The following is a 71,753-nucleotide window of genomic DNA, read 5'->3' on the forward strand; positions in this document are numbered from 1 at the left end:
TGAATAAACCCCTTTTGTAATTGAGGCCAAACTTTATGAATTTCAATCATGTTTGAAAATCTTTGGTGTTGGACCGGACGGAAAAGGAAAGAGGGGAAGAAGAGAGAGGGATGTGGGGGGGGGATAAGACCATGAAGCAGCATAGAGCAGACAGGTTTACTGGTTGTTTATCATTACGGTACGGTTCAAATGTAGTACAAAAAGGGCGGGGCCCGTCCACACACACACTCAAATGTTATCAACACACCTGCTAGCTGCAAAAATGTCCACATGTCAACATGTACACAAAACAGTGTTCACACACGCATACTTATGCCTTTAAACCAACTAGTGTGAAATCTTTCATTCATTCAATCATGCAAACTATTAGTGCAAAGGTGAGCTAACACCTCTGCTCAAGTGAGTGTTTATGTTCTTCTAAAATGGATGGTGGAATGTGAAAAGGAGGAGGAGCGCCCAGCCACCCCCACACCAAGACCCCTGCCGCAGCAGCAAAAACGTGCTTTTTCTTTTTAAACATTCTTATAATTTTCAATCTTCATGACTGAGCCGGATTGAACCATCTGGCGGGCCGGATACGTATGTTTGACACTCCTGAATTAGATGTTAAAAAGCTCTATTTCTAAATGAAGAGAACCTGCATTAAGTCTTTTTCAATTTATCATGAAAATGTAGTAAAAAAAAAGATTTTGTAATAATCATTTATCCAAGATAATATAACTCAAACATAATTTTCCTGTTTCATTTCAAGCACAAATATTTGGAATAAATCTAGTTTAATGTCACGAAACACTTTTAATAATCATTTGACCACGTATGTCATGATTAACCACAAAAAACTAAATGCTCAATAGGTGAAACATGAATTTATTTGGCACAGTCTATACTACATATTTGCCAGGAAGCTCCTCTATCTATGAAATCCAAGCTGGAAGGGAAATCTTTGGTTGAGCTTCCCCAGGCACAGACGGACGTCCGTTTGAGTCCTAAACACTGAAAATAGTCCCACCTTCTTTACAGACGACAGCCGCTAGCTGGATAAAAATGGTGCCCAGCACATTTCAGAGACCCGTGTTGGCATTTCATTAGCGTGTCATACAAATATACATTTTGTCCAATTTGTCTCACAGAAGAGCTGGAAATTAAAAATGTTCCTCTTGCTTGTGGGTTTTTGTTGGGAGGAACATCATGGAGACACTAAACGCATCCTCTACATCCTTTGCCGTCATGACCATGCACAGACAGGGACACTGCAGACGTTACAGTAATGCCAGCTGAGGAGCAGCTACAAAGCAGACGATGGCGTCGCGGTGATTTTTGATGAAGCTTCAGGTGCATCAGGTACATATAGTTTTACAAACAACATCTCATCAATCGTCACATGAAAGAAGGCAACACATCCTGAAGAGCTCCCATGTCTGGCTCTATGCACAGGAAGAACATGGCTTTTGTCGACTTTGACATCACGTGTAAAATGATTATCCAACACAAACGTGACGACACACGGGGTCAATCCTTTCACATTCTAAGGAAACGACTGTTCTTCAGCTCAGAGAGAGCAGATCAGTCCGAGGAACCAGTCTGACGTCGCATCGAGCCGTCTGGCCTGTGAGGATGGGACACGTGTGTCCAACGTAAACATTTATAAGAAACCTTTAAAGTCACTATATACACACACACACACACACACTAATATTCACGATGTCAGTGACACCCCTCCTCTGTCTTCCACAAATGCACAGCATCAACTCCAGCTCAATCTAGATCTACAAATTCACATTCGGTACTGGCTATTTCTGGATGACGGCCGCTTTAATGCCCAGGTATCGCGTGGATATTCTTGTTGGAAACAGAACCTGTAGGGATTGGCGGTCTGCCACACGTGTGAGTCGGCACAATCGGGTTAAATGTCTGCTTTTACACAACTGCACAGCAACAACAGCTTCCTCATGGGAACAGAATACATTCATCTCATTAGTCTATGATCACTTAGATGCTCTACTTTCAATGATCTGAACATCCTGGACTTTGTCACCATCAATAACAGTCACACTGTGGGTTGCTGGGGGGGGTTATGGGACGATCCGCCTCTTTATTTGGCACATGTTCTGTTAACAGCACACCTATGTAAACAGGTTTCATTGCCACATACGGCCGTCCTTCAGCTGCAATGCAGACACACGAACGCCGTCCGTCGGGGTCACTTGTCCAGATGAAGTGCGGCGTTGCTCAGCCCTCAGGTTGGTGCTACTGTTGCTGAGAGCTCCAGCTTCTCTGAGGTCCTCAGAGTTTTAGCAGAGGTCGTCTTCATCTGTGTCACTGAGCAACTCACTGCCGTCAGCCGGGTTGGCCTGAGCCAAGGGCTTACGGAAATGCCCGTTCGGAACCTGCCATGAGTGTCTGAGCTGAGGGGCGGAGCTTATGGCGTGTGTCCGACCCAGGGTGGTGGCGATGGCGGTCTCAAAGGTGAGGGTCTCCTGTCTTTCAGCTGGGCTGGACTCCTTGTGAAACGGGAGGTGGGGCTCTGAGGTGTAGCGGTGTGGAGAGGAGTGGCTGGGTGCTGAGCCGCCGCCTTCAGGGGAGCTCTGACCCGCCGACAGGGGTCTGCTGTCCTTGTCAGTCCTCCAGGGGGTCTCTGTGGAGTCGCTGGGCCCATCGGGAGGGGGGCTTTGTTCCTCTGTGGGGGCTGGAGCTGTGGGGGAGGTGGAGGCTCGGCAGACAAGAGGGGAGTAGGAGATGTGAGGCCGCGGGCGGGAAGGTGTCTGAGGAAGCTGGCGGCGGTTACGTGGAGTACCAGTTTCTGAGGCCGAGTTGACAGGACTGACCGACGCGATCACCTGTCAGCACGTCAAACACAGAGCAAGAGTTCAGGCAGAGAACTGCTGGTCTGTGAAAAATGTCATCTGCTTTACTGCCAAAGAGTTTTAACACCTTTGAGGGTGACCACACTAAGTATTTGAAAAGTGTCATTCCTGATAATGAAACTGCTTAGAAATGGCATCAGAACCTCTTTTTTAAAGACCCCCTCCAATGAAAACTGTATTTTTTGTGTTTTTAACATGTTCTTGTGGCATTTTGATTCTGATGATGGAGGACATTTATAAAGAAAATTAAGCTCCAAATTGATTTCTGAGCATTTCTTTTTTCAAGTCGCTGTGAATCAGGAGACGCAGGCAAAACAACTAATAATGCTATTAAATGTCTCACTAGAACCCCAAACAATAATAATACTTCTTAATTTGTTAACAAAGGTTGTTAATAAATCTTATTAAGCTTATTAACACTGACACATTTGTCAGGAACCTATAATATCAATAAATGCATCATTAGCATCTTAAAAACATTGTAATAATAATGCTTCTAAATGTGTTAACTAAGTGATTTAATAAACCTTATTAGACTTATTGTAATAATAAATGTCTTACTAACACCCTATAAATTCATTTATAATGCTTGTTAATGTGTTAACAAAGCTTGTTAAGGAATCTTAATATAAAGTGTTACCGTGCCTTTTAAGAAGGTAGTAAAGAACAATTTAAGTCTACGACATTTACCATTTAAATCTTAATTTAAAGACTAAGACAAGAGTTTAAACTGTTGTTGTTGCTGAGATTGTGGAAAATAACAAGCTTTTATGCAAAACAACCACAAGAAACAATCCATGGCTTTGGTGTGCCGGTTCCAAGTCCAGACAAATGCAGAGTGTTGCACCAGGAAGGCCAGCCAACGGAAACCAAAATCAGAATACGTGAATTGAGAACATGGATGATGGACTGTGGTGGTCGTCAAAGGGAGCAGACAAAAGGCAAAGAAGCAAAAACAGCTTATAAGAAAAAAGTAATGGTAGGAAATGACATTCATTTTAGTAGTTTGGAGGATGTTCTTTGATTTATGCTTGGCTACAGACATTAAATAGGAGCAGTTTAGAGGTAAAGATGATCACATGTAAACGTGCAATGTCACCAGTAAACCTGACTTAGTACACATTTCTTAAATGTGTGGCTAAGATCAGCTGTGGATCATCTGTTTGTCAAAGATGAATGAAAATGTTTTAAAAACAGTTTTGCTTTGGGGTAATGATTAAATCGCTCGAGCAATAAGACAGTTCTACATGTGCAAACTTTCTAGGATTCAAAAATAAACACCATTTATCAAACATTGACACAATCACATGAGACGTGAATTATTAAATAAAGTAAAACAGGTTTTTATGAATGGAAAACGAGAGGAAAAACAAAGAAGCAGAAACCATAAATGTAAGGTTGAGCCTTTTTCTTTATGATGTGATTTTATGAGTATGAAAGAGTTGTAGTTAAGCAGCTTTACTGCCACCTACAGGACAACAGCCACTTTGAAGACTTTCAGTCGGGTTTAGACCCTACCACAGTACGGAAACTGCACTAGTTGAGTCTCTAATGACTTGTTATTGGCCTCAGAAAAGGGACTACTTTCTATTCTGGTCCTGTTAGATCTCAGTGCAGCCTTTGACACTATCGACCACAGTATTTTACTCCATAGATTAGAGCAGGACATAGGGATCAGAGGATCTGCTCTCCAGTGGTTTAAATCCTATCTGTCTGATAGGTATCAGTTCGTTAATGTAAATGGCCATTCCTCTCAGTGCACTCGATTCAACTATGGAGTCCCACAGGGCTCAGTCTTGGGACCGATCCTGTTTACGCTTTATATGCTACCCCTAGGAAACATAATCAGGAAACACAGCATTAAATTTCATTGTTATGCCGACGATACGCAGTTGTATTTATCCATGAAGCCTGACCAGAATGACCATATAGAGAAACTGAATGCCTGCATCAGTGACATCAAGACCTGGATGACAATCAATGACCTCCTCTTGAACCCAGAAAAAACTGAGGTCATTATACTTGGTCCTAAAAACCTCAGAGATGCTCTGTCTGCTCAGATAGTCTCCCTGGATGGTGTAAGTATAGCCCCCAATTCCACAGTTAGAAACCTTGGGGTTTTATTTGACCAGGATTTATCATTTAAGGCTCACATATCTCAGGCGTGTAGAACTGCCTTTTTTCACCTGCGGAATATTGCTAAGATCAGAAATTTTTTTTTTTTTTTTTTTTTTAACTTGTCCTGTCCAACAGCTAGGCAGACAGATGAGAGCTGAGGGCGTCTTGGGTTGGACATATTTTACTTTAACAAGAGGGGTTATTAATCTTCAGACAAACCAAAGGTATGTCTGAATAAACCCCTTTTGTAATTGAGGCCAAACTTTATTAATTTCAAACATGTCTGAAAATCTTTGGTGTTGGACCGGACGGAAAAGGAAAGAGGGGAAGAAGAGAGAGGGACGTTAGAGAGAGGGGGGGTAGGGGGTGATAATAGGAGGGGAAGGGGGATAAGACCATGAAGCAGCATAAAGCAACAAGTTTACTGGTTGTTAATCATTATGGTAAGGTTGTACACAAAACAGATAGTGTTCACACGCATACTTATGCCTTAAAACCAACTAGTGTGAAATATTTCAGTCATTCAGTCTGTTGAGCTAACACCTGTGCTCAGGTGAGTGTTTATGTTCTTCTAAAATGGATGGTGGAACGTGAAAAGAAGGAGGGAGAGTGCCCAGCCATCCCCACCCCAAGACCCCCACCGCACCAGCAGCGGCAGCCGGAATCCCCCCAACGCCACACGGGAACTGGCAGGGAACAACCGCCGCCCGGGCGACCAAGCCCGCCACCCAGGCCAGGGCCAGCAGGGCCGCCGCAAGGCCCCCAGAGCCAGAGAGCAGGGAGGCACGGAGGGAAAGAGGGCGCCGCCCCAGCCCAACCAGGAGAGCAGCCCCCCCGCCGCACCGGGAGAACCCAACGCAGGGCCCCACCGGAGAAGGACGCCCACAGCCCCAGACGAGCACCCCACCACCACCCAGGAGTTCCGGGCATCCCCCCGCCCCAACCCCAGGTACGAGCCAGGACCCCCCAAGGGAGACCCACTCCGCACTCCAGGCAGCCATCCGCCCGGCCCACGGTTGGTCCAGGGAGGAGCGAGGCAGGGGCCCGCCGCCCCCGCCCAGAAGGGGGGAACACCGGGGAAAAAAGAGGGCCCACAAGGGGTGTTGTAAATATGGCCCGACCAGGCTCGGCCACAGTTGAAAATTTGGCGGGGCCCAGCACTCAGGAGCAAGGACCAGAACCCACCCCCCAGGGACACGAACACCCCCGGCTCAGATGTAATGTGAACCCCCCCCACCGCGCGGAGAGAGCAACGCCGGGCCCAGGAAGCCGGCACCCCGGGGACACAGCCGCCGTTGCAAAGGGGCCCGTACCCCCCACCAGGGAAAAGGCAGGGGACAGATGGTCCTAGGTCCCACCTTCCTTGCAAAATGTGTGTGCGTGTATGTGTGTTTGAGAGAGTGTGTGTGTGCATGTGTGTGTGTGTTTATGTTGGGATGTATATATTGAGGGGGGAGGGGTGTGTGTACTAAGGGGGGTGCGGTTAAAATTGGCGGGTAGGGCACTAAGGGGACGTCTCCTGATTACTCACAGTGACGTCCCCTCACCCTCCCTACCAAGGGGCCCTAAATGTCTAAGGTGCGGTAAAAATTGGCGGGTAGGGTGCTAGGAGGACATCCGCTGCTTGCTGGCAGTGATGTCCAAGCACACCCCCTACCAAGGGCCCTACATGTCTAAGGTGCAAATAAAACCGAAAGAGGGGGGGCCCACTCCATACGGCAACCACAGGAGGGGGGTCAGGAGAGGGTAGATCAGAAATCTACTTTCTAAGAGTGATGCTGAAAAACTCATCCATGCATTTGTTACGTCGAGGCTGGATTACTGTAACTCCTTGTTAGCAGCGTGTCCTAAGAGTTCCTTAAGAAGTGTCCAGCTTGTTCAGAACGCAGCAGCTAGATTGTTAGCTGGAACCAGCAGAAGAGATCACATCACTCCTGTGTTAGTTTCGCTCCATTGGCTCCCAGTTGATTCCAGAATCAAGTTCAAGATCCTCCTGTTAACCTATAAGGCCTTACATGGAATGGCCCCGTCCTATATTAAGGACCTCATAGTCCCTTACCAACCAATCAGAACACTTCACTCACTAAATGCAGGACTGCTTGTGGTTCCTAGAATTAGTAAAAGTACAGTTGGAGGTAGAGCGTTTAGTCACCAAGCCCCTGTCTTATGGAATAAACTCCCAGCTCATGGAAGAGAGGCCGACTCAGTTTCTACATTCAAAGTTAGACTGAAAACATTCCTATTTGGACAGGCTTATTGTCAGACTAGTTAGTATTCAGAGATTATTTAACTTAATGTTAATTTGTTTAAATTAAACTTAATAATAACTATTTCTTTTAAAAGGCTGCTAGAAGTTGAAGCTGGGGTAACTATGGTGCACTGGGGTTCTGTCCTCTTTTCTTTTCTACTTCTACCCTTCCTCTCCTGTATTTTTGATCATCATTTAACATTTAGCTCTCCATGCTTCTGTTTGGTACAGTGATTCATGTATTGTCCCTCTTTTCCTCTCCCCTCCTGCGGAGTGGGAGTGCTTCCAGACTCCAGTTGGTTCATCCATGCTCCAGTTCCTGACCGTTTACCTCGCCGTTGCTCCTGCTCCTACACCTGGCTGTGGATCCTGCCTCTGGCTCATCTCTGGCTCGTCTCTGCTCTGTACCTGACTGAGTACCTCGCCTTTGCTCCTGCTCCTACACCTGGCTGTGGATCCTGCCTCTGGCTCGTCTCTGCTCTGTACCTGACCGAGTACCTCGTCTCTGCTCCTGCTCCTACACCTGGCTGTGGTTCCTGTCTCCGGCTCGACTCGCGCCTTTGACTGTCCCCACAACCACGGCTGGATGAAGCTCGTCTGCTGGACTTTATATATGTAGTTGTAGATTTAGATAAGTTAATTCTTCTCTAAGAGTTCTGGTAAATCGCCTGTCCGTCCTGGGGGAGGATCCCTCCTTCATGTGGGCACCCCTGAGGTTTCTTCGTTTTTTCCAGAATCCATTTTTTTTGGGAGTTTTTCCTTACCGCGAAGGGGGGTCTAAGGGCAGGGATGCCAGTATAGCTTAGTCAGTTTGTTAGTTCATTTTAGTATTTTTCTATTGAACTCTTTGTATTCGTGATCCTTTTGATTTCATGTTTTACTTCGAAGCCCATCGAGACGACTGTTGTTGTGATTTTGGGCTATACAAATAAAACTGAATTGAATTGAATTAAGTGCAGAGCATGTCCCTAAAAGATAACGTCACTCGAGCTGTTGTAGAGTTTCCATGTCAGCCTAAAACTGATGATTCTGACTAAAGCTGAGTTTTTACTGTAACCATCAAACCTCCGTCTGCAGAAGTATCTAACCATTATGATGGTCAAGTGGTTAACGGGTCAGAAAAAGAGGGAACTGACCTCTAAAGCTCCTCTGCCGGGGTCTGTAGGCGGCGTCTGGACTTATTCTTTCCAGAGAGTGCTGCTCCTGCCAGAGGCCGTTCACACACTGGTCTCCGATGGTGGAGAAGGAACGTTTCATGGACTTGGTGTCTGCTGACAATCCGGGCTTCATGCATAAGAAACAGACAGAAATATTGGTCACATTCCCTTCACTGCTGCCGTTTGATCCAATCATTTAGTTCCATTGCTGCCGGCAGGAACTATCAGGGCGATAGACGAACCTGGAGAAGATGAGAACTTCTGAATTTCTCCTTTTCATAGTGTTACTCGCTGCATAAAAGAAATTATGAAGGTGATCATTCTGAATTACCTGCGGGTCAATAGCCAGTCTCGGCATGGAAGATGCTCTAACTGATGCAGTGCGCTGAGGTGATTTACTGAGTGTCTGCTGCATCAGTTGGTTGTACTGCACTACCTCTGGCACCTGCACAGGTGGAGGCTGCATTTAGGATCAAAATGGAGTGATGCGGACAAAAAGCAGCGAGGGATTCACCAGCGTGTGCAAATGTTGATGGTAGTGAAGACGGTGGCGGTAGGGGTGGTAGGGGGAACGGTAGTCCGCATCCTCTTCTTCCTCCTTCTCCTGCCGGGAGCAGGGCAACTGCTGCACAAACATTTCCTGGGGGGAAACTGGGCTGAGCGCCACAAACCCTCCTCTGGTGCTGTGGGCACAAAACAAGAACAGGGTGGGACATCTTGCAGCAGAAAAAACCAAACACCAGAGGTGAAAACAGCAGTTAGGAGAAAAAAAGGTGAGAATTTACAGAGCAGATCCAGCGCTGTGCCCGAGGAACGACAGAGACTTCACATTGCATAGGATTTCTTGAGGAAGAGAAGATGCATCCATTCGCTGGAACATGGGAGCGTGTTTCTATGAGAGGAAAAAGAGAAATCCATCCTAGTTTTGTTTGTTTTGACTCAACATATCATGAAGGCAGAAAGTTTCTTAGTTGCTGCTTGATCAAACCCTTAGACGCAATTCAAAACAAAAAAAACCTTTATTGACTCACAGATATTTGCAGGCGTTCACTCTTTGCCAGACATACTGTTGAGAAGAACTATAAAAGCTGCAGAACTTGCTCCGTTTTTCATGTCTTTGACAAACCTAAAGCTGACTCGTGTAGCTCAGAGCTGACAGGTCAATAGGATGGATGGACGACAATGCCATTGTCAAGCAAAATTGGGACGGTCAGCACTCTTAAAAAGGTAAAAGATAATTAGGAAAAGGTCTGGTTTGTGTTTTTGTGCAGGACGTGAACATCAGTCCAATCCAGACCCACAAATCTCACCAGTTGATTTAAAAACTAACAGTCGGCTCAAACCCATGTCTTTGTAGATAGAAATTGCAGTTTTGCTTCGTGGCTCTATTTGCCTTTAACCTCTGCAGACCTGACATTTTGGCTTATATTCTCATAGCAGTTAATTCTATGTAACTGGGCCCCACATGGGCGGAAGGTTAGCTCAAATATTAGCTTGAGTCCTAAGAGGTTAAGCCATTTCTTCTTTTTAGGGCCGGGGTCTGCGACTTTCAAAGGACCAATCGGACCAGTTTCTTACACGAGTGAGAGCTGCAGATTCCCACTTCACCTTTATTTATACTTTTGTGGCCCTTAAGGTATTCATCCACAAATTGTAGCTGTTTTACTAGATTGTAAACTAGCTAGTTTACAATCATTGAATTGTTGTATTTTTTCTTTTACGTTTCACATCAGCAAATACAAGCTCCTTTCAAAATAAAATACACTTCGTGTTGATTCAGATCCTCCTGCTGCCGCAGATTTACTTGGATTATTAATACAAGTAGGTCAATTGTAGCACTTAGAGCACCTTTGGTGCTACCAGCAAATACAAACATTGGTGTAGAATCACATAAAAATGTCTTTGCAATTATACACTTTAAGAACTTTGAACAGACACTGTTCTGCAGCAGAGGATCAGAAAATGTGCTTTGAGCGTATTCTAATAATGAAACACTTTGACTGTAGGTGCCATGAATTAAGTTAGGTCTTTATTATGGGGATTGAATATTTTTTTTGTTTGGATTATAGTATTATTGGCGGTAATCACCTGGTGGCAACATCAAGTAGATTTAACTCACCTTTTTGTGTGTTTTTTCTTGATTCTTTGCTTTTTTCTATCATGTTATAATAAGTGGATTTAATTACCCCTTTCACTATTAAAAGTTCAAAATACGAACTTCATTGTGCTTCATGATTTGTTTGAGAGTTTCATTCAACAATCAGACCCAGCGTCAGCCTCTCAGCGACTCTTTGTTTTATGAAAAGATTCCGTTTAAGAAGCCTTCTGGGCTTCTCATTATTATTCATTATTTATTATTATCCTATGGATTACCATAGAATGGAATGTTTTTTCAAAAGCCCTTTTTGTAAAAGCTTTACTGGTTTTCTCATTTGATTTTTGTCATGTCTTGCTGCAACTTTGGGTAAAGCTGTTCTAAATTAAATTATATAATAGATTTTTTCTGTTATCCAGAAAACCTGAGCGTTAATCTGGTGTTTCCTCCTTGTCCGTCATGACTGAGTTGTCATGGACTTCTAGATAAGTCTGTTAAAACAACCAGATGCTTAAAAAAAGAGAAAATAAAAGTTGCAATATAAAATTTAATAAAATGGAAATACCTGTTCCTCTAGTTGCTGTCGCAACTTCTTGGCTTTGTTTTGTTTGTAGTAATCCATGATCATCATGGCAGCATAGATCTTCCCTATGGTCATGTCACTTGCTGCACAGAAAAGAAAAAAGAATGAGACTATTTCATATCAGAACTATTCTTTTTCAGTGGTGAGTTAATTGTTCTGAACGTCTGCAAAGATGTTACCTTTGTGAATCGGGACCAGCAGGTCCAACGCCTTCTGGGACAGATGAGGCCAAATAACGCCGATCTCCTTCTGCAGATCCAGATCCATCTGGTTTCTATCTTCTCCTCCTAAAAGCCAAGTGTGAAAGACATGTTCTCACACTGGAACACATTTTTAGAGGTGAATATGCAAATAATTTAAGGTGTCCACACTAACCTCTGGCAATCTTGATCTCGAGGGCGGTGCGGATCAGCGCCATGAGGGTGGATGTGAAGTGGACGCTCATGTCGTCATCCACAGGCATGTTCATCAGAACAAGTCTCTGATAGGAAAAGGTGAACACATTAGGGCCAGAAATGACTCGAAACTCAAAATTGTTTAAGTAAAATAAGATTGAAATAAGATCAATTTGATAGTAAATGTTTATTGATAAAGGCAGCAAACCATCTTCTCTGTGGGTTAGATCACAAAGCAGTGGCTGTCTCTAGTGTTTAGTCTACCTTATATGCCACCTTGGAGGGGCATTTCTTGCCCAGGCCTAGAGGTGGCGACATGTTGGTCAACATCTCATACATGTCAGTGTAATGGATGCGGCAACTGTGGGTGCCAGGAAGCCATGTAGATGAAAATGATGAGGAGGAGAGAAGAGGGAAAACATGGAAAAGAAAAGAGGCATTTGGGAGGGTGCATTCCCAAAGGATGGGGCAGGAAAGAAGCACAGGAGGGGTAGAGGGGTAAATAAAGGGACAAGAGTGAAAGAGATACAAGAGATAGGATTATTTCAGGCATCACACATAAGGAAAGAGTTAAGCAGGAGAGATAAAAACCTTTCTATGCCGAGAACCGAGCATAGAAACTGGGGAACAGGAGCTCAGTGGACAGGAGGAGCAAAGGAATGACAGCCTCAATGGATCTGGTTCCAATATCCATACTTACCTCTGCAGGAAGCTTCACTAGATCACACAACCTGAACCCCCAGATCCAAAAGGGTAGGAAGACACAGAATTCCCTCAAATTCCTCAACATTTTCCCCAAAGCTTTTATCTAGCAGTAAATGTGTTTATGATAGGATACGGGGCATCCTGTGTCTTAGTACCCCGAGACTACAGTCACGTCTTTAACCCGAGGAGGACGACCCCAAAGGTCAAGCAGGGATGGCGGAAAAGAAAGGAGGGATCAAGGAAGGATCCCACATGAAATAAGCTGAGGGGAGTTGGTGGACATGGGGGGAACCAAACCTTGCATGCCACCCTGTGGGGGCAGTTCTTTCCAAAGCCCAGAGGAGGTGAGATAGTGCGAACAACTTTGTACATCTCCTTATAGTGGATCCTTCCACTGGAAAGAACATACATGTCTTTAGTTGCCACACAGACACAGTAAGGTTGTTTTTTTACTCCTGACAATTGAGGAGAGCAGCATTTACATATAAAAATTAAATATTATTTTAGACGACCATCGTCTAAGTGCATCATTCTTTCTTTGAGTGAGAAAAATTCTGAGACCAAAACACCGAGTTAAGTATAACTTCAGAGGTGTCAGTGGAAAAATGAAGATATAAAAAGTGAGAAAATAAAAATACTTTTTCTTTAATTCCAGTAGATAAAATTGTGATATTTGTGAAAAACATCCTTGATTTTACATAGAAAAGGACTAAAGTGCATGTTTGCTGTTCTCATGTTTGTTTACAGGTTGATATTTTTGTTTAAGGCAAAGCTTTCTGCAGTTTTTAGCAAATGGAACGTCTGTCCGCCCGTCTCTCTGTCATTAACTTTTTTGAAGGATAGCAAAATAAAACAATCAGCTTATTTACAGAATTTTGTGTAAAGTTTTGCATTTTTTGTGAAAATGTAAAAAGATTGGATTGTTAATACAATCCCAAACGCATATTTGCAACAAATTACAATAGCATTACTTTACCTGCATGCTCACTGTATAGACAGGGGCTACGCATCAACCAGGGATGAAAGCGAGGCAAAGATAAAATCCCTGAACTTTTCTTTGAGTGATATGGCGGCCGCGGGGCGAAATTTTTGAAAAGTACATGGTCTTAGATGCATTCTGGTACATTCTGGCAGCTAGTTATTCACTTCTAAATCAAGAAACTAAGACTAATAGGAGCATCATGATTCATCAAAATTCAAACCCCTAGTTTTAATCGGCATTAAGGACTTGCTGGTTCTAAAAAAGAATTTGGATAATTGCTAAAAGTAACACAATCCTACAATCTAAGCTTTTCCTTAAGTCTGCAAAACATACAATTGCTAAAATATAGTAACATCAAAGCCCCAAATGGCAAAAAGAACACCAGTAACTATGATATTCTATAAAAGTACCTCATTTATTTGAAACAATTCTGCTTTAGAAATACTGTTTTCTCAAACTATAGTTACAGCAAAATATGGGATCTGCTTTAAACTCTCTTTCTATAACATAATACATCAATTCTTTAACACCAATACTTAGTAATCTGGGAAATATCAAAACAAACATACAAACAAAATTAAACATTGTAAACATTATTTTTTAAAGGAGTGTGGGACCAAACCACCAAATACTTAATAACTATAATTAATGTCAATAATATTTTTTTGAGCAAAACTGAACTAAATCATTATAATTAGGAAATATAAAAATTACATAGAGGAATGTATTCAAATGCTTCAGTTTTGATCAGTGTGGTCGGTTATTCTGCGGTCAGATCAAAAAAATCTACAAGGGGGGGGGGGGGGGGGGGGGGGGTTCTCCTGGTCAATGGGGCACTGATCAAAGAAATAAAGAAGAAGATCCCAGACCAGATTTAACAAACTACTACAAACGGTACATACAAAAGCAACAGCATCCAAAAGCAACTAAAACGTCCCATCATTGGTCAATTTGGTCGGGAAGACAAGATAGCTGCGTCCATAGAAAAAGCGATCATGGTGAAATATAGAAAATAAAGTGAAAGTTCACCAATTATAGTCAATTTTTCCATCCGGAAAGCGATTTGTCCGTAGAGATAGGTGGATAGGTAGGTAGGTCGGTCGGTAGGAAGGTTGTTGGGTGGGTGGTTTAGGTAGGTAGGTTGTTGGGTAGGTGGGTGGAAGCCTGAACCGTCTGATGCGAAGCGGAGGTGGATAGGTAGGTTGTTGGGTGTGTAGGTAGGTAGGTAGGTGGGTGGGTAGTTAAGTAGGTTGTTGGGTACGTGGGTGGGTAGGTAGGTGGATGGGTAGGTTTTGGTAGGTTGTTGGGTGGGTAGGTAGGTAGGTGGGTGGGTAGGTAGGTAGGTAGTTGGGTGAGTGAGTAGGTAGGTTGTTGGGTGGGTAGGTAGGTAGGTTGTTGGGTGGGTGGGTAGGTAGGTAGGTTGTTGGGTGGGTGGGTGGGTAGGTAGGTGGATGGGTAGGTAGGTAGGTTGTTGGGTGGGTGGGTAGGTAGGTTGTTGGGTGGGTGGGTAGGTAGGTAGGTTGTTGGGTGGGTGGGTAGGTAGGTAGGTAGGTTGTTGGGTGGGTGGGTAGGTAGGTAGGTTGTTGGGTGGGTGGGTGGGTAGGTAGGTGGATGGGTAGGTAGGTAGGTTGTTGGGTGGGTGGGTGGGTAGGTAGGTAGGTGGGTGGGTAGGTAGGTAGGTTGTTAGGTGGGTGGGTAGGTAGGTGGGTAGGTAGGTAGGTTGATGGGTAGGTGGGTGGGTAGGTAGGTAGGTTGTTGGGTGGGTGGGTAGGTAGGTGGTTTGGAGGGAAGCGGCAGATCCAAAGGTGCAGACCTGAGATGTCTGGAGGGCCCTGTGCTAATGGGAGGGGCGGGTTTCGAGCCGCCCTGAGGGGTCCAGTTCCAGAGTTGATCTGGGAGGCTCACAGCGTGTGAGGGACGAATGGCACTGAGGACGGAGAGGACTTTGGCTGGGACGGTGGGATGCCCTGATGGAAGGAAGAGAGGGAAGAAATGCAGAATTAACCAGAAAACCTTAAACTTCCTTGAAGTTTTTGACAAAAGCCTCTATTTCTATCTACAACATTCTGCCTTTTAGTCTATAATTACACTGGTAACATAATTAAGTTTGTGTCTTAGCGGTTTTATTGTTATTCTGAGGGGCAGCACAGACTAGATTTTTCTTTCTTGCTGTGTGTTTGAGCACACATTTCACTGGCTCCACATCCTCAAAAACTCTGCAAAATAGTACCTGACGAAAAGGACTTTTCCTTTGGCTTAGTGAAGTTTGCTTTATGAACACTTCCCAATATGGAATGAAATGCACTCCTACAAATCAAACTGGATTTGATTCAGGTCTCAAAGTTCCAGCCACTTCCACACTTGAGCATTCCTGGCAGAAAAAGAGGAAAACATTCAGTTTCTTTATCTTTTCATGGTGGAGATGCTACTGGTCAATGGGGCACTGATCAAAGAAATAAAGAAGAAGATCCCAGACTAGATTTAACAAACTACTACAAACGGTACATACAAACCAGGAGTTCCCTCCTGTTCCTGGGCGGAACAGGAGGGAACTCTTTAGGCCTTTGTTTACAGTCAGCCACTCCGCCCCCCCCTCCGTACCTGCTGAAGGCTTCTCATCACCTCCTCGGTGACCCCCAGAAGACGATGGCCTTGAGACGAGCTGGCCTGGGCCGCCTGCAGAGCTGCCTGCCGCTCCTGCAGCCGGCTGCTCTCCTTCTCCAGGAAGAGTTTGGTCTTTTGGATGGACGCTCCGTGAGAGGAGATGTACTGCCGAACCCTTATAGAGACGAACCCACGTGAAGGTTTGAGAAACGGTGACAACACCTCATCATCATCACCGTCATCATTTCATTCCATTTCTGTTCAAACTAAGCAGTGTTTAAGGCTAAAATTAAGCTTCTCATCTGATTCCAGGTGGCTCATCCGTGCTCCTGTACCTGCCCGTGTACCTCGTCTCTGGCCTGCCTCTGCAGACCACCGTCTGGTCACTAGAGGGAGCTGTTGCCTCCTTTTTGCTTGGTTCTGGTTTAGGAGGAGCGCTGGGTGCTTCCAGCTTTTCCAGCTCACTAAAAGGAAGAAACTATGTAAAGCCTTGAAGACATAAAAGAAGCATTTTGCTTTATTGTGGGATTCTCAACCACACAACTCTTTATACCCTTGATGCCTCGCGATGCAAATACGCATGAAACCACTTCTGCTCCAAACTCATCTTCTGGTAGCATCTACTCAAAAGCAAAAACAGCAATGATGACCTTGCGGTGAATAAATTCAGGCATCAAGGGGTTAATAATTTCTCTTTTAGGGAGGGAGACAAAGATGATTCAGAGACCTGTGCAGCACCTGACTCTGCGACCCAGGCAGTTGCATCTGTCCTCCAGCAGTGCCACCTTGCCCTCCAGCCACTCCTTGTCCTCCTTGGCTCTCCTCCCTGGCTCTGTCTATTTCCCCCTTCAGCTTATCCTCCTCCTCCCTGCCTCGATATCTCTCCTCTCGGAGTCTGTGGATGAGGTCCCGGGCTTGGGCCGTCTGCTCCTCCCCCCTTTGCAGCTCCTCTCTCAGCTGGTCGTGGTCGCGGATCACACTGGGTCAAGTCTGAGCAGAACGGGTGAGGCAATGCGGATGGCCGAACTGCGTTTGGAATTACATGGGGTAAAGTTAGCACCTGTGTCACTGACAACAGGTGAATATGGGCCACTGCCTCCAACAGATCAGTGCGTGGATGCAGAACAACTTTCTCCAGCTAAACTCAAACAAGACCAAAGTTATTATTTTTGGCCCACAAAAACAAAGAGAAAGTCTCAACAGCTACCTTCATTCTCTGTCTCTTAAACCCTCAAATCAAGTCAGAAATCTTGGGGTAATCATGGACTCTGACCTGAACTTTAACAGCCATATCAAGTCAGTAACATCAGCGGCATTTTACCACCTGAAAAACATTGCCAAAATCAAAAACATAATCTCAAAGCGAGACCTGGAGATACTTATCCATGCATTTGTCTCCAGTAGGTTAGACTACTGTAACGGCCTGCTCACCGGCCTCTCCAAACGAGCTGTAAAACAGCTTCATTACATCCAGAATGCTGCTGCTGGAGTCCTGACCAGAACCAGGAAGTATGATCACATTAGTCCTGTGCTCAGGTCTCTGCACTGGCTCCCTGTACCTCAAAGAATAGACTTCAAAGCAGCTCTGCTTGTGTACAAGTCTCTCCATGGCCGAGCACCAAAGTACATCTCTGACATGTTAGTGCCATATGAACCATCTCGTACTCTGAGGACCTCAGGGGCCGGCCTCCTGTTGATTCCCAGAGTCAGAACTAAACAAGGGGAATCAGTGTTTCAATATTCTGCAGCTAAAATCTGGAACAGCCTCCCCGAAGTCGTAAGACAGGCCTCTTCTGTGTTCATGTTCAAATCTAGACTTAAAACATTTCTGTTTAGCCGTGTATATGACTGGAAGGTCCTATCTGCACTTTTCTTTCCTTTCCTTCCTTTATTTTTAAATCAATTTTCAAATTTTTTTTTTCTTTTAAAGTAAATTTCACGTTGATTATTTCTATGATGTATCGTGATTTTGATGCAATTTTCTGTTTTGTGAAGCACCTTGAATTACTTCGTGTACGAATTGTTCTATACAAATAAACTTGCCTTGCCCTGACCTGGCAATCCACTTCCTCTCCCTCCAGCCGTCTTCTCCTCCTCTTCAGATCTAGTGCCTGACAGGAGAGAGGGTGAGGAGGGGGTTCTGCTCTGAGCAGACGTGAACCTCTTACACATACTTTAGTCTGCAGCAGGACCTCCTGGTTTTGGCAATGATGCCAGCGCCCCCTCTGACTGTTTGGGTTCAGTTTTAGCCTAGAGTAAAGAAGAATCTGACTCCCAGCCTCACACTCATTCACCTCCTGTTGTACAGCTTTCATTTTCTGCTCCGCCTCCCTCCGGAGTCTGGACTCCTCTGCCTGCAGCTCCTCCTCTGCCTCCACCTTCAAACGCTCATGTCCTGCTTCTTCCGAGCCTCCACTTCCTCACGTGCCGCAGCTCGTTCCTCCTCCAGAGCAGCGCACAGCTCCATCAGCATGGCCTCCCTATCCTCCCTGAGCACACCAGAGTTATAAGGGTTTATGGCGGGGGTCTGCAGACCTCCACACGGCTTGATTCCTTGAAGCCACAGTCTCACGTCACCCTTCAGAAAAATAAGAGGTAGGGCGGTCGACCTCTGATGTTCAACTCCCACCTTGGCCACCTCGTGTATTGAAGTGTCCTTGGGCAAGACACTGAACCCCACCCTGCCTCTGGTGGAAGGTTGGCGCCAGAGTTCGGCTGTGAAGCCGCCATCAGAATGTGAATCCGTTTGTGACTGTAAGGCGCTTTGAGCCTAGGAAAAAAGTGCTAAACTATTATGCGCCATTTAGTATTTATCTTATTCTTACAATTATGATAAATAGAAATGATCTGTTGATGTTTATGCATAAAAAACATTGTTTTTGTTTTCTAAACATAAAATATTTCATCATTTTAAACAGAGGGTCACATGACTTCTCAAAATAAAAGACACCATGAATCTCATCAGATCATTTCAATGTCGCTAATGTAGTAGTAGATGGTGTGATGTCATCAGCCATTAAAAAAATACCATACTTCGTTCATTTTATTGTTGTTGGAGCATCTCAGCCAGAAATGTGCAAAATAACAAATTCAAATTAAATCAGTGCTAATTATGTGACTCTCACCATATTTTTGGACCGTCTGGCGCTTCTAAAATCCTTGACTTTTCAGCAATAACAGACAATAATGATAATAATCCACCGTCAAATCTGCTGCTCCTTGAGGATGAATTCCGCTGACTAAACTCGATTAATGTTTCTGTGGTACACGGCCTCAAAAACGTGTCAAGATGTTCTGCTTCAGTAAACTCCAAAACTGACGGGTTGTTTGACCCTAACGGCCACCATAGTCAGAAGCCTGGCGGAGGGAAACGGGCGGCTACTATTTGCAAACGACTTGAAGAAAGTTTCCCTCATCTCATCTGCTTTCTGTCACCTGATGCGCTTCATGGGACGAAAACACACGTTATTTGAAAAAAAGGGGGGGTTAAAGTGAAAGTTTATTTGTGGCCCTGGCGGAGCCTGAGGGTGCAGATCCTGGATTTGGGGGTCTTTGGGGACTTATTGAGGGTGTGATCTTTGTGATTTGGAGCATAACAGAGGCATGTTTAAACCTCTGGACGTGTTTGGTTACTGCGCGTGTGCGGTGAAACGTCTGAGTCTCACTTGAGTTTCTGTTGCTGCTTCTGCCTGTCCTCCCTGAGCTCCTCCAGTGTTCGGCTGCTCTCCTCTTTCAACCTCGCCTCCCCCTCTCTCCTGTGGAACAGGAGTTGCAGAGTCCTGGGCACAAAAACACCCAGAGTGAGCACTTTCACGACAGAGAACGGTTGAGTCTGACCTGAATGGACGTAACAGCGGACATCATGGCACACCTAAACCTTTCATCACTTTCTAGCCTCAGCTTCCTCTCTTCTTGCTGCTCTTCTCTGGCTAGCTCCTCCTTGAGGAGATGCATCCTCTTCTCCTCTTCCTTCAACATGGGCTCCTTCTCCTCCTCTACCACTAGCTCGGCGTCCCTCCTTCTCCTCTCAAGACTCTTTCCTTTCTCTAAAACTTGTCTCTCTGTTCTCCGCCATCTTGCAGTCTTCTTTCTTTCCCATGCTGGTTTTCTTCTGGCTAATCCTTGGCTCCAAGTCTTCGCGGCTCTCTTGTTTTTTGAAAGAGCTCTCCTCTACATTCCTGGCCGGTCGGCCTCGAGATGTTTCAGGCCTCTGCAGGAAGCTGTGGGCCTTCTGCGGATGGAGGACATGGGGCTCGGACAGGGAGGACTGAGACGGGGTTGGGCTGGCCTGATGGAGAACGAGTCGGTCAATGTTCTGGATGGGAGGCTCTTGGTCTCAGCTCAAAATGTGCCTAAAAAGAAGCAAAACAAAGAGGGCAGAACGTTCAGCATTTTCAAAAGCACAACAATTTGAACATGTCAACTTAAAATAAAACCGAACAGAGCATTATCTAAAGTAAATGTTCCAGCCGAGAAATGTTCAACTTTGTAGAACTTCTTCTATATTTCCTTTAGAACAGCTGAAATCGAATTAGTCCTCCAGATGTTTTCTACTCGTCTAGTATTTGTATCATTTGACAGACTTTCTTTTGCTCTGGACAAACAATGTCAGCTGCTTTCAGCATACATTCTTTTACAAACTCCCCGTCACTGAAGGGCTTAGTTTGCTGGGCCAAAGCCTCAAAGTAGCTATCAGCTTCTGTCACATCTTCACTGGATTCAGCCATTTTTGCTGTGCAGCATAGCCCCGTTGTAGTTGTTGGAGCTTATTGCTGTACTCCTCGCCGGTACATTTGTCTTAGTGTTTTTATGATTTGTAACACAGTGAATATTTATATTGAATTCTTTAAGCGTTGCATTTACCTGCTTGCACATCAGACACTGGGCTTTATCCATTAAGTACCACAAAGTAAGTATTTGTCCACTTAGCTTGAAAACGCCTTTTCTGCTCGCCAACACGTTTTTCCTCAAAGGAACCTGCTCTGGCTCTCTTTTATTGAGGGCCACACAAAATCTTACCGTGGGTCGCCATTGGCCCCCAGGCCACATTTTGAGAACCCCTGGTGTAAACCATCGACGGTATAAAAGAACTGGACTGAGTGACCCCTCCCCCCTGGGAGCAGCAATCAGATCAATCCTCAATTAAAGCAGGTGGCCTCATGGTGAACGTTTGAAGCATTTAACAGATTCTCCCGAATCCGCCTTCAATGCTTGGGGTGTGGCCTTCTGACATGCTCAATCCTGATTGGAGAGTGGTGGCATTGGAAATGTAGACCATGCTGAGTCCAGACTGGAGGGCAGCGTTCTTCCTGGGCTGCATTTAAAGGCTGCTGAAGTCACGGCGCCGCCACAAGTGCTGTCCAAACTCGACGACTCCTACCAATGCGGCCAACGAATACGGCCTTCTTTTTCATGATTTTAAGAATTGGTCCGGTGTATTTTTCTATGCTGTCCATTTCCCAAGATGCATTGCGGCCGAACCCAGAGATTTTCTGACAGTAATGGCGGGCTGTGAAGCGGGACCTGGAGACGGAAATAATTACGCCTTTTTATATTTAAAACCTCCAAGATGAAAAGTTGGATCAAATAAGCCAGGAAAACTTTGAGCTCCATGCCTGGTTCACGACTGCTTTCTGTTTAGGACTCCCAGTTGCTAGGCGACAGGACATTTACCAATGTAATGGCTGGAATTATCTAAAGGCTAGACTTGTCCAAATTCACAGCAGTTACCATCAGACCTACCCGCTCGACGAAGGACCCGACCAACGGCGCCCGGGAAGACCGCGGCCCTTGAAGGACGCAGCCCTCCAACGGCCTCAGATCGACATCTCAATCAAGGATTACTGAGGACATCTGGTTCCAACATGGCGACAGACGTATAGCGGGAAACGGCGACTGACATGACTAAACTTGGCTGGAACCAGAAGTAAGGTGGGTTGCACGGATGACGTCACACGCAGTCCGTCCAGTTCTGCTATACAGTCAATAGTGAAAACAGACAGCTCTCAGTTAGGGGTGATGGGAGGGGGGCGCGGGTTTGCTCCGCATCAACGGCCCCCCTTTTCAATGAACTTTTCAATGAACTCCTGTCGCTCTGCAGAAAATATTCAAATTCAAATTAAACTTTATTCATTTAGCGCTTTTCATGCTTCATAGCATCTCAAAGTGTTTCCCAAAGAAAGAATAAAACAAATAAGATAAAAATATATATATAATAGTTAAAATAATAAACAAAGTAAAAAGAATGTAATAATCCAGTTCCGGGTTACGGGCAGGACGCGTGGCGTGCCTCTCTGCGAATACAACTATCTTCAAATTACTTAAAAAGTTGATTTTCTCCAAAAAAGATAGCTGACCATGCCCCCGAAGAAACCCCAGGAATATGAAGAGCTCAAAAAGTCTCTTGACATTATTCAAGAAACGCTGAAAAGTTTTATGGATCAAGTGTCGGCTAAGCTAACACCGCTCTGGGAGATGATGGAAGAGTTCCGAAGATTTCGGGCTCAAAACGAGCAGCGAGAAAACCGGGTCGAGATTCTGGAGAAAAGACTGGACGATGTGGAACAGCAAGTAAGGATGAATAATGTCATTCTCACTGGAGTACCAATCAAGCCTCGAGCGAAGCTAAATGCAGCTGGAGCTAGCACTGCTAATGCTAGCGTAGCTAGCAGTTCTAATACGGAGTTCGGTGCAGCGTCGCTGGAGCAGCAAATACTTTCATTTCTCACATCTAAAGGGATTTCCCTGGATCTCAATACCATCGAGACCTGCCACCTGCTCTCCAGGAGAAAGGAGACGGATAAACCAGCGATCCTCATCAGGTTTGTGAATCACAAACACAAGCTAGCTTTGATGAACCAAAGGAAACAACTGAAAGGTTCGGCTGCTTATCTGAACGACCATCTGACCAGAAGGAATGCTGAAATCTCAAAACATGCACGGCTTCTCAGGAAGCGTAGATTGAGAACACTTGGGTTAAAGGCTGCAGGATTTACGTCAAACCGCTCGGTCGAGAGGACCGGGCCAAGGTTCTGGTCGTGAACACCATGAAGGACTTTGAGAAGTGCTTGATTACGGTTGTCTGAAACAACGTGGAGTAACAAATCAAAGAGCCAAATAATTTCAAGAAATATGACACCTGGAATCATAACTTTCTCTGTATGTCTGACGTAACCTGAATAACAGCAGAGTTCTGACATGCAGACAACTTGACCTCAACTTTCACCGCAGTTGATATCAGCTGAAGAAGGATATGGACCTGAATCTAATGTCTGCAGACATAACATGGAAGAAAACTATTAACTGTTTAAACCCAGAAAATCGGCTGTTATCAGTAAAAGAAGAAATGCCAACCTTGGACAATTCGACAGTTTATGGACCCTTTTTATTTTTCCCCCACAGCATTACTTTATTATATAAAAAAAATAAAATAAAAATACAAAAAAAAAAAAAAAATACAAAAAGAGTAAAACAATTGATTAATCACCTTTGAAAATTGTTAAATTGATTGACTTTTGATGATAGTACTTCACTAGCTCCTAAAATTGATAAATTGATTCAAAAATCTTTCCTAATGTAGCATAATTTTGCACACGTTTTTAACTTTTGATACTTGATGAAATTTTTGCTATGAAAATTCCTGAAACAGTGTTGTGTCTATTTTACTGATATAGTATTATGTTTTAAAGCATGACTTTTAAAAGTAACATAATTTGCATATATTTCAGATGCTGCATTTGCCATGTTGATTTCTAAAATAGTTATTTTTGACGTAGTACTTAAGTAATTCATCTTTGGCATGTGCTTTATTGATACCTTATGATTATTAATTCTGTCTGATAAAACCTAGGAACCGGATATTGATAAATCATGTAATAAAATGGTTATAGTATAACGGGCTGGGATTATATAAATTCGCTTCCTTCCACTCCCTTTCAAGCAATATTTATTAATTATGTCTAATTATCCTAAGTTTGATTAGTTACTGTATGAATGTATAACTGATGATTATATTGTTTTTGTGTATTATTTCTATTTGATTGCTTGAAATAAACCATTTCAAATCAAATCAAATCAATAATAAAAGCAAATAATAATAAAATAAATGAATTAATAAAAACACGCAAAAACCCAACACATACACATCCCTCCTTTAAAATAAAAATTTATAAAATCAAATAAACATGTGGACAAGTAAAAACTATGTAAAAGCTTTACTAAAAAGATGTGTCTTAAGTTTTTTCTTGAAAACCTCCACAGTGGCTGAAGCCCTCACGTCCTCAGGCAGGCTGTTCCACAGGCGAGGCCCACAGTGCTGAAAGGAGGCCTCGCCGTGAATTTTAGTTCTGACCTTTGGGACCACTACCAGACCTGCACCTGTGGACCTGAGGGGCTCTGGGAGGGTCATAGACTAAAAGTAAATCTGATAAAAATGAGGATCCAGTTCCATGTAAACTTTTATAAACTAATAAAAGAACCTTAAAATCGATCCTAAAGCTGACAGGGAGCCAGTGCAAAGACTTCAAAATTGGAGTAATGTGCTCCTTCTTTCTGGTTCTGGTTAAAAGGCGTGCAGCTGAGTTTTGAACAAGCTGCAGCGGGTTTATAGTATTTCTCTTAGCACCAGAAAGAAGAGCATTACAATAGTCTATCCAAGAAGTTATAAAAGCATGGATTAATATTTCAGCACTGGCTTGTGAGAGAAAGGGTCTCACTCGAGCAATATTTCTAAGATGATAAAATGCAGTCTTTGTAACTTGGTTTGCGTGTGCTTCAAAGTTAGGATCTGCATCTAAAATCACACTGAGGTTTTTTACTTTATTGCACACATTCAGATTAAAAGTTGATAAATAGGATTGGACCCTTTCTCTCTCAGCTTCAGGACCAACAATTAAAATGTCAGTTTTGTCTTGATTTAGCTTTAAGAAGTTCTCTCCCATCCATGTTTCAATATCTAAAACACAACTTAAAAGGTCATCAATGGGTCCCATGTCATCAGGAGACACAGCCACATATAACTGGGTGTCATCAGCATAACTATGAAAGTTTATGCCATGTCTCACTATGTCCTAGAAAACAACACAGGTTTCTGGATTATGTCTAAAAACAGCATCATCATCATGAAAAGACCACTGGGAACACTTTGAAAGCAGATCCAAAGATGATCAGAGGGGTATAAAGAAAGAGTTAACTGGGGATACATTTCTATCATAGTGAAAGCGATCTCTATCTCCATTTCCACAGAGACCTTAAAACAACAGAATACCGGCCTGGAGCGCTGCTCTTCCTCTGCCTTCTTCTTCTCCCGTTCCCACTCTTTCCTCTCTGTCCACTGGGCTCATGGTTCCAGACAGGTCGCTGATGTCCAGAACCTTCTGTGACAGCTCCTAGTCACAACATTTCAATCGGTTTAAAAGTTACACTGTCAAAGAGTTGAATGTATGACTCGGTAGTAGAGTCCAGATTACCTTGACATCCAATGAGGAATGAGCCTCCTCAATGTTTTTACTGGTCTCAGACTCCTGCATTGACACACACACACAATTCACTCAGTGGTGAGAAAGTTTTCTAACATAAAAACGGTGAAGCGTGGGAAACGAGAGAGAACTACACAGTCTCAGAAGCTGAGGCAGACTGACGGATATTCAAAAACACAACCAAGACCAAGTAGTGTGTGGATTGCACAAGCACACAACCAAGCCTTCTGCAGCGCCAGTGCAAGCTCTGGAAGGGAGGGGGGGGGGGGGATGAGGGGGGATGTCCATGAACAGACGGCAAGGTAGGGGGGGGTCTTAGCATGCCATAACTAACAGATCATGCACTGGAAATAAAATCATAAGGTTAGTACGAATGTATAACAAAATGAATGAGTGGTAACGCGGTTCTTGGTGTTTCTGCTGTCCTTTTACAGCCAAACTCCTCTCTTCAGCTGGAGCTGCAGCGCTGCCTTCACTGTCCTGCCACAAAAAAACATGCAAATGGAGGCGCAAAGCTTTCTGAATCAGTATCAGGAAACACACAATACAGAAGACTAAAGCTGTAAAAAGGTCTACCTTGTACTGCAGACCTCCTCCAAGATGAGCCAGTTCCAGATGACGGTCCTTAAGTGGATCGTCTGATTCACAATCACTCAGCTGTGAGAAAGACGGAGCAAAGACGGAGTCCAGGTCTGTAAGGAACTTTGATTTTTCATAGCAAAAGAAACGGAACGCACCTCTGTTTGTGACAGCTCGTCTTTGTCGTTGTCTTCATCATCTAAGCCAGAAAAAGCAGGACACAACTTCTCCTGTCTGCTGCCTAAAATGCTGGACAAGCCAAAGTTTTGAAGACCCTGGAAAAAAGGAACATGAGAACAGAGCACACAACAGAGAGAAGGAAAACTCAAGGATGCCTCCTGGACGCCTCCCTGGAGAGGTGTTCCGGGCATGTTGCACTGGGCGGAGCCCCCGGCTGGCCTGGGAACGCCTCGGGGTCCCCCCAGAGGACCTGGAGGAAGTGGCTGGGGCGAGGGAAGTCTGGGCATCTCTGCTAAGACTGCTGCCCCCGCGACCCGGTCCCGGATAAGCGGAGGAAGATGGATGGATGGATGGATAACACAAAATAAGATGAACGAGGACCCTGGTGTAAACGAGTTGTGTTTAACTTCCTCGGGTACATCCCTACGGTGGCCCAGAAGGGTCACAAGACAAGACTTCAGATTTCCAAACACAACACAAAATAAATATGTCTCACAACACAACACTTTAACTCAAAACACAACACTTTAACTCACACGTGGAATTGTTCTCTTCCAGCTGTAAATGGAGAAACAGCAGCGACACGCCTGCCAAGGGACCGTCAACAAAGTGCTAGTTCAGAGAATAGAACCATTCTGTAAAAATAAATAATCTCTCAAAAACGATGGGACAGTCACAGGAGATCTTCATGATCTATTTACCTACTACAGAGCTGGCAGAGGGGAAACAGAGCAGTGCTTAGATGTGACAGCATAGAAAAACAAGAAACATACCCTTTGTCAAGGCTTGGAACTGGCAGTGTTGCAAAAGATACACTCTGGCAGAGTTATATGTTTTTGTTGTTTTATTAAATACTATTAGGTTAAGATAAGATAGAGCTTTATTGTCTTTATACAATCACATTTGGTACAACAGTACAACAAAATTGCAAACTGTCCCACATTGGTGCAAAGAAAAGAAAAAAAACTACAATTATCTTACACACGCAAAAAGTATAAAAAAATGTATACATATATAAATATTTATGTGTATATACATACATATATATATATATATATATATACATATATATATATATATACATATATACATATATATATATACATATATATATATATATATACATATATATATATATATATATATATATATATTTATTTATACCGGCTGGGTAGCTCGGTTGGTAAGGTGCAGGACTGTCATGCAGGAAACCTGGGTTCGATTCCCAGGGCGGAATGAACAATTAATGGTAATGGAAAAATGGCAACGGAAATGGGGCAATTACCATGGAAATGAGGCAATTACCATAACAATGACGGGCAATTAACATCACCCAGTGAGGGTCCTTGGGCAAGACCCTTAACGCTGATGCCTACCTCACAACATGAGAGACAATGAACCACATGTCATGCCGGCTCAGACGTCGCCCAGCCAAACAAGGTCTGCGTCAGGTGCTGAGGGACCAGAGCACCCTGATGGAAAGTGGGCTACTGGAACAAGACGGAAATGGACTAGATGTGAAAACAAGGTTCTGTTAGAATGCTACTACTCGAGTAATCCCACCCAGAGGGGTTACATGCAGAGAATGTGGAATGAATGGATGCTTCGAAACCCACAATCAAGGCTAACTGCCAAACAACTGGTAGCCCAGCGTACTAACATCCACAAGCGGCAACTCCTATCACAACTTGAGATTGAAGCGATACAATACAATGCCACAGGAGAGCCAGAACAGGTCAGAGAGGAGGTTATACCACACTCCCACCCTGAGATTGGGTACACAGCCCCAACAACCACAATTCCGCTGAGCGAGGCAGCAACTGACCTGAAAGACAAGATCATGTCTACAATGAAGACTAGGCAACCCCGACACCAGCACAATGAAGACTAGGCAACGGTTAAGTGATGTACCGCCTGAAAGTCTACTGGAAACTGTGAATGAAGCATTGAGGGCAATTCCTACCACAACCATCACAGAAACCAATGAACTGGTTTACACTTCAGCAGCAGTGATCCTTGAGATGCTTGGCTATAAGAGCAACCATGGAAGAAAACAGTACCCACCATGGAAGTAACGGTTAGAGGCTAAAATCAAGGCAACTCGGAAGGATGTGAGTAGGCTGACAGAGGCTCAAAGAGGTACAATGAGAAAGCAAGTACCTAAGAGATACAGCCAGATGCCCATACCTGAAGCACTGGTGTCATTCGGGCTCGAGAAATGCAGCCGGATGGTGACAAAAAGAGGCAAGGTAGTCCACACAGGAGGGGTCTCACTCCCAGAAGGAACAATAGCAGACATTGAGGACAGCTACAAGTACCTTGGAATTCCACAGGTAAATGGCAACCTTGAGCAGGCAACAAGGAAAGCTGCAACAGCTAAATACCTACAACGAGTGAGGCAAGTCCTGAGAGGCCAGCTCAATGGCAAAAATAAGACCCGGACAATAAACAGCTACGCACTCCCAGTTATCAGATACCCTGCAGGAATAATAAGATGGCCAAAGGAAGAGATACAGACCACGGATGTTAAAACACGAAAGCTCCTCACCATGCATGGAGGGTTCCACCCCAAATCCAGCACCCTGAGACTGTATGCGAGCCGCAAGGAAGGAGGCCGAGGACTAGTGAGCGTAGAAGTCACTATCCAGGATGAAACATCCAAGATGCATGAGTACATCAAGCTCAAGGCCCCAACTGACAGTGTGCTCAGTGAATGTCTCAGGCAATGGAGAGCAGAGGATACAGTGCTGGAGGACAGATCCTCATGGGAGGACAAACCCCTGCATGGGATGTACCACCGGACCATAACTGAGGTGGCTGATATCAAGAAGTCCTACCAATGGCTAGAAAGGGCTAGACAGCAGGACAGCACTGAAGCGCTCATCCTGGCAGCTCAGGAACAAGCCCTGAGCACCAGAGCGATAGAGGCTCAGATCTACCACACCAGACAAGACCCAAGGTGTGCTGTGCAAAGAGGCGCCTGAAACAATCCAGCACATAACTGCAGGATGTAAGATGCTGGCAGGTAAAGCATACATGGAGCGCCACAATCAAGTGGGTGGAATAATAAACAGGAACATGTGTGCAGAATATGGACTGGAAACCCCAAGGTCAAAATGGGAAAGGAACATGTGTGCAGAATATGGACTGGAAACCCCAAGGTCAAAATGGGAAACACCTCCGAAGGTGGTAGAGAATGAGAGGGCAAAGATCCTGTGGGACTTCCAGATCCAGACTGATAGGATGGTAATGGCGAACCAACCAGACATTGTAGTGGTGGATAAAGAACAGAGGAAAGCCGTTGTGGTGGATGTGGCAGTGCCAAGCGATGGGAACATCAGGAAGAAGGAACATGAGAAACTGGAGAAATACCAGGGACTCAGAGAAGAACTGGAGAAAGCCTGGAAAGTGAAGGTGACAGTGGTGCCTGTGGTAATTGGGGCACTTGGGGCAGTAACCCCCAAGCTGGAGGAGTGGCTACAACAGATACCTGGAAAGACCTCAGACCTCTCAGTCCAGAAAAGCGCAGTGCTAGGAACAGCTAAGATACTGCGCAGGACCCTCAAGCTCCTAGGCCTCTGGTAGAGGACCCAAGCTTGGAGGAAAAACCACCCGCGGAGGGTGAGAGGGGCATTTTTTTTTTTTTATTCGTGTATACACACACATATATATATATATACATATATATATATATATATGTGTGTGTGTGTGTGTGTGTGTGTGTGTGTGTATATATATATATATATATATATATATATATATATATATATATATATATATATATATATATATATGTACACAAATATATATACAAATATGCAAATGCACACAAGGTGTATATACAGACTCTACATTCCTCCTCCTCCAAGAAACTCAACCAGGTGTCTGTTTGTCCGTGACCTCAGCACCCTTAGTCTTTCTCCAGAGGGCAACCATTTAAACAACCGGTGTCCTGGGTGTGTGCAGTCTTTCATTATGTTGCTTGCCCTCCCAAGACAACGAGTGCTGTAGTGGTCCTTCAGTGAGGGAAGAGGGTAGCCGATGATCTTTTGGGCAGTGTTTATGACCCTCTGTAGAACCTTCTTATGTGCCATGGTGCAGCTTGAAAACCACACAGAGATGCAGTATGTTAATACACTCTCAATGGAGCAACAATAGAAGGCAACCAGCAGCTCTCTCTTCAGGTTGACCCTCCTGAGGATCCTCAGGAAGTGAAGACGCTGTTGGGCTTTTTTCACTACCTCTTTAGTGTTTGAGCTCCATTGGAGGTCTTCATCAATGTGCACACCAAGGTACTAGAAGCTTGGCACTCTCTTCACACCCTTAAACCTGTCGTGTGTTGTTGTCTCTGAAGCGGTCCTCAATCTTCCTCTTCTAAGCTGCCTGCGCCTCCCTGATGCCTCCTTTTCAGGCTCGCCCTGGCTGCACTTGCATTGCGCTTTGTCACTGGATCTGAAGACAACATCACAGTGTTTCAGCAGGGCCTGGACCTCTTTAGTCATCCAGGGTTTTTGATTGGAGTACACCCTGTGACGTTTGACCACGGGGACGTTGTCAATGCAGAAGTTGATGTAAGAGAGCACGGATGAAGTATGCTCCTCAAGGTCCTGGTGTGCAAACACATTCCAGTCTATGTCCTCAAAGCAATCCTGCAGCTGTTGTGAAGCGCCCTCCGGCCATGGCTATAATATGCAATGCGTCAGGATGAAAGTTCTGCTGGGTGGTAATTGTATTGTGCAGCACCTCCATGGCTACGCAAGCATTAGCATCGGGTGGTATGTATGCGGCCGTTACCATGACGGCGGTAAACTCACGCGGAATGTAGAAGGGACTGCATTTAACAGTCAGATATTCCACATCTTGGGAACAGTAGCTGTCTACAGTCGTTGCATTCCTGCACTAGTTGTTGTTGATGTAGATGCATAGCCCCCCTCCTCTGCTCTTACCGGAGTCCCCGTTCCTGTCGTGGCGGTAGGCCGTGCGGCATGCTAGCTCGATAGCAGAGTCCGGTATTGAGGGATTCAGCCAAGTCTCTGTGATTAATATGACGCAGCAGTCTCAAACACTTGTTGGTTGCGTTGTTCAGCCTCAGTTCGTAAATTCTGTTCAAAATGGATCTGGTGTTGGAGAGGAAAAGGCTGGGGAGAGGCAGCTTAAATGGTTGTCTCTTCAGCCGCGCTAGCAGCCACCCCTGCAGCTTCGTCTTTGCATACTTTGTTTTCGCTTCCTCTTGGGTTTGCCGCTGGGGAGAACCATCCACGGAGACCCCTGTGGTCTCGCTATGCCCTCTGAAATGTCGTGGGAGCGGTGGAAGTCCGATGTAATTATCCTTTCACAGCTTAAACCCAAGCCCCAGACAAGCATCCCACCACCACCAGGAGGTTCCAGGCACCCCCCGAAATCCCAACCAAGGGAGTCCTGCCCCATGCTTCACCCCCCAGCCGTATCAGCATAGTTAGCATAATTATCATTTTAAGCAATGTGTTTTTCTGAGAGTTGATGAAGCTGATCGCAATGCTGGCACTTTTAGCCACATTAGCATTGCTAGCATAGTTAGTATAATTAGCATTTTAGACTGTTTTTGTGAGAGTTGATGATCGCAATGCTAACACTTTTAGCCATATTAGCAAAATTAGCATGTTAGCATAATTAGTATCTCACTGAAAGTGTTTTTCTAACTGAGCTGATGCTGATCGCAATGCTAGCACTTTTGGCCATATTAGCACAGCTAGCATTGTTAGCATATGCAGTTTTGACTGAGGGCGGTGAGGGCAGCGGTGATGCGTAGAGTTGGGCGGGCAAGGCGGGTTGCGTCTAAGGGCCATACTATGCCATTTGCGGCTTTAATTGTAATTAAAATGTAACTCAATTGTATTAGAAATCCACCTAAACTTAATAAATTTAACCTAAACAAGTCACATCTAACAGCAGTGAGACCGCTTGGACAAGACAGATTGAGCGACAGCGGTAGGGTTGTGCCGATGGACGATATCATCGTCCATCGTGATGGGTGACTGACATCCCGATGGAGAGACCACCATCGTGATGCCACGCCCCCGCCACGTTGCGCGTCGACACCATAAGCCGCGGTTACATTTACAAAATATCTTGATGGGATCAATGGTCGGATTAGAATCCAACCGTGTACATGGGCCCAGAAAAATGTTTTCAGAATATAAAAACGTTCACTAAGGTCACACTTTCCGTCGGAATAAATCATTTGCACATGCGCAGTAGGGTTTGAAAACCGGAAGGATATAAATTCCGCCGAGCGGCTTTTTTTTTCAAACTTTGTTTTGTATTGAATGTAACAATTCAATACAAAACAATGTTAAACAGCGCCGAGCGGCTATTTACATTGACATGTCAGCTCGGTAAAATACGAGATGATCTTCTAAACGTGCTTTTAATAATGTTACGGTTATTATGAAACACCTGTTCGCTCATCATTTGAATTTTAATCAGTGTGGTGTGGTCAGTGCTTTTTCTGAACGAAGCCAGGATTAGCAGTATGCTAACACGGGCTAACAACATTAGCTTTGGGTGGTGCTGCTTACTGGCTGCACGTAAACATGTAAGAATAACATCAGCCTTTATTTAGTCGGGACACGACTGGAAACACAAATCCGCGTGATTGTTTGAATGTTTTCTAAGGACTGAGCGACATTTCTGCTTTGAAGCTCAAACCGCTGTGTGTGCTGACGATCCGAGCTGTGCTCAGACACACACTTTTAGACCCGGTTCTGAGTTCGGTTGCTTGTATCCCTAGAGCTGAGGGACGGATCGCAGTCTTAAATCTCCCACATACCGCTCATGTAACAAAGCACCCCCCCCCCTTTCCCCTCAAACACAAAGCTGTAAGTCCGCGCTCCGCCGGTCCACTTCACTAGTGAAATGCGGGAGCGGACTACTTCTTTTCTATTTTGTTTGTAACTTTTTTTGTTAAAGTCACTTCCCTCAGTTTATACTGGATCATCGTGGATTAGTCATTAGTTGGGAAATAAAATGAAAAAAGCAGAAAAACGAATAGCAGTTATATAAGAACGAAAAATGTAAAAATACCCCCCCCCCGGCGATGTCATCGTCCATCCCGATGGTTGACAGCAAACATCGTCAACGGCCAATTTAAGGGACATCGCCCAACCCTAGACAGCAGGATAGCCGGGTCCTCGACACAACTGTCAACCTGATACCACGATAAGTAATGTGGGACAATACTGCATTTGCTTCCATAGTTTAAGAGGACAAGCGTGAGCATAAATATCAATTCAGAAATATGACTATAACGAACATATTTGTTTTAGAGTCAAAACTAGCTTAGCTCGTTAATTTCCTCTCTGATTAATGTGTGACTTTTATTTTATTGGCTAAATTATTGGCTCTCTTTTCATTTTATTTATATATATTATTTTTATATCTGATTTTGATGTATTTGAGTGCTTAATATTCTATATTACAATCTTTGTTTTAATTGTACTTATTACTTTTTATTGTAGTGCTTTAATGTTTTATATTAATTTGTACTAAAAAAGATTTTTGTTTTATCAATCAGTCTGAATTTTTTCCTTGTTTTATGCTGTACAGCACTTTGGCTAACTGAAGAAAATAAATAGTTTTATATTAATAAATTTGAATTCAATTGACATTGCAGCAGCTACTTTATGTTACTCATATACATATTTTATAGGTTATACCACTTGGAACATTTTGTATCATTTCAAAATGTTGTTTGACATTTTTTGGAGACAGTTTGGGACTAGAGTCATAATCCATTCTCATGCCAGGTGGGAGCACCCGTGTAAAAACTTGAAAGTTTCAGGCCGCCACGACTTTTTCAGTCGCCAACTCAACGGCCTTAACAAGTACCGGCCAAACTTTGTCCTCCAGGTTGATGAATGTCTCAATGTTGTGTCAATGAGTTAAAGAAATTTGATCGAGCATTCACTCTTTTTTCAAAATGTGCTTTTCGGCTGTAGAAATAACCACATAACGAAAGTAGACGTGGTACGATGTTTTATTTGGGTGACAGTGGTTTAAGCAGTCTTGGCTGTCACGTCTCTGCTGCATCGCGTGGCAGTCGGGAACTATACCACTGGACTGGCAGACATGAGTGGTGGTTCCCCTCTTTAAGAAGGGGGACCGGAGGGTGTGTTCTAACTACAGGGGAATTACACTCCTCAGTCTCTCTGGGAAAGTCTATGCCAGGGTACTGGAGAGGAGAATCCGTCCGATAGTCGAACCTCGGATTCAGGAACAACAGTGCGGTTTCCGTCCTGGTCGTGGAACAGTGGACCAGCTCTACACCCTATCTAGGGTGCTGGAGGGATTGTGAGAGTTCGCTCATCCAGTCCATATGTGTTTTGTGGATCTAGAGAAGGCGTTCGACCGCGTCCCCCGTGGTATCCTGTGGGGGGTGCTCTGGGAGTATGGGGTCCGAGGAGCCTTACTAAGGGCTGTCCGGTCTCTGTATGACCAGAGTAGGAGCTTGGTTCGCATAGCCGGCAGTAAGTCAGACCTGTTCCCGGTCTACGTTGGGCTCCGGCAGGGCTGCCCTTTATCACCGGTTCTGTTCATAGTTTTTATGGACAGAATTTCTAGGCGCATCCAGGGGCTGGAGGGGATCTGGTTTGGGGACCACAGGATTTCCTCTCTACTTTTTGCAGATGATGTTGTCCTGTTGGCTTCATCGAGCCAGGACCTCCAGCATGCATTGAGGCGGTTTGCAGCCGAGTGTGAAGCGGCTGGGATGAGGGTCAGCACCGCTAAATCTGATGCCACGGTTATTGACCGGAGAAAGGTAGCTTGCCATCTCTCGGTGGGTGGAGTATCCTTACCCCATGTGGAGGAGTTTAAATATCTGGGGGTCTTGTTCACGAGTGAGGGAAGACCGGAGCGTGAGATTGACAGGCGGATCGGAGCGGCGTCCGTAGTTATGCGGTCGCTGTATCGGTCCGTTGTGGTGAAGAGAGAGCTGAGCCGAAAAGCAAAGCTCTCAATTTACCAGTCGATCTTCCTTCCAATACTCACCTATGGTCATGAGCTCTGACTCATGACCGAAAGAACCAGGGCCCGAATACGAGCGGCTGAAATTAGCTTCCTCCGTAGGGTGGCGGGGCGCTCCCTTAGAGATAGGGTGAGAAGCTCGGCCACCCGCGGAGAGCTTGGAGTAGAACCGCTTCTCCTCCACAACGAAAGGAGCCAATTGAGGCGGCTCGGGCATCTAGTCTGGATGCCTCCTGGACGGCTCCCTGGAGAGGTGTTCCGGGCATGTCCCACTGGGCGGAGGCCCCGGGGAAAACCCAGGACACGCTGGAGAGACTATGTCTCTCTGCTAGGCCTGGGAACGCCTCAGGGTTCCCCCAGAGGAGCTGGAGGAATTGGCTGGGGTGAGGGAAGTCTGGGCATCTCTGCTTAGACGGCTGCCCCCGCAACCCGGTCCCGGATAAGCGGAAGAAGATGGATGGATGGATGGTTCAAGCGGTTGAGGAGGCCATCCAATGATTAAAGGGTTGGCAGTTCAATCCCCGCTCTCCCCAGTCAGCTGTGGTTGTGTCCTTGGGCAAGACACTTCATCAGTGATGCTCCACTGCTGTGTGAATGAGTATGAATGTCCTAGTGACGGTCAAAGGGACCGTAGGTGTTAACTGGAAGTATGAATGAGGTGCCAAGTCATTTGATTGATATGAAATTGAAACTATGAAGCAGATATACTCAATAATCATATCTTTTGACTGATTTGACACCTTTCATATCTACTCAATATTTCAAAGTGTAAAAATATTTCACTGATTTAATTAAGTAATGCACATATTTACTTAGAGTGTCAAATAGATTTTCTTGGTCTCATTTTTTAAGTTATCTCCTGTGAATGGTTTCAGGTAGATCAACGCAATTGTTTTACATATATTTTCTATGTAGTTTACACAGTATTTGAGTTACATCTACTCCATTTGAATTCCATTTGTGCCAAGTCACTTTATTGCAATGGAATCGTAAATATTAAGTAGATATACTGAATATTCCTGTCTTTTGACTGATTTGAGAGCTTTCATATTTACTCAGTTATTTTAAAGTGAAATGTTTAACTGATTTTATTAGGTAATGTGCAGTAATATTTTTAGAGAGGAGGGCACTGAGAGGACATCGCCTGATTTCTCACAGTGATGTCCAAGCACCCCCCCCCCATGTCTAAGGTGCAATTAAAACTTGGCCCTCTCCCATGGTTGCATGGGAGGGGGCCATTGCCAAGTACCCCCCCTTAGGCTGACCCCCCCCCCTCCTCATCGTCCCAATAACGGCCCCAGTCTCCCCTGCTCAGGGGCCCATCACAAAGAGATCCAATTCAAACACATGCCCCCCCCCCCATCAAATACAAACATCTAAACATTAATCAAAGATATTCCTACATCTAAATAATACTGATACCTATTAAACAAAGTACATTATGGTTCACTAATTTGAATTTACTGATTTAATTTATTTTCCTAAAGTAAAACAGAATATTACCATAAAAACAAAAATAGAGATGTAAAAGACCTACTTCTAGTTTAAGCTAATGACAAATACACAGTAAAAACATACAATAAAAGTCAAGTGAAAATAAAACAATATAAAACAGCCCATAAGTTAACTAAAACAAAGAGTCTGAGTCTTCTAACAACTATATAACTGATCTATAAAACTAAAAAAATGTCTTTTATATCAGTTTGCTGAATTCAGAAGTCACTGAGGGAAGGAGTGTCAAAAGGAAGCTCTGAAATGTCATCGAGGGTTAAATCGTCATCAGATGAGCTTTCTAAGACAGGATCAGGACTTTTCAATTTGGGGGTTTTCGGTGGAGGGTTTTCTTTCAAATGTTTGCTTGGTGAAACACTTTTCTTCAAAACCGGCTCTTTTACATTTGAAGCCCCCTGGTTTGGCTGTTTTTCTGTCATTTTCTGCACACGTTTTTGTGAGGACTCACGTTTTTTGGTTAGAATGTAATTGTCCTCCCTCAGTTTGCTAGTGCTGGCTCGAACAGCATTAATTTCAGTCTTTGCTGCTTCATATTCTTTTTCCACCCTCTTTTGTTCTCTGTACAGATTCTTTTTTTTTTTTTTTTTTTTTCAACTTGTCCTGTCCAACAGCTAGGCAGACAGATGAGAGCTGAGGGCCACTTGGGTTGGACATATTTTACTTTAACAAGAGGGGTTATTAATCTTCAGACAAACCAAAGGTATGTCTGAATAGACCCCTTTTGTAATTGAGGCCAAACTTTATTAATTTCAAACATGTCTGAAAATCTTTGGTGTTGGACCGGACGGAAAAGGAAAGAGGGGAAGAAGAGAGAGGGACGTTAGAGAGAGGGGGGGTAGGGGGTGATAATAGGAGGGGAAGGGGGATAAGACCATGAAGCAGCATAAAGCAACAAGTTTACTGGTTGTTAATCATTATGGTAAGGTTTAAATGTAAAAAAAAACAAAAAAAAAGGGCGGAGCCTGTCCACACACACACTCAATTGTTATAAACACACCTGTTAGTTGCAAAAATGTCCACCTGTCGACATGTACACAAAACAGATAGTGTTCACACGCATACTTATGCCTTAAAACCAACTAGTGTGAAATATTTCAGTCATTCAGTCTGTTGAGCTAACACCTGTGCTCAGGTGAGTGTTTATGTTCTTCTAAAATGGATGGTGGAACGTGAAAAGAAGGAGGGAGAGTGCCCAGCCATCCCCACCCCAAGACCCCCACCGCACCAGCAGCGGCAGCCGGAATCCCCCCAACGCCACACGGGAACCGGCAGGGAACAACCGCCGCCCGGGCGACCAAGCCCGCCACCCAGGCCAGGGCCAGCAGGGCCGCCGCAAGGCCCCCAGAGCCAGAGAGCAGGGAGGCACGGAGGGAAAGAGGGCGCCGCCCCAGCCCAACCAGGAGAGCAGCCCCCCCGCCGCGCCGGGAGAACCCAAACGCAGGGCCCCAACGGAGAAGGACGCCCACAGCCCCAGACGAGCACCCCACCACCACCCAGGAGTTCCGGGCATCCCCCGCCCCAACCCCAGGTACGAGCCAGGACCCCCCAAGGGAGACCCACTCCGCACTCCAGGCAGCCATCCGCCCGGCCCACGGTTGGTCCAGGGAGGAGCGAGGCAGGGGCCCGCCGCCCCCGCCCAGAAGGGGGGAACCCCGGGGAAAAAAGAGGGCCCACAAGGGGTGCTGTAAATATGGCCCGACCAGGCTCGGCCACAGTTGGAAATTTGCCGGGGCCCAGCACTCAGGAGCAAGGACCAGAACCCACCCCCCAGGGACACGAACACCCCCGGCTCAGATGTAATGTGAACCCCCCCACCGCGCGGAGAGAGAACCGCCGGGCCCAGGAAGCCGGCACCCCGGGGACACAGCTGCCGTTGCAAAGGGGCCTGTACCCCCCACCAGGGAAGAGGCAGGGGACAGATGGTCCTAGGTCCCACCTTCCTTGCAAAATGTGTGTGCGTGTATGTGTGTTTGAGAGAGTGTGTGTGTGCATGTGTGTGTGTGTTTATGTTGGGATGTATATATTGAGGGAGGAGGGGTGTGTGTACTAAGGGGGGTGCGGTTAAAATTGGCGGGTAGGGCACTAAGGGGACGTCTCCTGATTACTCACAGTGACGTCCCCTCACCCTCCCCACCAAGGGGCCCTAAATGTCTAAGGTGCGGTTAAAATTGGCGGGTAGGGTGCTAGGAGGACATCCGCTGCTTGCTGGCAGTGATGTCCAAGCACCCCCCCTACCAAGGGCCCTACATGTCTAAGGTGCAAATAAAACCGAAAGAGGGGGGAACCACTCCATACGGCAACCACAGGAGGGGGGGCACTGCCTAGTAAACCCCCCGCCCAAGGCTCATCGCAGGCTAAGCCCCCCACCCCCTCACCCTATTATGAGGTTATATGAGGAAGGGGGTAAGTTGGGGACAGATGATAGACTGTCCCCCGGTGGTCAAACAGCCGTCCCCCCCCCCCCCCCCAGCAAGGGGGCCAGGCCCACCAAGCCCCGGGGCCCCACCCCCGGAGGCGCAGACACCCCAGGCCCAGCACCACCACCCCCACACAGAGATAGGGGAGCCAGAAAGCGCCGGCCCCCCCCGGAGCAAGCCCAGGCCCCCACCCCCAAACGCCGGCCCTAGAAGAGCTCTGGTCAGGCCTCGACGGGACCGAGGCAGCCAACCGGCCGGGGAAACCGCCGATGGCCTCAGCGGAGACCCCGACCCGTCAACCCCCCCTGCCCCGTACCAATAGTGCCCCCCCCCCCCCTCCCCCAGAATGCCCCCCCACAGGACAGGGCCGACAAGACCCCCACCCCACCCCCAGACCCCGCAGCCGAAGCGGATGACACCCAGAGCGACCGGGGGCCCCAAGAGGGTTGGCCTGTCCCGCCCCAGAGCCAGGGAAGGGCCGATCCCAGCCCCGGGTGTAGACGGGAAGCCCATCCAGCGCATTTTGTATTTTTTTCATTTTATATTTTTTTAACTTATACACAAAACGTATTATGTGAGTAACAAATCACACACAAATCCAAATTTATGCACAAATCCAAATTTACGCACGCACAAAGCAAGAATATGCATACACAGATCCTAATTTACGCACAAATCAAGAATTACGCACGCACAAATCCGACTGAGTCTAATTTCTCTCCATAGCTTTGGCCAAAGAAAGAATCCGGTGCACAACAAACAAGATCAACATTTTGGAAACACAGCTGGAACGGGAACTACAGGACTTCACACAAAGACACTCGCTTAAAGAAACGGAGCAAAACCTGAGAGGACATCTACGCAACGTGCACAACAGTGAGTATGAAAAAACAAAAACACGCCACATAGCAAAAACTTGAAAAACTAATAGCCAAAGCAGCAAAAAAGCAAGAACACAAAAACACCATAGATGACAAATGGATCTGCAATCTATCAAAACACACTCTATCCGAAGCTGAACGCAGCGTATTATCATACGGTTTAAACTTCGCCATAACCCCAAAGCAGATCCCACATGAGGAATCCATCAATTCAGCCACTGAATTAGCAGGTGAAAGAATACATGACCCAGGAGAAAAAGCAGCATTGCGCAATGAAATAGCAGGCATCCTCAAAACCGCAAAACTACCACCAAGCAACATAACCAAAAAAGAAATGGCAGCCATCCACAATCTGAAAAACAATAGAGAAATCACAATATTACCAGTGGACAAAGGCAGAACCACAGTCATCCTGGACACAGAACAATATGAAAAACAAATGGATGAGATACTTCATGACCGGAACACCTATGAGGCCCTGAAAAAAGACCCCACAGAAGCAAAGAAGAAAAAACTGAAGACTATACTGAAACAGCTACAGGACGAAAAGAAAATAGACAAACAAACCTACAACCACCTCATACCAACAGCCAACATCATCCCCCGGATCTATGGCACTCCAAAAATACACAAACCTGGAGCACCACTGAGGCCCATAATAGACAGCATGGGATCAGTAACATACAACCTCTCCAAATTCATCGCCGATATTTTGAAACCCCTCCTAGGAAACACAGACTACCATTGTGAAAATGCAAAACAGTTGGCAGAGGAACCTAAAGAGACAAAAATGGAAGCAAACGAAATATTCATTTCACATGACGTAGTATCATTATTCACCAGGACTCCAGTAGAAGCCACACTGCAAATAGTCCAAGAACAGTTAACAGCAGACAAATCTCACAGTAAACGCACAAATCTCACAGTAAACGACATTACACAACTTCTCCATTTAATCACTACATCCACGCATTTCCAATTCCGTAACACAATTTACAGACAAAAGGAAGGCTTTCCCATGGGCGACCCACTATCAGCCACAATGTGCAACTTTTTCATGGAAGACCTGGAAAAGAAAGCAATAACATCCGCACCAGAGCACTGCCGTCCAACCTTGTGGAAACGCTACGTCGATGACATTCTGGAAAAGATCAAAACAGGACACACGCAAGAGATCACAGACCACCTGAACACCATGGACGATACGGGACAAATCAAGTTCACACATGAAGAGGAGAAAGACAACTCCATCAACTTCCTGGATATAAACATCACGCACACCGAAAACGGGGACATAAAAATAAAAATACACAGGAAACCAACTCACACAGATCAATATTTATTATGGACCTCAGAACATCCTACCACTCACAAAATATCTGTCGTAAGAACCTTATTTGATCCCGCAGAACTGGTAACGGAGGGGGAAGACAAAACGGAGGAGAAAAAACACATACAAAATGCACTTACCAGATGTCAATATCCATAAAAAAGGGCCATAAAAAAGGGACAAACACAGGTGGAGCAGAAAAAATACAAGGAAGCAGGGAAGAAAAATCTAACGAAGAAATCAGAAAACAAAGGCATGGTTACATTGCCGTACATCAGAGGAATGACAGAACGCATCCAAAGGGCTATGAAAAAACATCACATCAGCACCCCAGTCAAACCGTATAAAAAACTCAGGCAAATACTTGTTCACCCGAAAGACAAGATCGAACAAAATAAGAAATGCAACGTCATTTATGAAATCCCATGTCACACCAGCAATAAAACGTACATCGGAGAAACAGGACGCACCTTCATCACAAGAAAAATGGAACATCAAAAATAATGTGAAAAGGAAACAAATAAAATACTAACAAGCGCCAAACGACATCAGGCAGTACAAGAAAATATGAAATCAGCCATAACGGACCACTGCAAGCAGGAAAACCACATCATGGACTGGGAAAAGGCCAAAGTCCTCCGCACTGAAGACAACAGACACCGCAGATGGATCAGGGAGGCGGTGGAGATAAGAAAGTGAGCCCACACTTCCATGAACAGGGATGAGGGGGCCTTCCTGCTCTCCCACACCTGGAGCAATATCCTCCAGCAAAAAACGGACATCAAGGGGCGGAGTCACTTGTCAAAGTTTGACAGGTGACTCCGCCTCCGTCACAATCAGCTGTTTTTTAAAGACATCACACACCACCACCTGATGACGACCCTGATGAAGGTGGAAGACATTCCACCGAAACATGTCGGTACGTTTTACATCACAAAACAAACCAGTGTCTGATAAAAAATAAATTAAATACGCAGTGTAATTTTATAGACACAATGAACCTCTTTGAATCAAATGTTTGGTCAAGTTTTCCTTTTCCTGGACAGAAACCTGCATTTCTCTAAGCATTTGTTCAAGAGTTTCTGTTTCCTCTTCTAACTGTTGGACTAAAACTTCTTTTTCTTTGATCTTTTTGAAACCGTTGTGTTGTGAAGGGTCAGCGCACCTTAAGTCTTTCTCAATTTGGAGTTTATTGTTTCTCAAAAGCGCTTCCTTGGCTTTCAGCCCCTTCAGTTTGTTTTCCAGGGTTGTCTTGTCCGACAGTTGTTCTATGACGCTTGTCGTTTGTCTTTGATACATTTCATTCATGCGGTTGAGCGTTTCTATCTTGTCCTGGTAACGTTTACATTTGTTTTCCAAATCGATCTGAATCCGAAGCTGCCTACTTAGTTTGTCAAGTTCTTTTTTCAAACTTTTGTTCAGTTTAGAGGCCGCTTTCTTCCGTTTGTCGACGTCTTTGTGCATTTCCTCCACCTTTTTGCTGTTACCCAAAGTGCCACGAAGAGTTTCGATCCTGTGACGTAAACTGTCATTTTCTTGGTGCAAACAATCTAGTTGGCCCTCCTGAAGAAAGCCCATGTTCACCGCAGTTCTTCTAAAGAAACTCATCATGGAAGTTCTTAAAAACTGTTCTAAAATAAAGGCTTTAAAAACCTTGAACAGCAAATGCTCTCTGATTGCGGATCTAGTACTTGAACTGCAGTCTGTCCAATTAAAGTTTAGAAAGTCGGGGTGATATATATTAAAAAATATGATGGAGTCAAATGACATTTTGCTTGATGAGTTTGATGTCATCAGTGATGTCATATTTCGTCATAACAAAACAAGGCTGTGATGACACGTTATGACACATTGTGACACGTTGTCATAACAAGTCATCACAGCCCTGTATTTTAGGACCTGGATTAGTTATGATGTCATCACTTTAAAAAAAGACTATAAAAAGCTGTGATGTCAGAGCGTTGGCTGAACCTCACAACAGATGCAGGAAGGAGAACAGCCCTTACCTTTGCTGCTCTTCTTACCTCTGGCAGCAGGCCGTCCACGCTGCTGCTGGTCCTTTAGAAAGAGGAGAAAAGAAAGACATTACTTTCAAGGAAAACACATGCATGTTCTTTTCCCTTTTTCTATAATAAATGATAAAGCAACCCTAAACACCTCAAATCAAATTCATAAATGCACTGTTGAAGAATTTAAGGCTTAGAAAGCATTTCTACAGACTGCGACCAAATGGTCGCATTTTGCGACCAAAATTTGAGAGTGTGCGACTAAACTTTACATCCAGTCGCACATGTGCTACCAGTCAATATGCCTCCCCCACCCTTCGTTTTTTTAATACATTAAACATAGAAGGGGCACGTCAATGATCAATGAAATAATCAATGAGACGCGAGCCCACACGCACGCAGGCAAACACTCGCGCACATATTCATGAAACGCGAGCACACACTCGCGTGATGCCTCTGTCATGGGTCTAATGCGTGTGAGAAGAATAGGGAATGCCACTGAGTGGGGGAGGGGCTTAGAGATATTCACACGCGCGTAAACATCTGTGGGAAGGAAACGGAGACAAATATCATCACAACCTGATATGTGCGCACGTCTGAGCTATAGGTAAGCGAACTATTGATTCGTTCTTCCGACCTGCTGCGAGTGTACCAGTGCCACAGTCTACAGCAGGGATCTCAAACTCGCGGCCCCCAAGATGATATTTTGCGGCCCCTGCCTCAATATGAAAGTTCAATTTTAATTCGGCCTGCCAGTTTGTATGAAAGACACTTTTTTATTGACGTGCGCGGAGCTGACCAACCAACCACAGTGGGGTATATGACTCTTGGGGGGCGTGACAATGACGGGGCTTGAAAGCAGGAAACCCGACAGCCTCCTCCCTCCCCGGACCACATTAACGAGTTCCTTACTTTCCTTTAGAACGTATTTATTCGCTCGTAATTTTCTAAATACATGCAGTCTGTGCTGAACTTTTCTCTGGGTCGCACAGACCCGGAGGGTTTTGGTTAAGCGCGCGGCGGCGTGTCACCCCGACCACAAACGGTTTATGCACGGCTGTTAGGGCAGCTCACCGCTCCCGCGGGAGTCGGGGCAGCTGAGGAGAATAAATGTCCCACACGTACATGTGTGACAGCTAACGGGGCTTGAACTTTAAATATGTGGGAGTGACAAGATTTAGTCTTAGACACACTGAAAACACGTTGGGGAAAATGCAACGATAGACGTGTTTAAGATGAGAACCTCAGTGAGAACTGTGAGGAAACGGTATGTAACTCCTGAAGTGGCTGCAAGTTTTATTAATATTTTTAAGCAAACTCCTCAGATTTTACCTGCACCCAGTGATTTTATTTTTGATCATTTTAATAACAGACTTCAGTCTTCCAAAGATGCAGTGGCTCCATTCAAAACAAAAACATTTGTTTTGAATGGACCTCAGAACATCATATTGGCACGTGATGCTGTAGTATCGCGAGAGCCGACGAGAGGAGTGTGGTGAGTTTACTTGGCGGCGCGTAAGTTGTGAACAAACATTTTTGATTTATTTAATTACACCGCCATATTTAAATAATCCAGAAAGTTTAAAAAATAAAAATCTGAAAAAGTTTGTCAAGCATTTGCCAGCCTGGATGACCTGGAGGACCTGGAGGATCTGGAGAATTACATCGACGAGTGTTTCAATACCTGCCTCATGAAGAAATCCAACACCGCCACTCCGTCCACCAAACGCAACCGTCCCGAAGACTCCCCGGGGGCTGCCTCCTCCCCAGGCAGCAACATGAGTGATATCCTGGATTCAATTGATAAAAGGCTCTCCAGCCTTGATTGCCGTTTAAATCTGCTGGAGATCCTCCATAAGGAATTCCAAGGTCTGCGAGAGTCTCTGGAGTTCAGCCAACAGCAGGTGCAGGAGCTCGCAGCGGAGAACCAGGCCCTCAGAGAGACCGTGAAGATCTTGGGCCACGACACCGCCCGTCTCTCTGAGGAAAACCGATCCATCAAGGAAACCCTCCTGGATCTTCAGGCGAGGAGCATGAGGGACAATCTAGTGTTCGCAGGGATTCCAGAAGAGGCAGGGGAAGTCCCGGAGAACATTGTTAAGTCCTTTATAGAGGTCCACCTGAAACTCCCCAAGGAAGAAGTCCAGAAGATCTCCTTCCACAGGGTTCACCGGCTCGGAGGAAAAAGGCCGGACAATCAGCGTCCCCGTCCTATTGTTGCTAAATTTGAACATTATAAACAAAAGATGCAGGTAAAAAGCAGAGGGCGCGAGCTGAAAGACACACATTACAGCGTGAATGATCAGTTTCCAGGCGAGATCCTCCGCCGTCGGAAAATCCTCTTCCCGCTGAGGAGGAAGCACCTGTCTGCTGGAGCCCGTGCGGTGGTTGCTGTTGATAAACTTTTTGTGAATGGCAAGCTGTTCCGGGACCCAGAGGTAACACCCTGGCTGTGCTGAAGGCTTTCTGAGGCGCACTGACATCTGCGCTGCCCAGAAGAAACCCGCAAACTTATTTAACTAGGAAATAATCGGATCATCAATAATCCACACCTCTCAGGAAAAGTGTTTTTTCTTTCTCTCACATTCATGTTTCTGTTGTTGTTTCGTTGTTTTTGTTTTTTGTTCTTTCTCTTTCCCTCTCTCTTTTCTCTTGTCCCCCCCCCTTCCCATGTCCTCATATGTGAATCAGGTAAAGTCAACGCAACCATGGTGAGTATTTATTTATGCACGGAACGGGCGCGCGCGCATACTAGCGCGCATAAGAGCATGCACACGCGATCCCGCACACACACGTTGATAAACTGCAAAAACCTCACTTAGGCTCACACAGGACGCACGTAACATGCAGCTCATAGCCAAGACACGTTCACCCACAACGCATAGCGCTTGTCAGTGTAGCAGGTACGCACAGCGGGCACGCGCACACGGACGGGCACACGCACTATTTAGCCTTGCACTCTCCCGGTTAGAACAGCTATGAGCAGTCTTAACATCGTTAGCTGGAATGTGCGTGGACTTGGTTCTGGGCCAAAGAGATTGAAAGTGTTAAATCACCTGAATGATCTTAAAGCAGATATAGCTCTGCTGCAGGAGACCCATTTATCTTTATCAGCTGGTCAACTCCTGTGCTGTTCCCAGTATCCAGCTATGTATTCTGCCAGTTTCAACTCCAAACAAAGAGGGGTTGCAGTTTTGATTAATAAAAATGTTACATTTACTCATAAGGATACAGTTACTGACCCAGAAGGCAGATTTGTAATCATTAATATATCCATTCAGAATAAAGACTTTTGCATCGCCAGCATCTATGGCCCGAATGTTGACGACTCTTCCTTCTTTCACAGATTCTTCACCTCACTCTCAGTTCACTCTGACTCCACAATCATTATAGGAGGAGACGTCAACCTTGTTTTGGACCCTGAACTTGACAGACTCAGCACAGCAGCAAACCAGCGTACATGGCAGTCTGCAAGTATTCTAAAGCAGTACATGAATGATCTGGGTCTCTGCGACGCTTGGCGCTCATGTCATCCAAGCACTAAGGGGTTCACCTTTTTTTCTCCAGTTCACCATTCACAATCTCGTTTAGATTATTTATTAGTCAGTAACTCCCTTTTGAAAGAAATTAAAAGTTCCAACATTCATCCAATTATTATCAGTGACCATGCACCAGTTTCTGTTACTATTTCAAGGGAAGTACCCAGACCCTCGGGTTCAACCTGGAGGTTTAATACGTCTCTGTTAAAAGACCAGGAATTTATTGAATTCTTTAAAAAAGAGTGGGCAACCTTCTTAGAATTCAACGATACTTCTGAAATATCACCAAGTATTCTTTGGGAAGCAGCAAAAGCAGTCATGAGAGGGAAAATCATCTCTTATTCAACGCATAAAAAACGCAAGGAGAAAGCAGATTTATTAGAATTAGGAAATAAAATAAAAACTCTGGAGACTGCTTATGCTGCTTCTGCACAGGAACACATACTGGGCGACCTGAAAAATTTAAAACTGCAGTTAAATGACATCATCAATAAACAAACACAATTCCAGATACAAAGGCTTCGACTGGAAAGATATGAAAACTCAAATAAATCTGGCAAATTTCTAGCTAATCAGCTTAAAATTAATAAAGAAAAATCAACAATCACTTCGATTATGGACCAAACAGGGAATGTCACCCATGACCCGGTAAAAATTAATAATGCGTTTAAAGACTTTTATCAAAACTTATACACTCCACAGATCAATCCATCAGAACAAAGCATCAACTCATTTCTCAACAATATAAACCTGCCCAAGTTAAACGAAGATCAAATCACAAATTTAGACTCTCCGCTCTCGTTGTCTGAGCTTCATGAAGCTCTGTTACTTATGCCTAATGGTAAAGCACCAGGGCCTGACGGCTTTCCTGCAGAGTTTTATAAGGAATTCTGGGAACAACTGGCACCAACGTTTTATAAAACGGTAAAATTTATCAATGAAAGCCAATCTCTACCACCTAACATGAACTCTGCCAACATTATCCTTCTTCTAAAACCAGACAAAGACCCCACGAGTCCTTCAAGCTATCGCCCCATTTCTTTAATTAATGCAGATGTAAAAATTATCTGCAAAGCACTAGCACAGAGAATAGAAAAAGTCACTCCTCACATAATTGACTTTGATCAAACTGGATTCATCAAAGGCAGACACTCGGATGACAATGTCCGCAGACTCGTTAACATAATAGACTTTGCCACCATCAAAAACCAGGAAATGACTATACTATCACTGGATGCTGAAAAAGCCTTTGATAGAGTAAATTGGAAGTTCCTCATTGCTGCCCTCCATAAGTTTGGGTTTGGAGAATCATTCATCAATTGGATCAAAATATTATATCACAACCCCAATGCATCAGTTAGAACTAATAAACAGACTTCCAACAGGTTTTTTCTTGGAAGAGGAACTAGACAGGGTTGCCCACTCTCCCCCTCGCTTTTTGCAATATTTATCGAGCCTCTAGCTGCAGCAATAAGACAGAATGAGAGTATTAAAGGAATTAAAACCAAACACAGCCATCATAAAATTAGTCTCTATGCAGATGACATATTACTGTTTTTAAGTAATATACATTCTGTAAATGAAACGGCAACAATCATTAATGAATTCTCTTCTATATCAGACTATTCCATTAATTGGAATAAATCTGTTTTATTACCACTGAACAGTAATGCGGAGCAAGGACTCACAATACCAGTTAAATCAGGCAATATAAAATATCTAGGTATTTATTTATCCCCCAAAATATCAGAACTGGTGCTGCTAAACTACACCCCATTACTGAAAAACATACAGGACGACCTAACACGCTGGACCAACCTGCCTTTGTCCCTTATGGGCAAGGTAGCCACGGTTAAAATGAAAATCTTACCCAAAGTTAATTATCTCTTCTCAATGATTCCCACACAACCGCCATTAAAATGGTTCAAAACATTAGACTCATCCATATCAAGCTTTCTATGGAACAATAAACCTGCAAGAATTAGTCTAAAAACTTTAAAATCTGCAAAAAGCTGTGGAGGATTAGAATTACCTAACTTCCACAATTACTTTCTTGCAAATAGATTACAATACATCTTAAAATGGTTAAAAAATAATCCAGAAACCAACTCATGGTTAGACTTGGAACAGGCGTTATGTGGAAAGATCAACCTGTCAGATCTTCCATTTATTAGTCAAATAGTTAAAAAACAGGATTGTTTCAAAAGTATTAATATAAATGCCACTTTAACAGCCTGGTGGGAATTTCTCAAAATATCAAAATCATCAATTCAACCGTGCAAAATGACACCCATCTGGAACAACCCAGACATCCTCATAAACAAAAAAATTATCCACTTCCCAGCTTGGCAAGCAGGGGGCATAAAACAACTAGAGCACATAATTATTGATAGAAGATTCATAACTCCCCAGGAACTTCAAGACAAACATGGAATATATAACTTCTTGGAATATCAGCAACTTAAATCAATTATTACTAAAAAGTTTAAATACAGAGACAACGATTTAAAGCTACCAGATGTAGTTACCACTCTGATCAATTTCTCAATGAATAAAACTCTCTCCAAAATATACAAACTTTTATGTAATTTAGATAACAATATTTCACTTCCGACAACAAAATGGGATGCGGATTTGAGCATCAGCACAGATGAAAGTTTTTGGTCAGAACTTTGTCTAAACACCTTTAAAATGACAAAAAATCCAAATCTGCAGCTAATCCATTTCAAAACTCTTCACAGAATTTACTACACTGGACAGAGCATGTTCAAGATGGGTCTCAGTAACTCAGACATTTGTCAGCACTGTGACAGTAATCTACCCGACAATTACATGCATGCACTATGGTTCTGCACGCCTGTCCAGGCTCTCTGGCAGCAGGTATGTGCCGATCTATCAGTCTGGCTTAAGGTTTCAATCACAGCTTCACCGTCACTTTGTGTGCTTGGTGACATGAGTGCCATCGATGTAGAAGGAGGATTAGGCTCTATCATTTTCATAACTCTTTGCATTGCTAAAAAAACTATTTTAATAAATTGGAAAAGCAAAAAAAATATAAATATAAGTCAACACAGAAATCTGCTGCTTGATCATATCAGCTTGGAAAAAATGTCAGCCCAAAGTTCAAGTAACTTTGAAAGAATTCGGTCTCTCTGGTCTCCCATAGCTAACTCCGTGACTTAGGGGGTGGGGGGGGCATGGTCGTCGCTGCTCCTTGCCCTTCTGCCGTGGGCCGGGGTGGGGGTCGGGGCCTCCGGTGCCTGGCCGGGGGTGGTGGGGGCTCCGTTGGTCGGGGGGTCGGGTCCGGCGCCTGGGTGGGGCGGCCTGGGGCGCTGCGTGGTCCTCTGGGCTTGGGTGTGGGGGTGCGTGGTGGGGGGGGTGGGGTGGTGGTCTGGCTTGGCTTGGGGGGGTGGTCCCTTTGCCTGTGCTGGGGGGGGTTGGCGGGGGGCGCTGCTCGGGGGGGGGGGCCCAGCGGCGCTGGATGGGCTTCCCGTCTACACCTGGGGCTGGGATCGGCCCTTCCCTGGCTCTGGGGCGGGACGGGACAACCCTCTTGGGGCCCCCGGTCGCTCTGGGTGTCATCCGCTTCGGCTGCGGGGTCTGGGGGTGGGGTGGGGGTCTTGTCGGCCCTGTCCTGTGGGGGGGCATTCTGGGGGAGGGGGGGGGCCACTATTGGTACGGGGCAGGGGGGGTTGACGGGTCGGGGTCTCCGCTGAGGCCATCGGCGGTTTCCCCGGCCGGTTGGCTGCCTCGGTCCCGTCGAGGCCTGACCAGAGCTCTTCTAGGGCCGGCGTTTGGGGGTGGGGGCCTGGGCTTGCTCCGGGGGGGGCCGGCGCTTTCTGGCTCCCCTCTCTCTGTGTGGGGGTGGTGGTGCTGGGCCTGGGGTGTCTGCGCCTCCGGGGGTGGGGCCCCGGGGCTGGGTGGGCCTGGCCCCCTTGCTGGGGGGGGGGGGGCGGGGGACGGCTGTTTGACCACCGGGGGACAGTCTATCATCTGTCCCCAACTTACCCCCTTCCTCATATAACCTCATAATAGGGTGAGGGGGTGGGGGGCTTAGCCTGCGATGAGCCTTGGGGGGGGGGGGGGTTTACTAGGCAGTGACCCCCCTCCTGTGGTTGCCGTATGGAGTGGGCCCCCCCTCTTTCGGTTTTATTTGCACCTTAGACATGTAGGGCCCTTGGTAGGGGGGGTGCTTGGACATCACTGCCAGCAAGCAGCGGATGTCCTCCTGGCACCCTACCCGCCAATTTTAACCGCACCTTAGACATTTAGGGCCCCTTGGTGGGGAGGGTGAGGGGACGTCACTGTGAGTAATCAGGAGACGTCCCCTTAGTGCCCTACCCGCCAATTTTAACCGCACCCCCCTTAGTACACACACCCCTCCCCCCTCAATATATACATCCCAACATAAACACACACACATGCACACACACACTCTCTCAAACACACATACACGCACACACATTTTGCAAGGAAGGTGGGACCTAGGACCATCTGTCCCCTGCCTCTTCCCTGGTGGGGGGTACGGGCCCCTTTGCAACGGCGGCTGTGTCCCCGGGGTGCTGGCTTCCTGGGCCCGGCGGTGCTCTCTCCGCGCGGTGGGGGGGTTCACATTACATCTGAGCCGGGGGTGTTCGTGTCCCTGGGGGGTGGGTTCTGGTCCTTGCTCCTGAGTGCTGGGCCCCGCCAAATTTCCAACTGTGGCCGAGCCTGGTCGGGCCATATTTACAACACCCCTTGTGGGCCCTCTTTTTTCCCCGGGGTTCCCCCCTCCTGGGCGGGGGCGGCGGGCCCCTGCCTCGCTCCTCCCTGGACCAACCGTTGGCCGGGCGGATGGCTGCCTGGAGTGCGGAGTGGGTCTCCCTTGGGGGGTCCTGGCCCGTACCTGGGGTTGGGGCGGGGGGATGCCCGGAACTCCTGGGTGGTGGTGGGGTGCTCGTCTGGGGCTGTGGGCGTCCTTCTCCGGTGGGGCCCTGCGTTGGGTTCTCCCGGCGCGGCGGGGGGGCTGCTCTCCTGGTTGGGCTGGGGCGGCGCCCTCTTTCCCTCCGTGCCTCCCTGCTCTCTGGCTCTGGGGGCCTTGCGGCGGCCCTGCTGGCCCTGGCCTGGGTGGCGGGCTTGGTCGCCCGGGCGGCGGTTGTTCCCTGCCGGTTCCCGTGTGGTGTTGGGGGGAATCCGGCTGCCGCTGCTGGTGCGGTGGGGGTCTTGGGGTGGGGATGGCTGGGCACTCTCCCTCCTTCTTTTCACGTTCCACCATCCATTTTAGAAGAACATAAACACTCACCTGAGCACAGGTGTCAGCTCAACAGACTGAATGACTGAAATATTTCACACTAGTTGGTTTTAAGGCATAAGTATGCGTGTGAACACTATCTGTTTTGTGTACATGTCGACAGGTGGACATTTTTGCAACTAACAGGTGTGTTTATAACATTTGAGTGTTTGTGTGGACAGGCTCCGCCCTTTTTTTTTTGTTTTTTTTTTACATTTGAACCTTACCATAATGATTAACAACCAGTAAACTTGTTGCTTTATGCTGCTTCATGGTCTTATCCCCCTTCCCCTCCTATTATCACCCCCTACCCCCCCTCTCTCTAACGTCCCTCTTTCTTCTTCCCCTCTTTCCTTTTCCGTCCGGTCCAACACCAAAGATTTTCAGACATGTTTGAAATTAATAAAGTTTGGCCTCAATTACAAAAGGGGTTTATTCAGACATACCTTTGGTTTGTCTGAAGATTAATAACCCCTCTTGTTAAAGTAAAATATGTCCAACCCAAGAGGCCCTCAGCTCTCATCTGTCTGCCTAGCTGTTGGACAGGACAAGTTAAAAAAAAAAAAAAAAAAAAAAAAAACATTAAGAACCACTCCTAAAATGCCATGGAAGACTGATGACATTAAGGGTCTGAAGCAGAACTGCAGGAAGACAAATTTAATAATTCATAAAGACATTTTAAAAGAACTCAAAATCTACAATAACTATAACGGGCCAGAACCTCCTATTTTTCAAAAATCATTTCAGAAAATAAAAACAACCCCAAATTTCTTTTTAAAACAATTAACAAACAGACTTTAACGAGTCCTCCATGTCATCATCATGGGTCAAATCAATGCTATAAGATCAAACATTTCATCCATGTGTAACACTTTTGATTAAGGATACATTAGACTGGGCAGATTCGTCTCAGCGAGGAAATGTGGAGATGCAAAATCACACAGGACTCCTTCAGCTGATTTGAAGTTTATGTATTTACAGTGAACAAACAACAAAATAATTGACAGACAATATGTACAATGCAAAATAACCATATATATACATATATATATATATATATATACATATATATACATATATATATATATATATATATATATATATATATATATATATATATATATATATATATATATATATATATATATATATATATATATATATATATTTTTTTTAGTCCAGTGTCCAACAAGTTCACCCTTTTTGGGTGATTCAGAAAGACTCTTTGGAGTCAGCTGAATTAGCTCCAATGATTGGTGCTTGAGCAATGCCGATAAAGTTATTGATGAGGGTTCATGTGATTGTATCCTACCGCGTTAGTAGGGACAGTTGGCTTTTGGTCCAGGTGGGCTCTGTTAGCTCGCCATCAGCAGATGGGAAGAGGATTCCTCCCGATGGAAAAAAACCTGGCCTGTATAAACAGGACCAAATACTTATTTAAAACATGGAATTATGCTTTAAAAATAAGTTCATGACAAAAGCTTTCCAAATATGCGTATTTCCTGTGATTTTCTGATCTGATTTCTGATCAGAAACAATGTAATCACCACAACATAATTCATAATCATCAATTCATAATAATTAACATGCGCATGATTATTAGTTCTGTTCGTTTAGAGTACTCACAATTGATTTTAAAATAAACAGTTCTTATATTTTTCAAAACAATTTGTTTTGTTTACATGATCTCAAACCGGGATCAGCTGTGAGATCAGCTGGCGCCCGCTGACTCGCACACATACAAAAGAAAACTGTGTCACTCACCAGTTGCAGCGTGAGAAAAACGAAAGTTGGAAGTCGAATTAGAAGGCTGTCTGACGCAAGGCGTTGTGTAGCAAGTAGGGTTGGGCGATGTCCCCTAATTTGGCCGTTGACGATGTTTGCTGTCAACCATCGGGATGGACGATGACATCGTCGGGGGGGGGGGGGGGGGTATTTTTTACATTTTTCGTTCTTATATAACTGCTATTCGTTATTTTGCTTTTTTCATTTTATTTCCCAACTAATGGTTAATCCGCGATGATCCAGTATAAACTGAGGGAAGTGACTTTAACAGAAAAAGTAACAAGCAAAATAGAAAAGAAGTGGTCCGCTCCCGCACTTAACTAGCGAAGTGGACCGGCGGAGGGCGGATTTACAGCTTTATGTTTGATGGGAAGGGGGGGGGGGGTACATGAGCGGTATGTGTGGGAGATTTAAGACTGCGATCCGTCCCTCAGCTCTAGGGGTACGAGCTATCAAACTCAGAACCGGGTCTAAACGTGTGTCTGAGCACAGTTCGGATCGTCAGCACACACAGCGGACACAAAGCAGAAATGTCGCTCAGTCCTTAGAAAACATTCAATCAATCACGTGGATTTGTGTTTCCAGTCGTGTCCCGACTAAATAAAGGCTGATGTTATTCACAGGATGCAGCACCATCCAAAGCTAATGTTGTTAGCCCGTGTTAGCTAATCCTGGCTACGTTCAGAAAAAGCACTGACCACACGGATTAAAATTCAAATGATGAGCGAACAGGTGTTTCATAATAACCGTAACATTATTAAAAGCACGTTTAGAAGATCGTCTCGTATTTTACCGAGCTGACATGTCAATGTATATAGCCGCTCGGTGCTGTTATCGTTTTGTATTGAATTGTTACCTTCAATAAAGTTTGGAAAAAAAGCCGCTCGGCGGAAGTTGTATCCTCTTCCGGTTTTCAAACTGCGCATGTGCGAATACTGCGCGTGTGCGAATGATTTATTCCGACCGAAATTGTGACCTTAGTGAACGTTTTTATATTCTGAAAACATTTTTCTGGGCCCATCTACACGGTTGGATACTAATCCGACCACTGATCCCATCAAGATATTTTGTACATGTAACCGCGGCTTATGATGTCAACGCGCAACGTGGCGGGGGCGTGGCATCACGATGGTGGTCTCTCCATCGGGATGTCAGTCACCCATCACGATGGACGATGATATCGTCCATCGGCACAACCCTAGTAGCAAGGGTATTGCTGATAACTCCCGAATGTATGCCTCCTGTAAACCATCCCCGCCACTTATTTATAACTCAATGAAACACGGAAGTTGAGTGTGTTGTCACGTTCGGAAGTCTCGCGAGAGTTCCCAAAATTGTGTGTTTCGTTAAAGGGACAGTGCCAGGAAAACATGTGGGTTACACATGCCATACACTAATCTTAACAGACAACCAGCGTTGTTTTTACCAGAAGACACTGGGGAGATTTGTCTTGGTTGATGCGGAGATGCTTGGTCGAGTTGTATCCCAAGCACACTGCTACAACCTGCCTTTTAGATCCCATTCCCACTTCACTTTTTGAAAACATTTTATAGATTCTTTGAGTCAGAGCTTTTAAACATAGTTAACTGCTCTCTTCAGACTGGAGTCTTCCCCTCTGCCTGTAAGACGGCGGTGGTGAGGCCCCTTCTGAAGAAGAGCCAATTAGATCCAATAAATCTAGATAACTTTAGACCCATATCCAATTTACCATTTTTAAGTAAAATTATACAAAAAAGTGTCGCTACTCAACTGCATGAGCTTTTAAATGCCCCAAAAATTGTAGAAAAATATCAGTCTGGTTTTAAGACAAACCATAGTACAGAGTAAGATCGTTAATGATCTTATATTAAACCATGACTCACAGAAATGTTCTGTTCTGGTGCTACTGGATCTTAGTGCCGCTTTCGATACAGTAGATCACCAGATTTCATTTGACAGACTTAGGAGTCTAGTGGGCCTCTCTGGAAATGTTCTTAAGTGGTTTTAATCTTACCTTACAGGGAAACACTTTTATGTAAGTATGGATACGTGCTCTTCAGGAATCCATGAAATAAGTTGTGGGGTTCCCCAAGGGTCGATTTTAGGGCCAATACTGTTTAATTTATATATGTTGCCTCTTGGGGAGGTCATCAGGAGACATGGCGTTGACTTTCACAGCTATGCTGATGATACACAACTTTACATCGCCGTGTCTCCTGATGACCTTGAACCTGTTAACAATCTTTTAAACTGTATTTTAGATATAAAGTCATGGATGGCAGAAAACATCTTACAGCTCAACCAGGACAAAAATGAAGTTCTAATCATCGGTTCTGAAGAAAAGAGAGGTGATTTTACCACATCTTCATAATTTTAAACCTTATCAATGTGTGAGAAACCTGGGCGTACTTTTTGACTCTGAGCTCAATTTTATCCCACACATTACAAATGTCATTAAGACAGGATTTTATCATCTCAAAAACATTGCCAGAGTCCGCCAGTTCCTCTCTCTTGCCAGCACAGAGGTGCTGATGCTAGGGTTGGGTACAGAGCCCTGGTATTGAACGCGCCCCGGGGCCACATTCTTCAAGACCGCAGTATTGTTAAGATCTGACCTAAACGGTTCTGCTATCGGTACTGGAGAAGTCGCTTTATTTTTTGTGTCCCACAAAATAAAAACGTTATCTGGCATATGTAACTCATCAAGTCAGTCAATTTTCTTTTAATTAATTATGTTAATTTCGCTGCCTTCGCTGAACAGGAGAGGTCTGTCTGCCTATTTGTGTGCACGGGGGGCGGGGCTGTTGAGACAGTACGCGCCGCGCGCGCACACACACAAGACAAGGCAGCGCACACAGTCCGTGGTGGTTTCGTAGGGGACACGTGAGCGCCCCCCCCCAAAAAATCCTTTTATCCCCCATACTCTAAGAACACCCATTTCCGTGTAAAATTAATGGTTAATTAAACGATGTCCGTACGTTGAGCTGTGTGTGAACACGCTGCGCGGGGGGGGTGGGGGGGGGGGGGGGTGCATGAGGAGCGAACAACGAACAGGTAGAGAGGTGGGCCTTACACTCAGCGTTTATGATTCCAGAACCGCAACAAACTAACGGCTGCTCCCTAAAACTTAATAATAATTAATAACTAATGATATTCGTCATGCATAATTAATATAATTTGTTGGGTTTAAAAATAAATAAATAAATAGAAACTAATCTGCATCAAAGGGAATTTGTTTCTATCATCTCACTTAACTTAACTCTGGGTGTTTGACAGACAGAAAATTTGTTCAAGGTTGTGGAAAATGGACAAAAGAAGGAAATATGTTCAAAGGAAATATCGGGCTTATAAAGAATGAAAATAATGAAATTAATTATTTAATGTCTTACTGTCTGGAACATTCACATGTATAAAATAAAATGTTTTGTTAAAAAAAAAACAATGTTGCATAATGAGGAAATAAAACACTTTATGTTCTCAATTTGTTATTTATTTGTTTATTTTTCGTCCTAAAAAGTATCGATAAGAGTACCGTTAAAATACCGGATCGATAAGCAGTATCGATAAGCGTAGTAGTACCGTTAAAACCTTAACGATACCCATCCCTAGCTGATGCTTTTATTTTCAGTCGTTTAGATTATTGTAATGCCCTGCTCTCTGGTTTACCCAAAAAGTCAATCTCAAATCTACAGCTATTGCAAAACTCAGCGGCACGAGTTCTGACGAGGACCAGAGGGCGGGAAAACATGAGACCGGTTTTAAAATCGCTGCATTGGCTCCCTGTGCGTTTCAGGATTGGTTTTTAAATTCTTTGAATGGTTTATAAATGTTTTTATTGTCTTGGGCCTTCTTATTTAAATGATATCCTTTTAAAAAATGAGCCCTCGCGGACCCAGAGGTCCTCCGGTTCTGGCCTCTTAGTTGCTCCTAAGGTGAGGACCAAAACTTATGGTGAGGCTTCGTTCTGCCATATGGTCCTCGTCTGTGGAACGGCCTGCCGGAGAACCTCAGGGCCGCAGAGACTGTAGAGGTTTTTAAGAAGAGGCTCAAGACCCACCTTTTTAATTTAGCTTTTAGTAGATTTTAACTGCTAATTTATTCTATTAGTTTTAGTATAGGCTATTTTATGCATTTATTTTTATTGTATGCATCTTATTCTCAATTTTATGTTCTTATATAGATCTTATGTCTTTAATTTTAGTATCTTCTCATGATTTTAGCCCCAGTGTTTCTTGTGGGGATGTTTTCCTCTAGGGCTTGCCGGTTTGGTCGGTGGTTGTTGCTGCAGTTCTTGCCCTTGCTGGGGCAGCTGGAGACTAACTTTGCAGCTTGACGGCTGTGAAGTGGACCCCAGTGTTGTCCCAGTCTGGGTGGGCACTGTGGAGATGTTCCAATGGCCAGGCTGGCTCCTGGTATGAAAGGATTCCCAAATACCGTTTCCTCACAGCAGAGCCAAGACATACTTGTTTGTTTGTTTGCTTATTTATTTATTTAAAGTTACATAGTCATTATTCCATGGGTCATATGTTTTAACGGAGGGGAGTGGGAAGGGTGAAGGGTGGATTGGGTTTTTACTGTAATATTGTGTGTTAAAGCGCTTCGAGCTGCACAAAATGCATGAGAAACGCCATTTTATAAATAAAGTTTGATTTGATTTGATATACAAATGTCTGAGTTGCATTTGTTAAAGATCAGAATGACATGTTAATCATACACTGAGTCCACTAAGCCATAATGATAGATGACCAATTCTTCTCTGTCATTTCAGCAGCCAGTATGTGAACCGGTTCTCTTCTGGTTTCATCTGTCAAAGCTTTGCTTCCACATTATATTTGTTTATTATTTGTTCCCCACCAGGTTCTTGGGTGAGAATGGATTCCACCAACTAAAAACACAGATGTAACACCCATCCCTTGTAACTGATGAATATACACACACATGGTTAAAAGAAATGTGTATATATATATATATATATATATATATATATATATATATATATATCTTACGTTAACCAAGGAATGGTGGGAAAAAAGTTCCTTACACTGAAAAAAAGGGTTTGTTCAGTCCCCCCCCCCCCTTTTTTTCCCCTGTTCCCTGATGCTCGGCTGCGTTGTGGCCAAAAACCAAAGAGGGTCCTCACACCCTAACGAGCAGGGAAATACAACGTACAGGTACTCACGTAGCTGATGGTCACGCCAACTGTTGGCGGGGAAAATGCTCTGCAGACAAACTCTGCGGCATAATCTGACTGTGCAGGACAGAGGAAGAGGCGGGAATCTCTTGAGGCCTGGAGGCTGGGATCGGCTCAGACGAGCGGCACGGTGTGCTCGGTCTTCCAGAGAGTCCAAATAAGACCCGTCTATGGTCAATTTCATAAAAGTCCCTTTAGAACTTTGAACGTTTTTTTGGGTTGTTTTTACCTAGCATTTAGTGAAAAAGTAACACAACACGTCACACTTAACGTTTAGTTAACGACATGCTAAAGCTAGTCGCAATTAGCATTTTGCTGCATATATTGTAATAAAAAAAACGAGCAGTTTAAAGTAAACACATCTAGAAAAAATCATTGCTTACATGACAACGGTTTCCCCATTTCTGAACAGAAAGTTGACTCTGAAAAACATCGTAGCAAACAAGCATTCATTTCAGCGTCAGCTCCGCTCCTCACCAAGGTCTGACTCTCTCTGCCCGTCTGTGAAAAGATTTTTCAATCGTTCCTCTGAGACACGCCCACTTATCTCTGATTGGATGGATCATTATACAGACAGATAACACAACAAATCACATCTCAGAATGAACAAACGAGACATACAGGTTAGGTTGTGGGGCAAAATAAAACTTTGTTCTTCAAGCAAACACATACACATCGTATTTTTTTTTTATTCTTCACTATCTTTTTTTTTTTTTACATACACATAGTAACGACACAAAGAAGAAAAAAAAGAAAAACAAATAAAAAAATGAATTGTAGTTTAAAATTCTAGGGATTGTCATACAGCATGTGATTGTCAATCAAAATACACAGTTTTATTGCATTTTTGTTTTTCATTACGTTCAGAGATTTAAAATATAAACTGATCTCTTTGTGAAATTTTTCATTTTTATTTGACCAGGATTTGTCATTTAAGGCTCACATATCTCAGGCGTGCAGAACTGCCTTTTTTCACCTGCGGAATATTGCTAAGATCAGAAATCTACTTTCTAAGAGTGATGCTGAAAAACTCATCCATGCATTTGTTACGTCGAGGCTGGATTACTGTAACTCCTTGTTAGCAGCGTGTCCTAAGAGTTCCCTAAGAAGTGTCCAGCTTGTTCAGAACGCAGCAGCTAGATTGTTAGCTGGAACCAGCAGAAGAGATCACATCACTCCTGTGTTGGTTTCACTCCATTGGCTCCCAGTTGATTCCAGAATCAAGTTCAAGATCCTCCTGTTAACCTAGAAGGCCTTACATGGAATGGCCCCGTCCTATATTAAGGACCTCATAGTCCCTTACCATCCAATGAGAACACTTCACTCACTAAATGCAGGACTGCTTGTGGTTCCTAGAATTAGTAAAAGTACGGTTGGAGGTAGAGCGTTTAGCCACCAAGCCCCTGTTTTATGGAATAAACTCCCAGCTCATGGAAGAGAGGCCGACTCAGTTTCTACATTCAAAGTTAGACTGAAAACATTCCTCTGTGGACAGGCTTATTGTCAGACTAGTTAGTATTCAGAGATTATTTAACTTAATGTTAATTTGTTTAAATTAAACTTAATAATAACTATTTCTTTTAAAAGGCTGCTAGAAGTTGAAGCTGGGGTAACTATGGTGCTCCGGGGTTCTGTCCTCTTCTCTTTTAGATTAGATTAGATTAGATTAGATTAGATTTGTTTATTAATCCCACGAATGGGAAATTTCCTTGTCACAGTAGCATGGAGTTTGGCACAAGTATGTACAGACATTAATGACAAGTTAGACAGACACACATTTGAAAGAATATATACAAAAGTAAGAGTGTTCTGATAAATAAACAGGGAAAGAGATGTGCAGGTATTTAGAGGTCATCTGTATATACAGTTTTGTACAGTGAATAAAAAACAAAAACTATGAAAACTATTTACTTAGGCTGGTGTTGAACAGCCTGATAGCAGCTGGGATGAAGGACCTGCGATAGCGTTCCTTCTTGCATCGTGGGTGCAGCAGTCTGCCACTGAAGGAGCTGCTGAGGTCTGAAACAGTCTGATACAGCGGGTGAGAGGGGTTGTCCATGATCGATGTCAGCTTGGTTAACATCCTCCTCTCACCCACCTCCTCGATGGAGTCCAGGGAGCAGTCCAGGACAGAGCCGGCCCGTCTGTTTTCTACTTCTACCCTTCCTCTCCTCTATTTTTGATCATCATTTATCATTTAGTTCTCCATGCTTCTGTTTGGTACAGTGATTCATGTATTGTCCGTCTTTCCCTCTCCCCTCCTTGGGGAGTGGGAGTGCTTCCAGACTCCAGTTGGCTCATCCGTGCTCCAGTTCCTGACCGTTTACCTCGCCTTTGCTCCTGCTCCTACACCTGGCTGTGGTTCCTGTCTCCGGCTCGACTCGCGCCTTTGACTGTCCCGATAACCACGGCTGGATGAAGCTCGTCTGCTGGACTTTTATATATGTAGTTGTAGATTTAGATAAGTTAATTCTTCTCTAAGAGTTCTGGTAAATCGCCTGTCCGTCCTGGGGGAGGATCCCTCCTTCATGTGGGCACCCCTGAGGTTTCTTCGTTTTTTCCGGATTACGGTTTTTTGGGAGTTTTTCCTAACCGCGAAGGGGGTCTAAGGGCAGGGATGCCAGTATAGCTTAGTCAGTTTGTTAGTTCATTTTAGTATTTTCCTATTGCACTCTTTGTATTCGTGATCCTTTTGAGTTCATGTTTTACTTCGAAGCCCATTGAGACGACTGTTGTTGTGATTTTGGGCTATACAAATAAAATTGAATTGAAATTGAATTGAAATGTAATGAATAATGGTTTGGTTTTTAAGAATCTGCTCTTATGAATGAAAAATTTCCCAGATATTAACAAATTATTGACTGTCAAATCAAATAGATTATCACCAGAAACTACTCCAAATAATATGATATGCTTTTGATGTGCTTTTGTAATTTTTTATTTTTATTTTTTGATTTTGATTTTTGTAATTTAATAGAAATAAGAAAGGGAAACTTTGAGGAGCGCAAAATAAAACTTTCCCTGTGTCCGAATTACCGCCCTAACCCCTATATAGTGCCGTCACCATTTTGTAGGGGTGTCTTTTTTTTTTTAAATAATCATTACAAAACTCTCGCAGACACAACCACACAATGATGCAAGCCACAGCTCTTTACAAAAACAAAGATAAAAAAAAAACAAGAATGTATACATATATGAAAAAATCAAAAAAATCTTTCAGCATAAATTCAAATACAAGGCAATCAACATTCTGGACCCTAGATTTGTAACCATTCTGTAGCAGATTTACAAATGTCATCAATGAAAGGATTTGAGTTGTGAATACATTTCAATGAGGATAAATACAGTCTGACTTCATTTTTAAAGCACAGTAAATTCAGCCGATCTTATTTCCACTTTTTCTTATGAATATGATATTTTCCCAAAATCAGGAGGATGTTCACTACTTTTGCTGTCTCTTTTGGCAACTTAATGTTATAAAACAAAATATCTCTTTCTGTGAACTGTATGTTGTTAATTTTTTGACTAACAGAATTATGAAATTTTGCCAGAATCTTTGGATCGCATTTCCTCATTTCTTTAATTTTGGGGATCACTGACCATTCTATGAATTTCCATAGTTGAGCACTTGATGTGACGGGTGTCTCAGTTATTTTATATTTCACTTTTCTATTAAAGTCATGGTATATTTTATTTTTACAGAATTTGTTTAGATATTTATTATCTAATTTTTCCAACTGAGTTTTATGTCTCCTATTACTAAGAAGTTTAATTTGAACATAGGAAGACAATATTGTATTTTTTATTAAATGTATTAAAGCAACTGGAATTGCTCTGTAAGTTTTCTGAAATTCCTTGGTTGAACATTCAATATCATATTTCCTTTTAAATTCTCTTAACTGAAAAATTTCTCCATTTGAATCAAGAATATCACTTACAAAAAAGATCTTGTGGTCAAACCAATTCTGATGAAACATTGTCTTCCTGTGTGTGGTAATTACTCTGTTGTTCCACAGGGGGGCGCAGTGAGGGGGGAAATTGTGACAGAATATCATTTTCCAGTGGAAAAGTACTAGTTTGTGAAATTCTGAAATCTTTATAGAAAGTTTGGAAATTTCAAAGTCACATCTCAGCAAAAAATGTAATCCACCTACTTTTTTGAAGATGTTTTTGGGAATATGAAATCATATTGAGTCAGGATTTGCTATAAAGTTTTTTAACCATTTTATTCTAAGGGTTCCGACCATTGATTTAAAATCAGTCGTCTTTATACCCCCAAATTATATTCCTTAATAAGTTGAGATGTAATGGGTCTTATTTCTCCAAATAAATTTATAAATAACTGAGTTAAATTTTTTGACATTCTTTGGGTTAATGTAGAGAGATTGGCATGGATATATTAATGTCATGACTTGAAGGATTGACAGACCCAGATGCTGAAACCCAGAGTGAGGACGAGGATTGGTGAAATGTAAGAAATGAGTTTTATTTTCCTTCCAGGAAAGTTGGTGTGGTTTGGTGGGCAGCTGGAGAGGAAAGCGGCTTGTGGCGCGGCTGGAGGTAAAAGCGCGGCTTGGCAAAGCTTGAGGTTTCCTCCGGACTGCTGGAGAACTCGAGCCCTCCATAGGTTTGGTTTTGGAAAATCATTCATCAATTGGATTAAAATATCATATCATAACCCCAATGCATCAGTTAGAACTAATAAACAGACTTCCAACAGTTTTTTTCTCGGAAGAGGAACCAGACAGGGTTGCCCACTCTCTTCCTCTCTTTTTGCTATATTTATTGAGCCTCTAGCTGCAGCAATAAGACAGAATGAGAGCATTATAGGAATAAAAACCAAACACAGCCATCATAAAATTAGTCTCTATGCAGATGACATATTACTGTTTTCAAATAATTCTCATTCTGTGAATAAAACAGCAACAATTATTCATGAATTCTCCTCCATATCAGACTACTCCATTAATTGGAATAAATCTGTTTTATTACCACTGAACAGTAATGCGGAGCAAAGACTCACGATACCAGTGAAATCAGGCAACATCAAATATCTAGGTATTTATTTTCCCCCAAATTATCAGAACTGGTGCAGCTAAACCACACCCCATTACTGAAAAACATACAGGACGATCTAACACGCTGGACCAACCTGCCTCTGTCCCTTATGGGCAAAGTAGCCACAGTTAAAATGAAAATCTTACTAAAAGTTAATTATCTCTTCTCAATGATTCCCACACAACCGACACTAAAATGGTTCAAAATACTAGACTCATCCATATCAAGCTTTTTATGGAACAATAAGCCTGCAAGAATTGGTCTAAAAACTTTAAAATCTGCAAAAAGCTGTGGAGGATTAGAATTACCTAACTTCCACAAATATGTTCTTGCAAATAGATTACAATACATCGTAAAATGGTTAAAAAATAATCCAGAAACCAACTCATGGTTAAACTTGGAACAGGCGTTATGTGGAAAGATCAACCTGTCAGACCTTCCATTTATTAGCCAAACAGTTAAAAAACAGGACTGTTTCCAAAGTATTAATATAAAAGCCACTTTAACAGCCTGGTAGGAATTTCTTAAAATATGTAACTCGTCAATTCAACCGTGCAGAATGACACCCATCTGGAACAACCAAGATATCCTAGTAAACAAAAAAATTTTACACTTCCCAGCTTGGCAAGCAGGGGGGGTAACATTACTAGAGCACTTAATTATTGACAGAAGATTCATAACACCCCAGGTACTACAAGACAAACATGGAATAAATAACTTCTTGGAATTGCAGCAACTTAAATCTATTATTACTAAAAAGTTTAAATACAGACACAACGATTTAAAGCTACCAGAAGTAGTTACCTTTTTGATTAATTTTTCAATTAATAAAACTCTCTCCAAAATGTACAAAGTCTTGTGCAATTTAGATAATAATATTTCACTTCCAATATCAAAATGGGATGATTTGAGAATCAGCACAGATGAAAACTTCTGGTCAGAATTTTGTCTAAACACCTTTAAACTGACAAAAAGTCCAAATTTGCAGCTAATCCATTTGAAACTCTTCACAGAATTTACTACACTGGACAGAGGATGTTCAAGATGGGTCTCAGTAACTCAGACATTTGTGAGCACTGTGACAGTAATCTACCCGATAGTTACATGCACGCACTGTGGTTCTGCACACCTGTCCAGGTTCTCTGGCAGCAGGTATGTGCCGATCTATCAGTCTGGCTTAAAGTTTCAATCACGGCTTCACCGTCACTTTGCGTGCTTGGTGACATGAGTGCCATCGAAGTAGAAGGAGAATTATTAAATATAATTTTCATAACTCCTTGTATTGCTAAAAAACACATTTTAACAAATTGGAAAAACAAGAAAAATCTTAAAACCGCAAGCGGCGTTGTATGGCCCGCAGACGCACCCCACCTTCCACGCCCAACTCTATGCACCACCACCGCCCTTCCCGCTCTCACCACCCTCACTGCCCACCTTTGATCAAAGCTAGTCAAAGCAGAATATGCTAATTATGCTAACTATGCTAATTTGGCTAAAAGTGCTAGCATAGCGATCAGCATCATCAACTGACTCAGAAAAACACATTGCTCCATTGGTGAAAGCTATATGTCGTAAGTTGATAAAAAAAAAACACTTTTTTTTTTTTTTTTGGCGGCATTTCTGTTGATTTTATCTCCATAGCAACCATTTCATGTTTTGGTCCCCTCGGAGGACGAACAGATTGACGTCAGTTTCAGACAGATCGGAAAAAGTAAAATTTTTGTCATACTAAGCAACAGTGGTTTTATGCTAACCACGCCCACATTCCTTATATGTCCATGTCCAGTGTTTTTCAATGTATGCAGTTTCAGACATGAATGCATGCATTCAAATTTCACAGTAGTCAATTGAAAAACATAGGAGTTATAACAGTGCGCCAATTTGCTAGCTCGCCACGCCCACGCCGTTCAAAATCTACAACTTCTAATTGCAACATTTTTTCCACAGTAGCTCGCCATTGATGCCCAAAAAGTTTCGAGATGATCCATGAAATTTCCAACGGCAAGTTTACGTTTGAATCCGGTGGTAAAGGTAATTTTTATAGAAAATTCAAGATGGCCGCCTCTTCCCAAGGTCAAAGGTCGACGAAACTCCAGAGGTGATTGTAAACTTACGCTAGGGACATGTGAGTCAAATTTTGTGAAAATCGCTCGAAATTTTTTTTCCATATTATGTAAAAACGCGAAAAACTCAAAATGGCAGATTTTGGCACAAAATGGCCGCCAAACCATAGGTAGTGTCGCCATCACATATGACTTCAAAACTTTGTTTGGATATATCGGACAAAGTTATCTGGGTTTCGTTAGCCTATACGATCTCCGCTGAGGCAATCTGCGGCTACCCCGGCCGGTTGGCTGCCTTGGTCCCATCGAGGCCTGAGCAGAGCTCTCCCAGGGCCGGCGCCTGGGGGTGGGGGCCTGGGCTCGCTCCTGGGGGGGGCGGCGCTTTCTGGCTCCTCTCTCTCTGTGTGGGGTAGGTCGTGCTGGGCCTGGGGAGTCGGCGCCTCGGGGGATGGGACCCCGGGGCTGGTGGACCTGGGCCCTATGCTGGGGGACAGCTGTTTGACCACCGGGGGACAGTCTACCAGCTTTCCCCAACCTACGCCCTTCCTCATATAATCTCATATTAGGGTGAGGGGGTGGGAGGTTTAGCATGCGATGCACCTTGGGGTGCGGCTTTTTGGCAGTGGTCCCCCTCCCGTGGTTGCCGTATGGAATGCCCCCCCCTCTCTCGGTTTTATTTGCACCTTAGACATGTAGGGCCCTTGGTAGGGGGGGTGCTTGGAAATCACTGCCAGCCAGCAGCAGATGTCCTCTTAGAATCAGAATCAGAATCACTTTATTTGCCAAGTACAGCGCATGTCCAGGGAATTTGACTTCGGTTACTTGTGCTCTTGTGCAAACTAGCAAGGTAGAAGGATAAATAATAAAAAGATAAATAATAAAAAAAGGTAGATGTAAGGTAGCTGTATGAGTAAATAAACATAACTGAATAAGGAAATAGATTAAAATAAAAAAGGTAAAAAAAAATGCAGCAGCAGTAATTCCAGTTGGACAGTTTATGTGGTTGTACAGTGTCCTTGAGTAGTCTGGAGTCAGGTTTTCATAAGAGTGACAGCTTGGGGGAAGAAGCTGTCTTTGTGGCGAGTGGTTTTGGTTCGCAGTGTCCTAAAGCGCCGCCCTGACGGGAGGAGGCTGAAAAAGCAGTGTCCAGGATGAGAGGGGTCTTTTACGATCCTGCCAGCCCGCTTCCTGGCTCGGGATGGGTACAGGTCCTGAATGGGGGGAAGGCTGGAACCAATAATCCTCTCAGTAGATCTAATGATTCTCTGAAGTCTGTTTTTGTCGTGTCTGGTAGCTGAACCAAACCAGACCGTGATGGATGTGGTCAGGACAGACTGGATTATTGCAGTGTAGAAAATGGTCAGCAGCTGCTGAGGCAGGTTGAACTTCTTGAGTTGTCTCAGGAAGTACAACCTCTGCTGAGCCTTTTTCCGGAGTGAGTCAATGTGAGCGGTCCACTTAAGGTCCCGTGAGATGGTGGACCCCAGGAACCTGTGTGAGTCTGTTGAGGGGACAGTGCTGTTGAGAATTGTGAGTGTGTGTGTGTGTGTGTGTGGGGTGTTCCTCCTGAAGTCCACTGTCATCTCCACTGTTTTAAGTGGGTTCAGCTCCAGGTGGTTCTGGCTGCTCCAGAGGACTAGCCGCTCCACTTCTCCTCTGTATGCAGTCTCATCACCGTCCCGGATGAGCCCAAATACTGTGGTGTCATCTGCAAACTTCAAGAGTTTCACAGAGGGGTTCCTGATCTGCAGTCATTGGTGTAGAGGGAGAAGAGCAGAGGGGAGAGAACACACCCCTGGGGGGTGCCAGTGTTCAGGATCCGGATGCTGGATGTGGAGCGACCCAGTTTCACCTGCTGCCTCCTGTCGGTGAGGAAACTTGTGATCCACTGACAGGTGGGGAGAGGCACGGCGAGCTGGGACAGCTTGTGGTGGAGGAGCTCTGGGACGATGGTATTAAATGCAGACCTAAAGTCCACAAATAGAACCCGTGCGTAGGTGTCTGCAGAGTCCAGGTGGTGCAGGATGTAGTGGAGAGCCATGTTGACTGCATCATCCCCTGACCTGTTTGCTCTGTAGGCAAACTGCAGGGGGTCTAGCAGAGGCTCTGTGATGACCTTCAGGTGGTTCAGCACCAGTCGTTCGAAGGATTTCATGACTACCGAGGTCAGGGCGACTGGTCTGTAGTCCTTTAGTCCTGTGACTGGGGACTTCTTCACGCAATATTACCTTCCGTAATGCTAAGGATATCGACCTGGAGAATTTATCTGCCCTGATCAGTGAACTTCAAAATACAGACAGTTTTACAGTTCCAGATCAACTTGTTTCACACTACAACACACACCTGCACCACATCCTCAACACACTTGCTCCACTCAAATCCAGATCTGTCTCATTCACCGACACTGCACCCTGGTACACCCCCTCTCTAAGACAGTTAAAAGCAAAAGGTCGCCAACTTGAAAGACTCTACACCAAAACCGGACTAAGTATCCATAAAGACATGTACACGCAGCACATTCTCCACTATAAAGACTGCATCTCCAAAACCAAATCTGCCTACTACTCCAATCTCATCAATTCAAATAAAGAAAATTCAAAGATTCTTTTTTTTCTCATCTCTTACATCACCAAACCTCCTGACTCCCTTCCATCACATCTCTATTCAACTGATTTCTGCAACCCCTTGGCTTCATTTTTCACCACAAGAATTCACCTTATCCATCAACAGCTTACCCCCTACTCTGCTCCATTTCTATCTTCCATTCCATCTTTTACGTCTGATGATTCGTTTTCTTCATTTACCCTACCCACAGTTAGTCAAATCTCTACATTAATTAAAAAATCCAAACCTTCCACATGCCAGCTTGACCCACTGCCCACCATCCTTGTTAAAGCTACAGCTCCCTCTCTTTGTCCTCTCATCACCAACATAATCCATGCTTCCCTCACCTCTGGAATTGTTCCTCCTGCACTGAAAACTGCTGCTGTCACTCCCATACTTAAAAAAACTGGTTGCAGATCCAATAGACCTTAATAATATCCGTCCCATTTCCAACCTTCCATTCATTTCAAATATTCTTGAGAAAACAGTATCTGCTCAGCTTCATGCTCATCTGTCCTCCAATAATCTGTATGAACTTTTCCAATCTGCCTTCTGTCCCCTTCATAGTACTGAAACTGCTCTTCTAAAAATTACTAATGACCTTCTCCTCTCTGCTGACTGTGGTTTATTATCCATCTTCCTTTTGCTTGATCTCAGTTCAGCTTTTGACACCATTTCTCATTCTATCCTCCTGAACAGACTCTCTTCCATTGGCATCTCTGGCACCGTCCTCTCCTGGTTTCATTCCTACCCGTCTGACCGTACTCAGTTTATCCAACTGAAATCTTTCACTTATCATTCTGGCCCCATCACAACTGGTGTCCCTCAGGGTTCTGTGCTCGGTCCACTCCTCTTTATTATCTAACTTCTCCCGCTTGGTCATATTTTCCAAAAACATCACATCCATTTCCATTGCTATGCGGATGACACGCAGCTCTATCTTTCCAGCCAACCCAACTCCACACTGCGTCCATTAGCGCTGGTTGACTGCATCAATGAAGTCAAATCATGGTTCACCTCAAACTTTTTAAAACTCAATAGCAATAAAACTGAACTTCTTCTGATAGGCACCAAATCCACCCTGAGCAAGACCAACCATTTCTCTCTTTCCATTGACGGCTCCACCATCTCCCTCCCCTCAGGTAAAGAGTTTGGGTGTCATCCTCGACAGTAGTCTCTCTTTCACTTCTCACATAAACAGCGTCACCAGATCAGCCTACTTCCATCTACGCAACATCCAACGTCTACGTCCCTCCCTCACTACTCAGTCCACTGCTGTACTGGTACATAGTCTTGTTACTTCCCGCCTGGACTATTGTAACTCTCTTCTATTTGGTCTCCCACAAAAAACCCTCCATAAACTTCAAATGGTTCAGAATTCAGCTGCTCGTATCATCACACGCACTCCCTCCATCAACCATATCACACCTATTCTTCAACAGCTTCACTGGCTCCCCATCCCATTCCGCATTCAATACAAAATCTTGCTCTACACATTCAAAGCCTTTCACAACCTTGCACCTCCATATCTCTCTGACCTCCTTCATGTCTCCATACCTGCTCGCTCCCTCCGCTCCTCTTCTTCTATCCAGTTTTCTGTCCCTTCTGCCCGTCTCGTCACCATGGGGGCCGGGCATTCAGTTGCTCTGCTCCCCAGCTTTGGAACTCACTCCCCCCCCGGACCTCCGCAACACTGACACACTCCCACACTTCAAATCAAAGCTTAAAACTCATCTTTTTCAAATGGCCTATTCACTTTAACATTAACCTTTTCACGTTTTTATATATTTTTTATTTAGTTGTGTATTTATTTAAATTGTTGTTGTTGTTTTAGTGTTTATTGTTTTTTATACTGTATACAGGCTGTGCAGCGACCTTGAGTGCCCAGAAAGGCGCCTTATAAATAAAATGTATTATTATTATTATTATTATTCTTGGGGACTGGAATGATGGTGGAGAGTTTGAGACAAGCAGGTACCACACACATCTCCAGGGAGCCACTGAAGATCCTGGTGAAGATGGGAGCTAGCTGGTCAGCACAGACTTTCAGGCAGGAGGGAGAGACTCCATCGGGTCCTGGAGCCTTCCTGATCTTCTGCTTCTGGAACTGTTGACGCACATCTCGTTCACAGATCTTCAGTGCGGATGAGGAGGCAGGTGTGGGGGAGGTTGGGATTGCAGGTAAATCCTGTGTGATGGAAATGGTGGCTGAGGGGGAAGAGGATGTTCTTTCAAACCTTGAGTAGAAGTCGTTAAGCTCCTCAGCCAGGTGGTAACTGTCTGAGGGGCAGGGGGATGGTCTCCTGTAGTTGGTGATGGTCTGCAGGCCTTTCCAAACTGCAGAAGAGTCGTTGGCCAAAAACTGGTCCGTTAGCTTTGCAGTGAAGGACCTCTTTGCCGCCTTGATCTCCTTTGTTAGCTTGTTTCTAGCCTGCTTATACCGGTCCCGATCTCCACTCCTGTAGGCCTCTTCTTTGTCCTGACGTGGCTGCCTCAGTTTAGCAGTGAACCATGGTTTGTTGTTGTTGAATGTGCAGAAGGTTTTAGTCTGCACACACATGTCCTCACAAAAACTGATGTATGGTGTGACAGTGTCAGTGAGTTCATCTAGGTCTGAGGCAGCAGCCTCGAAGACGCTCCAATCAGTGCAGTCAAAGCAGGCTTGCAGTTACAACTTTGACTCATCTGACCATCTCTTCACAGTCTTCACTATGGGCTTAGCTGATTTCAGCTTTTACCTATAGGTAAAAGCTGAAATCAGCTAAGCCCAGGCAGCGCGGGAAACAGAGTGATATGCGTCCGTTATTGTTGTGTAGCAGTGGTCCAAAATGTTCAAGCCTCTGGTGGGGCAAGTCACGTGCTGTTTGTATTTGGGTATTTCAGCCTTGAGGTTTGCTCTGTTGAAATCCCCGAGTGTAATCACCAGAGAGTCAGGGTGGTTTCTTTCAACCTCTGTGATCTGGTCAGCGAGTTGCTGTAACGCCTCCGTTACGCACGCCTGTGGTGGAATGTAAACACCGACCATCACGAACGAGGAAAACTCCCGCGGAGAGTAGAATGGTCTACAGTTTATGAAAAAAGTCTCCAAGTGCGGGCTGCATGTCTTCTTTAGCACAGTGACATCTGTGCA

At 44.4% G+C, this 71,753-nt stretch overlaps 1 protein-coding gene and 2 long non-coding RNA genes across 5 annotated transcripts; 1 reads left to right on the plus strand and 2 right to left on the minus strand.

The window, feature by feature from the left end:
- Positions 1–6,642: 6,642 nt before the first annotated feature.
- LOC105354027 (voltage-dependent R-type calcium channel subunit alpha-1E) lies at positions 6,643–26,022 on the minus strand. 2 transcript variants are annotated; one of them, XR_013655672.1, is made up of 24 exons: positions 25,965–26,022; positions 25,804–25,884; positions 25,219–25,272; positions 25,021–25,137; positions 19,623–20,103; positions 19,417–19,530; positions 18,287–18,521; positions 17,926–18,240; positions 17,795–17,862; positions 16,479–16,777; positions 16,305–16,371; positions 16,087–16,215; positions 15,749–15,926; positions 15,378–15,518; positions 14,961–15,114; positions 12,463–12,559; positions 11,441–11,546; positions 11,245–11,352; positions 11,048–11,148; positions 9,173–9,279; positions 8,902–9,070; positions 8,719–8,832; positions 7,729–8,514; positions 6,643–7,650 (listed from the first exon to the last, which is right to left on the minus strand). XR_013655672.1 is itself a non-coding variant. In XM_078946403.1 (23 exons), the coding sequence occupies exons 16-23, from the start codon at positions 12,535–12,537 to the stop codon at positions 8,338–8,340; spliced, it is 957 nt and encodes a 318-aa protein (XP_078802529.1). In that variant the 5' UTR covers positions 12,538–12,559; positions 14,961–15,114; positions 15,378–15,518; positions 15,749–15,926; positions 16,087–16,215; positions 16,305–16,371; positions 16,479–16,777; positions 17,795–17,862; positions 17,926–18,240; positions 18,287–18,521; positions 19,417–19,530; positions 19,623–20,103; positions 25,021–25,137; positions 25,219–25,272; positions 25,804–25,884; positions 25,965–26,022; the 3' UTR covers positions 6,643–8,337. The 2 variants fall into 2 exon arrangements, 1 of the variants encoding a protein (XP_078802529.1); XM_078946403.1 differs by having other exon boundaries at positions 6,643–8,514.
- On the plus strand, positions 14,785–17,804 carry LOC144991973 (uncharacterized). Its single transcript, XR_013655676.1, has 2 exons — positions 14,785–14,826; positions 14,879–17,804. It is a non-coding gene; the product is annotated as an uncharacterized LOC144991973 (long non-coding RNA).
- Positions 26,023–26,272: 250 nt separating the features above from the next.
- On the minus strand, positions 26,273–59,602 carry LOC111947407 (uncharacterized). 2 transcript variants are annotated; one of them, XR_013655674.1, is made up of 5 exons: positions 59,282–59,602; positions 53,256–53,354; positions 43,136–43,187; positions 26,523–26,573; positions 26,273–26,409 (listed from the first exon to the last, which is right to left on the minus strand). It is a non-coding gene; the product is annotated as an uncharacterized LOC111947407 (long non-coding RNA). The 2 variants fall into 2 exon arrangements; XR_013655675.1 differs by lacking the exons at positions 26,273–26,409; positions 26,523–26,573; positions 43,136–43,187 and adding an exon at positions 58,887–59,066 and having other exon boundaries at positions 53,126–53,354; positions 59,282–59,569.
- Positions 59,603–71,753: the final 12,151 nt, after the last annotated feature.

Source organism: Oryzias latipes, chromosome 4, assembly GCF_053564925.1.
Source record: "Oryzias latipes strain Hd-rR chromosome 4, Olatipes_Hd-rR_3.1".
NCBI lineage: Eukaryota > Metazoa > Chordata > Actinopteri > Beloniformes > Adrianichthyidae > Oryzias > Oryzias latipes.

Excerpts from the sequence above, each read along its gene's own strand:
- LOC105354027 (XM_078946403.1), bottom strand. The coding sequence starts at position 12,537 with ATGTACAAAGTTGTTCGCACTATCTCACCTCCTCTGGGCTTTGGAAAG. Across the intron at positions 9,280-11,047 it reads GACAGCAACTAGAGGAACAG|AAACACGCTCCCATGTTCCA; the intron begins GTATTTCCATTT and ends TTCCTCTCATAG. Across the intron at positions 8,515-8,718 it reads GACTGGCTATTGACCCGCAG|CCCGGATTGTCAGCAGACAC; the intron begins GTAATTCAGAAT and ends TTATGCATGAAG.